Here is a 70199-nt window from a genome sequence, read left to right as displayed (position 1 = left end):
GCTTTGTGTCCACCTAGAGGGGTGGGATAGGGAGGGTGAGAGGGAGAGGCAAGAGGGAGGAGATATGGGGATATATGTATACGTATAGCTGATTCACTTTGTTATAGAGCAGAAACTAACACACCATTGTAAAGCAATTATACTCGAATAAAGATGTAAAAAAAAAAAAATCCCTCCCCCGAGTGTTTTTGTGAACTTGACTCATAGAAACACCATGTTGGAAAGTAGTCGAATTTCTACGGCATATCTCTCCGGATCCTTGAGACCTCTGCCACCCTGACGTGCCACACCTCCAGGGCAGAACTCTATCTCCTGAGGCAGCCCCGTGCATTAGAAAACTCTTCCTAGGGAACCTAAGAACATCTGGCCACTTACCAAGAGGGACAAGTGTCACTGTGCACAGCCGTGCTTTCCTTTATGGTCATGAAAGGAATGCAAACTCGAAGGAAGAACAACAAAACCTTTCCGGTTGAAGGGGGCCCTCAAGGTAGTGTCGTGGGTTGTGTCAAATGAGCCCCTGGGATCCTTAGAGCCTTTCCAGGTAGAATGGTGGCCCCTTTGTTCTAAGCTCGCTCCGCTTCTGTGGTTCCAAGACAAATCTCTTAATTCTTTTAGGTCTTCTATTTGCTTTCTCTCCAATCCCCAGCTCCAGCCTACACACCTGCAGTGCTGTGACCCCATCCACTAGTCTTGTGGCTTTGGGCAAGGCGGACGCAGTGATGGCGGGGGGTGGTCACTGGCCAGCCTGGGCCTTCTTAGCCAGAAGCTTCCTTGGGAAGGTCTTCAGGGAAGAGCTTGGATCTCAGGTCTTCTCTCTGGTTCCTGCCTGGGGGCTTGGGGTCTATCTTCCTATGGCCCCCTTTGCACAATCCTGGTCTTCTGAAATTGATCTGCCCCTTCTTTTGCTGCCCACACCAGCTGGGAAATCTTGCTGTCGTGGCTTCTCCTTGGTTGACCTCTGGGAACTTGATCTTTTGGGACAGAAGTCCCCTCCAGACTGTCCTTCTTGGGATGTTAAATGGGCAGAAGGAGGGATTATATCTCTCTGCTTCATTTATTCCTTCCCTCCGTTGCTTTTCTCTAAGCCAGCCCTGCATCAGTGACAAAACCTCTTCCCATCCTCGGTGACTGAATTTTAGACATAACCTTTGGTGTGGAATCTTGACAAAGACTTTCTGGGGGTCTAGATTCCTCCTGGCCTGGTTTCCCTTTATCCACGTGCTTCCCCCTGGACCCCCAGAACTAGGAGAATAAAAAGAGAACTAACCCCCCAACTAACTTTGGCTCGGCAGAAAAATACCATTTAACCCAGAGGCAGCTCTGGGACCGCTGCCATCATGGAGGAACCTGCTAACTCCTCAGGAAAAAAAACCCTGATGCAAACCAGATGTAACCTTCTGTCCTGCTGCCAACATCTGGAATGCTGGCAGGGGCTCTGCACTCAGGCCGGCAGCAAGTTGCCAAACCCGAGCATTTCAGAGGTGGCTCTGATCTGCAGAGGGATCTTGCGATCTCTTTGTCCAGCTCAGCCCTGTGTTCTGGTTTTGGCCGCCTGGATGGAGGAGCAGCGGTTACAATTCTGGGACTTCTGGATGGGGTCTTTCTGGAGTTCGGATAGAGCCTTTAGGAGAGCCCAGGGAAAGCGCGGTGGTTCAGCCTCACCACCCCCATCTCCGCGTCCCCGGTGCCCTGGCTCTGGGCAACAGATGTGCACTTTGGATGGGGTCTGAAATGTAAGGACGGGAGACTTTGGGGTGGGGGTGGGGGCTGAAGGGATGTGTGAGGGTGTTCTCTTGGTCCTGGAGCCACACAGCGTCTCAGACACACGCACACACACACACACACACTCTCACATGCAGGCATACACACCCACTCCCACTTCTCCTGTGCAGCCAATGGAGAGAGTTTTTGGGCCAGATTTCTCATCACTCATGGAAACTTTGATTCTGGCCATTTGGAAGAGGGTCAGCAGAGCCGACAGCCCTGGGGATCCCCTGGCTGGCTCAGCGAGATGCTGAAAAGAGTAGGAAAGGAGAGAGGAAGAAAGAGCAGACCGGGAGGGGGATGGTAGGAAGAACTGAATGCAAGGGGGATGAGATTCGGTGTGGGGCCCCCTGCCTGCCTGAGACCTCCCTGCAGGGCCCAGGGGACCCTCCTGCTGTCTGGGCAGCTGCAGCTGGTGACTCATCTGAGGGCTGGACTGGGTGGAGTGAGGGACAAATCAAGGACTTCAAGAGGAATATTCTCCTGAGGAGATCCTGGGGAGTGGGGAAGAAACCGGGGTGCTGCTTTCATTTCTTCGCGCCCCCCAGAGCCCCTGCTCTTCCCCAGCGCCAGGCTGGAGAATCCCTAAGAAGGAGAAAGCAGGTGGGAGGCTGGGTTGCTGTGCTGCCTTGTCCTTTCCCATCGCTGACCTTTCCCCATGTTGGCCTGATTGCAGACAAGGACGAGGGTGATCACCCCAATAACAGCTTCAGCCCCTGCAGCGCCCATGACCGCAGGTGCCTGCAGAAGCACTTCGCCAAAATTCGAGACCGGAGCACCAGTGGGGGCAAGATGAAGGTCATCGGGGTCCCTCGGGAGGAAGCCCGGCCTGTGGTGAGGATCTCTGACCAAATGCTCACGTGCGTAGGCACACACACCACCACCATCACCAGATCTGGACAATGTCCATTCAGCAAACATCCTTTAGATGTCTGCTGTGTGCGAGATGTACCTAGTATGTGTCATCAGGACCCAGGAAGTCCTCACTCCTCTTCTTGAAATTCCTTTCCTGCCCACCAGTTCTAGACACTGGGATAGCTGAAGTTATCGTTAAACACTGAGACGCTTCCGTACTGGTTGGTGAACAGCAGTGGCCCCAAGCCTCCTTATGTTTCTGGCCCTTCCCAGGGAGTCCCCACCCCAGAGCTTCTCAGGAGCTAAAGGGTTCATGCTGGCCGTAGCAGGGAGCCTTGGGACCCTGCTCCAGGGTCTGGCTAATGTCCTTTCTGACGGGTGTTTCTGATGGATCTATGCCTGGGTCTTACAAGTTGTTAATTATATGATTTCATCCGTCACTCCTGTTTAGAAATCATCCCCTTCCTGTCCTTCACCATAGATTTCCTTTCCCCACAAGGTCCCTTCACATCATAGCCCTCCTTTTTAGAAGCCCTTTGGCTCAAGGCCCTCTCTTCAATGTCCCTCTGTTCTGCCCGCCAGTGTCCCCTGAGCCCGAGCTCCTTTTACCTCGTTGGGCCCTGCTCAGCTTCCAGGCCTTAACCCTCCTTTCAGAGCCCGCAGTCCTGATTTGACCCCCAGCCCCGGTCCTCCTGCCTCTCTCCCTTCTGCTGAGCAGTTTCATCCTCCCCCTCCTCCAGCCCCAGGGCTCCTGCCAGAGTGAGCTGCACCGGGCCCTGGAGCGGCTGGCCGCCTCGCAGAGCCGCACCCACGAGGACCTCTACATCATCCCCATTCCCAACTGCGACCGCAACGGCAACTTCCACCCCAAGCAGGTGGGTCTCCATCTCGGCCGACTTGGCCCGGCCTCAGCTCCAGGACGTCCAGGATGGAGGTCTCAGGAAGGGGGGAGCTCCTCAACCTAAACCTAACCCCTTGGACCCTCCCCAAACCCTCCCCCAGCCTCAGGACCTCAGCTCATTTTGCAGATGAGGAGACTGAGGCCCAGGGAGGGGTAGAGGCCGGCCCAGAGTCATGGAGCGAGTTAAAGGTAGACCAGTTACCCTGCCTCCCCGTCCAGGCTTATTTCTATGACCTCTGTAGTCACCATCTGTGATGCAGACCTGGCACTCCTGCCAACCTCTGCCTCCAACCCTCTCTCACTCTCCTTCCTCCATTCCTGTGAGTTCTCCTTTGTCCCTGGATGTCTGAGGTTTCCACGTGTGGCCTGTGGGATCTTAGTTCCCTGGCCAGGGATCGAGCCCAGGCCCTCGCAGTGAAAGCGTGAAGTCCTAGCCACCGGACTGCCAGGGAACTCCTCATGGCTGCGGTTTCATCTGGGAATGGAGGGGTTAGGTCTTGAAGAGTTGAGGAGGAAACTCAGCCTGCCCCTTCCCCCAGGCTGAGCCGCCAAACCACCTGGGGTTCAGCCAGGCTGGAGGTGAAGCCAGACCTGACGGCTGGAGACGGGAACTTTGGGTGCAGCAGAGGAAGGACAAGGCAGGAGACAAGACAGGAATGCAGAAACCTCTGTACCTCCTTATGCCCTTGGAACATGGGCTCTTCTGACAAGCCCCCAGGACGCTGGGATGGTCAACGAGGTTGGCCTGCTCCAGCCCCATCTCTGGCCTGTCTCAGTCGGGCTCACTCGGAAGGGTGGCATATCTGGGCAGGACACTGGGTGGCGTGCCTCGTGCTGGGTGTGGCCTGGATCTCCTCCAGCCCTTGTGGGTGTAGGCACACACGTCCTCCCACTCCGTGCTCTACAGACGAATCGACAAGGTGGACCACCACTCAGCCAGAAGGGGCCTAGCTAGGAGGAGAAAGGCTGCCCCCGAGTCCGCACACCCCAGGATGGCATGAGGAGGTTATGAAGAGGTGTGCAATGGAGGAGGACCACAAAGGTCTCCCTGCCAAACCAACGCCAAACCTCCCTCCAGCCTTTATCCCAATACCAATTTTATCCTTGTCCCAATTTTTCTTTTTCCTTTTTTTTGACCACGCCGTGTGGCTTGTGGGATCTCAGTTCCCCAACCTGGGCCCTCTGGCAGTGAAAGCAGAGTCCTAATCACTGGACCGCCAGGGAATTCCCCCTTGTTCCAATTTTTTAAAACTCCCCCCCCCCCGTTAAAAAAATCAATAGACTTTATTTTTTAGAGCAGTTTTAAGTTTACAGAAAAACCGAGCAGGAAGTACGGAGTTCCCATCTACTTACCCACCCCCAGCCTCTCCTATTAACATGAGTGTGGTACATTTTTTACAACTGAGGAACTAAGATTGATCATTAGTTATTAACTAAAGTCCATAGTTTACGTTAGGGTTCACTCTTTGTGTTATACACGTTTATGTGTTTCCTTCCCCCCGGTTTTTATCCCACTGAAAATTCTGACACTTGACCCTTTATCTTCAGGCCAATTCTGACCCTTGAGACAACCTTCACTCCAACTCTAACCCTGACTCTGAAATACACCTTTACCCCCTACTTTTCCTCCTCCCCCGTCTAATCCCGACCCAACCTTTAGCCCAACTGCTTTCATTGTTCTGACCTTGACCTCTGTCTCTATCCCAATTCCGTTTCTGACCTGGGCTCTACGCCTCACCCCACTCAAGTTTGAGTCATAATTCCCAGTTCAACTGCAACTCTCATGCTGATCCTACGCTAACTTCAATGTGGATAATCACAGTCTTAACCGTAATCCTATTCTTAGAGTCCCAACACAATCAGAGCCCAAACTAAAACACAATCAGAGCCCAAATTAAAGACTTCTCCAACCTGAACCCTAGCCTTTCAAATCCAGCTGCACCTTTCAGCTCCACGGATCCAGTCTCCCCTCCAGGTAGAGGCTACAGAACTGCCTCACGACCCTGGCTTCGGGACCTTCTGCACCAAAACTGTCTGGACCTTTCCTTCTCGGCCAACTTTACTCCAGTGAGCTCAGGGGACCCATGTTCAAGAGAGCCTGTGCCCTCAGGAGTCCATCTTGGAGCCACTGTCTGACTTGGGGGCTGGGCTGGGACCGGGGCCAGCTGCCTGAGATCTGACCTCTCACACCCTTGTCTTGGCAGTGCCACCCGGCCCTGGATGGGCAGCGCGGCAAGTGCTGGTGTGTGGACCGGAAGACGGGAGTGAAGCTTCCGGGGGGCCTGGAGCCGAAGGGGGAGCTGGACTGCCATCAGTTGGCTGACAGCTTCCGCGAGTGAGCCCTGTCAGCAGGCGGGAGGCTCCCTGCTCCCTGCTGCCCCCTCCCCTGGAGGCTGCAGAGCTGACCTGGAGCCTGGGTCTGAGTCCTGGCCCTGCTTCTGGCCCAGAAGTTTCCCTTGGGGTGTGTTTGTGTGTGTGCGTGTGTGCTTATGAGCATGGGTGTGCCCTTGGGGTGAGCCGAAGCCTAGGGGTGTCCTTTGGGCTTAGATAGCCTGAGAGAGCCCTGGTATGTTTCCAAATTGATCCTGGATTCATTCAGCCCTTCCGCCATCTATAAACACTTCTTGACCACATACTACATGTCAGCTGTAGTGTTCAGCCCTGCGGGCTCTTATTTTGACTCCCTCTGATTTAGACATGTGAGGCCACCCTCCTGTAAGGTGAGCACAAGTCAGTAGGAGAAGAAAAGTCCCAGTTCCATAATGAGGGGAGGAAAATAGACATGTACCTTGACCGTTGTCCCTCCCGTCAAACTAGTCAGAGGGTGGAGGCCATAGGGAAAGTGTGGGGTAGCAGATGACTCAGTGGTTAGGAGACCGACTGAGACCCAATTCCAAAGCTAAAGCCTGCCAGGCTCCCCTTTACTCCCCCCCAGGTCCCTCCAGGGGGAAGGACCTGCAGGGACAAGCCCACCTTAGCTTTGTTGCTTGGCAACTGAGACCCTGCTTTGGGGGAGGGAAGAGGTCAGCGGAAGGCCTGCAGGACAGAGGGCTGGGGAGGTGGGGCCCATCTCTGAGCAGTCAGGGGAGGAGGAAAGAATGCACATCTGGACTGCATGTGCCTGATGGAGAAAGGAAACCACATGCTGGGAGGTGAGGGCCTTACCTGGGGTCCTGCTTCCTCCCCCATTTGTGGTCACAGCCAGGAAGTCACCAGGATGACTCCATCCTTCAGTGGCTCACTGTCTGTGGCTCTGCCTCCCTCCCCACACCTCCTTCCCTGGACCTTCCTCCCCGATATTTCCCTACCCACTGGGCATTTTCTGGCTTGACTGGATGGAAAGAGACTTAGGAACCTACCAGTTGGCCATGATGTCTTGTCTATTTTTTTTTTTTTTTTTTTTTTTTTTTTTTTTAACAAAACAGAACAAAACCAAAAAAACCGTAGACAATGGTGTTCGGTTGATTTATTTACAATTAAGAGACAGGGATGCACCAGGGGTGGGGAGAACTGTCTTACATGGTAAAAGGACTGCAAAGGGTCAGCCAATTCACCCTCCTCTTCCTTGCAGCTTCTTCCTGGGGAGCCTCTCCGTCCCCAGAGGCTGTGCTGTCTGTGTTCAGACTCCTGGTGGGCCAGTAATGGCTTCTGAAGGGAGGGAGCAAGCTGGCCAGCCCTGCTGGGCCAGAGCCATTTCTGGGATCAGCTGGTGTGTGAAGAGGGGGCATTTCCTAGGGCATCAGGCAGACTGGGTTCGCGTCTGGATTTGATTTATCGATTTAGTGAGGGGAGGTACTGCCCTGAAGCTAGGGAAAGGGGGTAAGCTCTCCAACACATTCCACAGCTCTGACTGCCTAGATTCCTGACTGGGGGTTGGGGCTGAGATTTCATTCTGAGGGGTTGGGAGTGGGGGTATCTTTGATCTTGCTGTCCTGGACTCGCCAGGCTATGGGCTCTCAGTGCCAGCCCCAGAATGTGTGCCCACGTGGTACCACTGGATTCCTGGTCGTCTCCCAATGCTCCTTACCTCCCACCTTTGTGCTGTGTGTGTGTGTGTGTGTGTGTGTGTGTGTGTTTGATCTCTTGCACTCTCAGGCTTCTCGATTGCACTGGCCCCTGATGCACTGGCACCTGTGCCGTCTGAATCTTGAGCCTGGGGCCGCAATCCTCATCTCTCTAACTCTGCCTCTGTGGCGGCATCCCACAGCCATCTAGTCTTCCTGAGGCACCACAGGCTGCTGCCAGCAGCAGGAGATAAAGAACAAAGTGACGCTCCTTCAGCTGGGGGGCCTGCTCTTCACAGAGCCCCCTCCTTCTGGGGCCGAGGCCAAGGCATGCTGGGAGAGGAGGTTGAGTGTAGGCTGACGATGAAGTTTTAGGTCCCTAAGCCAAATGTAGGGAGAGTATCTCTTTCCCCAAGGCATCTCTTTCAATTCCCCTTTGTCTCCAGCCTCCCTTCCTAATGCTTTATTCTTGTATCCTTGGAATGGGTGGTCAGAGGTCCTTTTCTTTTCATGTGCCTCCAAAAACAAACCTGGGTCTGCTTGCGAAGTAGCTGCACGTGTGGCCTGGGATGTGCCTTTGTGATAGGGTGTATTTATAATGTGTGTGTGCACGCATGTGCGTCCATATAGTGAAGTGACACCTGAAATGTGAGAGTGTGGGCTTTTACAGGGCGTGTGTCCCTCAGCTGGGTGTGTGTAGATGTGACACACATTTGTGTGGTGTGTCTGGGTGGGCTGTATGAATCTGAGTATGAATGGGTGTGATGTGAAGAGAGAGGGAGTGAAATTCACAGTGTATGTATGTACTTCCCTCCTCCACTCATTAGGCGTCCTCAGTGCAGGGCTTGTAGGGAGCTGTCTAGCACAGGAGAACAGAGGATGTGCACTTTGGGAGTGGGAATCCTATATCCCACAGAACGCCCCCCACCCCTGGTGCTCGCCCGCACCATCTGGGAGCCAGGTCCTCGTTGTCAAAAAAGAAGGAAATAAAAGCAACTCTGGGGACTTCCCTGGCGGTCCAGTGGTTAAGGCTCTGCGCTTCCGTGGCAGGGGTTGCGGGTTCGATCCCTGGTCGGGGAACTAAGATGCCACATTTTTATTTTGGCCGTGTGACAGGGCCAAAATAAAAGCAACTCCGTGTCAATGTGGACACCCTCTACCACTGCCAGGCCAGAGGAAGTGAACTGCCCTGGGTAGTGTCACAGTGGGGAGAACCGGGCTCCAGAGAGGAATTGCTGGTCTAGTTTGTACCTAAGCCCTCCCGTGGCCTCAAATACCCTTGAACGGTCACTCTAGTTGCCACAGGGGCATCAGCATCTTGGCAGAGGTGGAAGGGAGGAGGAGGCAAGGACCAAACTCTTGTGTCCTGGTGGGGCCACCATACCTAGAATAACTTTAATTTTTAATTTATTAGATTTTTAAAGTTTTTTATGATGTGGACCATTTTTTAAAGTCTTTATTGAGTTTGTTACAATATTGCTTCTGTTTTATGCTTTGGTTTTTTGGCCCTGGGGCATGTGGGATTCTAGCTCCCCAAGCAGGGATTAAACCCGCACCCCCTGCATTGGAAGGCGAAGTCTTAATCACTGGAGCACCAGGGAAGTCCCCTAGAATAACTTTAAACCAAAGTCCTGAGTGGTCTGTCCTGCCTCCCTAAGAAATGTCATTCCTCCCACTGTGGTTTGGAGCGGGGGGATGGGGGACCCCCTAGCCCATTGGTGCTGACTGGCATCAGGCGTTCATTCGGTTTCCATCTCCCGGCTCCCCAGTGGAGATCAAGACCTGATGTCTGGCTGAGGGGTGGAGGCTGGGTTTTCCATTGTCAAGAAGGCCAGGTGGGAGTAGAGAGAAAAAAATGGAGACTTGGATTGATTCCAGTACTGGATTCAGGTGGGGGAGTCTCTGGAGAGCTGGCCAAGCCTCCTGGCCCCTTCTCCTATCGGGGACCTGAGGTTCCAGACACAGCCATTCCTTCAACCCCTTCCAGGAAAAGGCTGCTTGTTCTAACCCCTCTGCCCTCTGGGCCAGATTCCACCACTAAGTTACTCCACGAATGTTATGAGGCATGCAGGACTTGGGGCTCCTGCTCAGGGGTCCCCCTTTCTGGGGGGATCTGGCTGTGTGGTAAATGACCCTGAAATATTCCCAGTCAGAGAAACTCCTCCTGCATTCCAGACCCCTATGGCAATGTCACCTCTGACCTCGAAAGAGAAAGTCAAGATGATGCCGTTGGAGGGAGCTGGGAGGCAATGGCAGCTGGGATGCTGGGTTGTCCTAGGGAAGAGGGGAGGAAGGGGGCGCTTTGTGAGTCTGGGGAGAGGGTCAACGAGGAAGAAGCATATTCAAGGGGGAGGAGGGAGTTAACGGGAGCAATGAGTGGAGGAGGGGCAATGGAACGGACCTCGGGGCACGCACATGCGCATGCGCGGGGGAGCAGACACCGTGCCAGCCAGCGTGGTGCCTAGTTAGATCCTAACTGTAGAGTAACCTGTCCCCTCTATGTCTGAGGCCCCAGAGGTTGGGGAGGCTTGGGTTCAGGGAGTAGAAGTGGGGGTGCTGTAGATAATTAGAAACATACCCTAATGAGTGAGCAGGCGCCACCAGGACCACCTCTCCCCTCACTGTCCCCCTCCCTTCCCCAGGTCCCCAACCCCCTTCTCCGTGACCTGGACAACTCCAGCCAGGCAAGGGGAGGGGCTGGTGGAGCCTGGGAGTGGAAACCCGGTGGGATTGGCTTCCTGGACCCTTACACAGTCTCTAAAGTGCAAACAACATATTTTTGCCATGCAGTGGTATTTAATTACACATAAAAACAGAGCCATTAAACTGAAATTAAACCCTTGTTGGAATCACTTAATTCAGGGCATGACAAATTGCTTTCAGTGGAGGCAGCAGTGAAGTCCCCTCAGGGAGAGATGGAGATTAGCGGCTTCCATAGCTGGCTGGGTCCCCTCTTTGTCTTGGCCCCCTTGCTGGCTCTAAATTCTGAAATTGGGGTCAGAACCTTCTAAAGACCACCCAAGCCAAGGGGAAGCCTCTAGGTTTGTTCAGGATGACAGGAATGGAGGGTTGGAGAATCACAGAATCATTGTTCAACCCAGTTTCAGACAACTCGGTCCATTTTATCCATGGGTAAGTTGAGGCCCAGGGGCCAGTGTCATCCAGAGCCAGGAGAGGACCCTGGCGCCAAGGCATGACCGGGGAGGCTCTTTTATCCTTTCACCCTGAGCCTGGAGGCAGAGGTTGGGGCTGGGTGGGTGAGGGAAACCAGAGCAGGCCCTCATCCAAGTCTGGAGGCAGCAGGGAAAGCAAAATGGGTTCCTGGGGCTTGGGCTGCTGAGGCAACCTTGACTTTGTGGAGGGCAGCCTAGTGCCCAGACTTTGGCTCAGACAGACCTGGTCACTTAACTACTTGGGTGAGGTTGGGCAGGTATGACCTTTCAATCCTGCGAGCCTCAGTTTTCCTATCTGTCAAATGGGGATGGTGATTCCTATCTATAGAGTTCCTGTGAGGGCCAGTGGGCAGAATGCCTGAATAGGGCTTGGGGCCAAGGCCAGTAAGTGGTTCTACTGGACTTCCTTCTCAGGACCCGTGGTCCCCATCTGTAATAAAATCCAGCTGGGACCTGGTGGTTTCTAGGGCTCCCTTGCTCTGTGTTTGCAGCCCTTTCTCCTCCCTCCAGGCCCCTTCTTTCCTGCAGTTTCCCTTCTCTCCTCTGTGGTCTAGTTGTCTAACTAAGGGCAGAGGTCTGGGGTGTATGGTTAGACCACTGGTAGGAAAAGGCAGGCCCAGGCCCCCTAAAGTTTCCCTGCCTCACCTAGTCTTCCAGTGGCTGTGTGTGAGGCCCCTCTGGGAGGTGAAAGGGGGCCACACTGTGGGGAGGGGTGCTGGGGGTGCACAGTGAGGTAGTGAGGTTGTGGTCTCCCTCCCCCGTGTGCCCTCCACAATCTGGGAACCAGCTCCCCTGATTGGAACCAGATGGGTCCGCTGTGGCTGGAGGCCCGTCTCTGCAGTCCACTGACTCAATGCCCTTCCCTGGGAGGGGAGAGGGGGCGTGGGCCAAGGGGAAGTGGAGGTGAGGAGGGTCCTTTTCATCAGGGCTGGGAGAGAGAGTACTTTCCTTCTCTCTCCTCTCCAGGCTAGAGGCCTGGGAACTTTTCTGTTACCCACAGAGGATTATGGTGGGATGGTGGCCAGCTGGGGACAAGTCTCTCACTGAGGCTTAGGGGGGCAGTCTTAGAATTTATGACGCCTCCTCTGGGAGCCTGAGCCCCATTTCTGAAGCTCAGCTCAGCTGCAGGTTGCCAAATAGGGGCTAGCTATGCCTGTACCCCGACTCCAGGAGTGCCCCGAGGCCATTCCTCTCACCCTTGGACTCCTTGGCCTTGGTGGACTGCCAAGTTCCTGCCCTGGGGGTTGGGGTGGAAGGGCTGGGGCTGGGCCGGGGCCCAGGGTTCCCGTCATCGCACGCCTGGCAGCTACCCGGCTGCAGATGGCCCTCCCGCCAGCCTGGCAGCCAGCACAAATGCTTTACAGCTGTACCTCTATCGGCTTGCCCCGAGAGCCTAGAGACAGAGGTAGGGAGCTGGGGGGCACAGAGCTACGGTGGGTGGGGGACAGGCTAAGATGGCGGCCCAGCAAACCCGGGTTGCTAAGATAGAGAGGAAAAGGAAACTTGAGGATCCAGAAACAGCTTCCCGAGCAAGGACCGCGGGGAGGATCCTGGGTGCTACGGCCTGGCAGGTCCAGGGATCAGGGTCCCTGCCTCCCTTCTGGGTCCTGGTCTCTGAGTAGAGCCAGAAGTTTCCAAATTGAAGCAGCAGGAAGGGGAGGCCAGGCTCGTCCCCACCCAGGGGAAATTGGACCAGACTGCTCAGGAAACAAATTCAATTTTCCAGCATCATGGAAGGTTAGTCAGACAATAGAGGGCTTTTTTCCCCCAGAAAACATAAGAAAAAAAACATCATAAGAAACAAAAGTCCAGTTGCCTTCGGCTGAGCTGTTTCCCAACTTCATTTCTCAGCTTCAGGTCAAGGCTTCTCATTCAAAGTGACATGTGACTGCCCAGTGACCCTGGCCTGATCGCAGGCCTTGTGAGGGACCATGCTCCCAGGGTCTGTGACCACCCCGACTTCCAAAAGCCCTGGGTGGGCCCAGCCCCATGCAAGGGAGGGGCAGTGGTAAAAATAAAAACCTTCCCCCAAAGAGATTTTGGATTTAGGGGCTGGTAAGTCCTAAATCCCAGGCAACAGGCCCAGATGGGTTTATATTAAAATGTAAACGGACCTGAAAAGTTTTGAAAAGTTTTCTTTTTGGGGGGTGGGGTGGACCACAGGAGGTTGCCTTTAAAATGCAAAGAGACCTTGTAAACTCCTGCTTGGGGAATTTCTTGGGGCTGGAATGAGGGGAGCCGGCTTTGCAGGCTAGGGAAGGGCCAGCCTCCAGTTGGGTCCTCTGCAGATGGTGGCCTTGTAGGGGACTCTGGGCCCTGGCAGGGGAGGAGAGGGTCAGCACAATCTAAAGTAGAGGGCAGGCCCAGAGTGGGGGAGAGCAGAGGTTGCCAGGAGACAGATCCCAAAGTTCTAGGGTGGGAGGTGGGCGGTGGGGAAGACCACACAGGAAGCCTCGGGATAGAGCTGGGCGGCATCTCTGGGCTGGAGAGGGGGGTGTAGGGCGGCGTGCGGGTGTGGGGGGGTTGTCAGGAAGAGGGGTGGCTCCAGCCTAATGGCTGAGAAACGTCCTTCCTAAGAAGATCGGGGCTGGGAACAGCTTTCAAGTTCTTCTCCAGTTCACCCATTACACAGATGGAAAACAAAGGCCTAGATGGGGTCTGTGATTTGCTTGCCTGAAGGCATAAATGAGCTGGTGGCATACAGATGAGAACTCAGGGCAGTGGTCTTTTGGCACCGTCTCCCAGTGGGGGCAGGGGAGACTCTTCAGGCTCCGGAAAGGGGAAGCTAGGAAGGGCTATAATATTTGGGAGGAAGGAAGGAGGTCCTGATGGAAGATTCTGGGTGGAAGATTACAGGGAAATATGCCACCTTTCAGGCAGACAGAGGGACAGGGGACTTTTGTAACAGTCTGAGCAGCCTGGTGTAGCGGCTGGAGTGGGATGGGGACCTAATCGCTGGTGGGAGAAGAGGGGCTTGTCAGAGACACCAGAAGGAGGGGCAGACAACTCTATCCTGGTGTAGATGGAGGCAGGGGATTGGACTTGATGACCTCTGGTTCAATAAGTTCCAAATGTCATCATTATCATAATCACTATGGGTTTGGGTCCAAATCGCTTGGGTTCAAATCACACTTTACCATTATTATGGTTGGACCCTGGGAAATGGACTTAATCTCCCAATCCACAGTTCCGTATCCATCAAATGAGGGTAAATAATGATACCTACGTGGTGTTGCTATCAAGATTAAATGAGATAATACACGGCAAAGCTTCTAACAAATGCTGTAGGCCTGATGTGCGCCAGGCACTGTTTTAGGTGCTGGGGATCCAGCAGTGAACATGCGAGTCTTCTTCTTCGTCGAGCTCCTGTTCCAGCAGCCTGGTACGTGGCATTATATTAGGTGCCCAATGAGAGGTCGACAGGAGTGCTAGCCTTCTCAGAATGAACACTGGTACTCCACAGGCTACAAAGTGTGTTCACGCCCAGTGTGTCTCTAATTTTTTGAGGCGGATATTATAATCGAGGAAACTGAGGCTTAATGCCCAGGGAAGTGGCTTGCCCTAAATCATGCAACTAATCAATGGCAGAGGGGACCTGCCACCCAGATCTGTCTGACCACCAGGCTTCTAATTCTTGATGCAGAAGAGAGAAGTTGCGTGTGTGCGTGCGCAGGGGAGTGGGGTGAACTAAGGAAAGGATACATCCCATCTCGGTATTCACGGGGTGTCCAACCCGAATGCTGTGGAGGAGAGAAGCTCTCTCCTGGGTCATGTGCAGGCCTCTCCCGACCTCCTAGCCAGCCGGGGGTCACCTAATTCTGCATTGCTCACGTGGGCGCTCAGCGTGGTATTTGGTGACGCAGGTGAATGAGTGAGCGAGACTCATCGTCCCTTTCCTCCCCCTCCTTATTCTCTCTTTCTGGTTCCCTCTTCCTGGCTTGTCTTCCTGCCCCCTAGGCCTCCTCCAAGCCAAGCTCCACTTGCTCCTCGGCAAGATTTTTTTTTTTTTTTTTTTGCGGTACGCGGGCCTCTCACTGCCGCGGCCTCTCCCGTTGCGGAGCACAGGCTCCGGACGCGCAGGCCCAGTGGCCATGGCTCACGGGACCAGCCGCTCCGCGGCATGTGGGATCTTCCCAGACCGGGGCACGAACCCGTGTCCCCTGCCTCAGCAGGCGGACTCTCAACCACTGCGCCACCAGGGAAGCCCCCCGGCAAGATTTGACTGGGAAGGGGTGAAGGCTGAGACACCTTCCAGGAAGCAGAGAGTTACAAAACGAGTCCCTGGCTGGCTCCAAGGGCACAGACTCAAGAAGAAGAGGGTCTGCTTTGCTGGGGCTGAGAGCCCCAGCCTGGTCGGGACTGGGGGGATTATGGGAGTGGGGAACATGGCTGGGGCGGGGCCCTGTATGGAGGGGCGCTATGGATTGAACTGTGTCCCCATAAATTCACAGATTGACCCCAATGTGACTGTATTTGGAGATAGGACTCTTAGGAGATAACTTAGGAGGTTAACTGAGGCCATAAGGGTGGGGTCCTAATTTGATAGGATTGGTAGCCTTGTAAGAAGAGGAAAATGCCCTGAGGAAAGGCCATATGTGCACACAGCTAGAAGGTGGCCGTCTGCAAGCCAAGAAGAGAATCCTCACCAGAACCCAACCATGCTGGCACCCTGATCTTACACCTCCAGGCTCCAGAACTGCGAGAGAATAAGTGTCTGCTGTTTAAACCACCCAGTCTGTGATATTTTGTTATGGCAGAGTCTGAGCAGACTAATACGGGGGAAGGGGGAGCCCTAGTCCTGTTCTTTCCCACGTAGTCCTTTCAAGCTCGGAGAGAACCCAGGCCCCAGGCCCAGATCAGGTAGGCTTCTGTCCCAGCCTGCCTCAGGATGAGAGCCCCTATCTCTTTCCTGGCCTGAACTCCAAGGCTTCACAGCTTCCTCTTCCCATCACACTCCTTCCCAGCCCAGGCCTCAGATCCTTTCTCCTGTCCCCACATCTGGTTACTTACTCCCTGTCTGAAAAGCCTCTGTTGTCTCCCCATTACCTACCGGATAAAGTCCAAGCATGTTGCCGTGTACAATTGTGCATTATACAACTTGCACAACTGTACACAGCGGTCCTGAGTCCAACCTCATTCATTCATTCATTCATTCACCAAGTATTCATCCCTTGGACATTCTCAGCTTAGCACCCAAGGCTCTTAATGATCCAGCTCCTCCCTCTTTCCTGTGCTTCCTCTCTTGCCTACTCCCTTGGGCACCACATGCTTCAGCCACTCTGAACAGGGAATCTGTTCATACCTATGGGCTTCAGGCACAAATTCATCCATCTGCTTGTCTGAGTGCTGAGCCAGTGGAATGGGCACAAGTTTGGAATTCCTTTTCTCTGCCATTTACTAGCTGGGTGAATGTGGGAAAGTTAACCTTCTGAGCCTCAGTTTTCTAATCTGTAAAATGGGATTAAACATATATACTGCGCTTCACACTTAGCCTATAGGAGCCCCCTAGCAAACGTTGGGTCCCCCCCGTCTTTACTGTGAGACTCCCATTTATCCTTGAAGGCCCGACTCAAATGTTACTGCCTTGGTGACGTTGCCCTCCTTCTCCCCAACTGGGGAAAGCTCATCTTCTCTGTACCCTTCCTGCCAGCTCTGTATGACACTTACAAACCTCCATTATAACGCTGTTATATTCATCCATTTTCCTGGATCCCATGAATAGAGCATGCAGCCAGAAAGCACTGCTGCATGAATCAAGGTACTGCCTTCTGGGTTGGGGGCCTTTAGCCCCCCAGCCCTGCCCTCTTGTTCCAAGTTCTCAGCCTATTGGATAGCATGAGAGTTAGGACCAGGGGGACGGGGTAGGGGTAGGGTGTTAGGGGCTGAGGATGAAAGCAGAGGTGAGCCACCTGCGGGAGATGAGTATGGGGTCTGGCTGGTCAGATGGGGTAGGGGTGAGGGTGCCTCAGCTCTCTGGGGAGTCCACTCTGTAGCCAGAGAGGAGGCAGGGGTTAGAGGACATGGGAATCTGGGTTTTGAGAAATGGTTGGTGGCGCAGCGGGCTGCTGTCCTCCATTCCCATCAACTCCAGCAGCAGCTGGGCTTTGCTGTGGGTCCAGCCACCGGGGGCAGAGGGGCGAGGGGATTAAATGGGACAAGAGTAGGAAGGTTTTTCTGTAAAGGGGGAGAGGATGGGTTTGGGGGTGGGTGGGTGGAGAAGGTATGATGAGAAGAAGGGTGAGGAAGGAGAGAGACCCTGGGAGGGGGAGAGGAGGGAGGGATGGTGTACTTATGTGTAGAGAGAAGGATGAGAAAGGGATGCGGCAGGGTGGAAAGTCGGGAGACAGGACATTGTGGGTACGGGGGAGAGAGGCTTAAGACCCAGGACTGCAAAGCCTGGAGAGGAAACCCCTGGGTGTCCCTGCATGGGTGCAAAGACCCCTCCCTTCCCAGCTCCTGCCTTGGTGGAGGTCCTTCCCTTCTGCCCTTGCTGGGCTGGCGGCTCTGCCCATCAGCAAAGGTCAAGTTCTCTACAAAATCTTCCTAGAGGAAAGATGAGCTATGTAAATGCAGTAGAGGTCATTACCTCCCATGGACTCTGTCCAGGGCCAGGGAGGGGGCTGGGCGGGGGGCTGAGAGGGGCCCCCTCTGGAACTGCAGTTGGGCAGTGGGAGGGGCGGCAGGGGCTTCTCAGTGGTGGTTCAAGGTCTCTTGGGAAGGTCTCTTCACTTCCTCCAGAGCAGCCCTTGCCACTGGGTCACACAGCTCAGTCTGCACAGAAGCGGCACCTCTCCCCTTCCCAAGGCTCTGTAGGAAAGGGACATCGGTGCAGCCCCTTCTGAACCACTTGGCGAGGCTTTCCATGGCCTGTCCACCTTGAGTCCCTAACTGCAACGGGTCTGGGGGGGCATTACCCCAAGACTGGAGGCAGAACCAGGATGAATGATGGGGCCATTGCCCAGGTCTCCAGGACTGGGCTGGTAGCTCAGGGTTCATCTGGGTTCAGGGATTCTTCTGGACTTTTCTTGAACTGCCTATGTTTCACCAGCCTCTCCTCTCCCTCAGGGAGCCCGAGTGAGACTCTGGAAGCTGGGAGGGCTGTCACACGTGCTCACCTCAGCCCTGGCACGCACGGGAGAGCCCGGGCCTCCTGTCTTCCTGGCACAGTGGCAGGAAAGGGGTCGTGAAGAAGGAAAATGGGTGTGTCGGACACGTGGGGTACCCAGAATGATTTAAGCAACGGCTATGAAGTGGAAGTCAGTGGAGACTGTCCTGCCGTGCCAGGGGTGCGGGAGGGGTGTGGCACACGTGGTCTTCTCTCAGACACAGCTGCCACCTGCCCAGCCAGGTCCCCTTTTCTGTTCAGGTTTCCATCTCTGAGGGGATAGCCCTGAATACCATAGGACCAACTCTTGTGCAAAGACAGACACTTTATTTTCCATGATGGGAGCTACAAGGCCCCCATAGATATATGGGGGGGGGTGCTCTCTGCCAGCTCCCAGGCTGTGACCTTGAGAACGTGGGCACTGTGACCTTGAGAACCTTGTCTGGATTCCGTAGTCTCCAGGGTGGGGCAGTGCCTGACCACAGGCTGGGGGTGCTGGTCTCAGCCAGTCCCGCCAGCCCAGGGCGGCTTCAGTCCGGTTTGGTTTTCTGGGTTGAAATAATAACCCTTCAGGCCCAACTTTGGCCAAAGATAATGATTCTCTGGCAGGGCCCCCAGCTGGGCGGGGGCAGGCACTGGTCCCTCATGGAGCAAAAACGGGCTTCTTTTCTGAGTCTTATCTTCTACTCTCATAGTTTGGTTTCTTTAGGACCCCAGGTCTGCTAGACAAACAATTCCAGATTCTTGGGGGTCTTAATGGGTTAGGGTTAGGGTTGAGGGGGGTGTGGGTGGGGTGGGAAAGACCACCCGGCTTCTCCAAGCCTCTTGGGGTGGCTGCCTGTTTGCATTCTTGACTCTCTGCTGCCCCCATGTGGTTACAAGGTCAGTTGCCGCCACAGTACTGTAGAGGGCTCTGTGTGCGTGCGTGCGTGCGTGCGTGTGTGTGTGTGTGTGTGTGTGTGTTGTTGGAGCACAGAGGACTCAGCAAGACTGGGGCTGAGGCAGAACCAGAGAGAGCCAGCTCCTGTGTCTGCTTGAGTGAGCAGAGGTCTCGCTGCCGCCACCCCCAGGTGTGAGTGACACAAGTAACACCAGGGCAGTTGTGGGACAGTCGCTTATGAGAAACTGAAAGACAAGATGGAGCTGATGCTCATTTGCAATGGAAGGTATTAGACATCAAGATTGTGAGGACAACGGAAGGGATTAGACATCAAGATCGTGAGGACAGCGGGGTCATCTCTGACCATGGGGGCAAGTTTACACTTGTTAACCTGCCTAGCAACAAGGGCCATGTTGGCTGAAGAATCCAGGGCAGGCGGATCTAGCTTTGCCCTGGGAATAGCAGCTCCATACGCTGTCAGGGAAATGGGGAAAGGAACAGATATGGAGGGAAAGAGAGTCAGTCCATCCCTCCTTTGGTCCTGTGCTGGCAACCCATCTGCTCTCAGGCCAGCCTTGGACCAGGGCCCAGGAGTCCCGACCCCGTACCTGCATTTGGCCTGAAGCAGGGGTCACGGGTCTCTAGCTCAGGCTACTGTGTCCGGAGTGTCCAGGAGGATGGAGTCAGGGGTCTTCAGAGGTTATTTTCGTGTGGGGGTCCTCAGATGTGGGTGTGCTTCAGAATCACAGGGAGCTTGTTAAGATGCCCACAGACGTCTGAGAAGAACAGCTGATCCTGCTGTGGGCCTCCTTTAAGGTTAAAGAAACTGAGGCCCGGGTTGGGGGGGGTCTGGATGAAGGTCACCGCTGAAGGTCATACTGAGTTCAAGGGTTTCAACTTGGTACCGTTCTCCTCCAGTCCAGGGGATTGGTCCATCAGGGTGGTAAGAGGCCTCTTGCTCAGGCTGGAGGGGGCATCCTGAGCAAGCCCACTGGGGTGCCTAGGAAGACACACAGGAAGCTCCCTCCCCTACATCCTTTCTGGGTCCTGCAGCAGAGCACCCACCAGGCTGATGACCTGCGAGGCTGGCTGGACAGTGTCATACTCCGCAAAGAGGTGGCACACATTCTCCTGTGACTCGGTCTGGCTCTTGGCCACAAACCCAAAGATCCTGATGGGAGAGGAGAGCCTGAGTGAGGGGTGGGACCCAGGGAGGTACCAGGCTGGGAGCAGCTCTCCTCCCCGCCCTTCCCCAGCCCAGCACCTCATTAGGACAGGAGCCTCCCCTGTCAGACCGAGAGATCCCTGAGTTTAAGATCTGGGTTTCCCTCCTTTGGAATGGGGGCGCCTGAGGACACGACCTGTGTATTCCCCATCAGAGTCGAAGCTTCCTGAGGGCGAAGGTGTGTCTTGGCCATCAGCCTGAGGCATCCTTACAGACTAAAGCCTGCGCCTCCCACATAAGACATCAAACTGGTGGCTCCCTGAGGGCCGGGGCCTGTGCCATCCGCCAGCAAACCCATGGGCTTTTAAGATCAGGGCGGGGCCTCCTTCTTTCCCTCACTCCCTCCCCATGTTGGGTCCAGGCCTCCCCGTGGGAGACCTCTCATGGCGACTGAGTGGACAGGAAGGCCTTACCGGGAGGGCTTGCAGTATTTCTGCCACCTGTGGGAAAGGAACACGACAGTCCTGAGTACCGATTCTTTGCTCCATTTCACAGGAGTCTGGCTGAGCTTCGGGAGATAATGGCCAGTTTTGTCCCCGCTCCCACCATGTCCCCCTCCCCCTCATTCTGTTGCTCCTGACCCCTTGAGGTTCACAGGCTCTGTCTGGGATCCGGATCCCAGGGTCTTCTTAGTGTGGCTAGATTTGAACTTACTTCCGTTGCTTGGGGTCCATGCCACAGAAGCGGAGGGTGGCGAAGGGGTAATGGCGCCGGAAAAACACCCTGGGAAGAGACCGGGAGGGAAGGGGAGCTGGTGAGAGCCCATCCCAGTGTCCTGCCTCACCTCCACCGTCTCCAGCTCCCTGTCTTCCAAGAAGCTCTCAGTTTGACGACCCCTGACAGGCTGCCGTGACCTTTCCCACCGCTGGGCACGCGTTTGCACTTCTCTCCTTTCATGAAGTGCGTCTCCCTTCTGTCCTATATGTTGGGGTTTTCTACCACCTGCTCCACCCCCACTGCCTGTCACGTCATTTAAAGAAGATAGGAATTACATCTGGTCATCTCTCTTTTTTTTTTTTTGGCCGTGCTGCGTAGCTTGTGGGATCTTAGTTCCCCCACCAGGGATGGAACCGGGGCCCTCGGCAGTGTAGGTGCGGAGTCCCAACCACTGGACCACCAGGGAATTCCCAGCATCTGGTCATCTCTTATGCCTCCAGCCCAGGACCAGGATCATGCTAGACTGAATCCCTGAGCCTGGGAAGGAGTGATCTCATGGGCCAGCCAGAGTCTGGCCCACAGGAGAAGTTCCATCAGTGGCTACAGGTTGAATCAGTGCCCAATGACTATTGGTTAATTCCAAATCCATCGGTCATGAGGAAGCGGGACTTTGGCAGGAGGTCATTGGACTCAGGCTCAGAGAAGGCAGAGAACTTGCCTGGAGTCACTCAGCACGTCACTGACCCTGCTGGGTCCAGGAGCCTGAACTCCATCTCCATTACTCCTCCACAGCAGTCTCAGCCGTTCCCTCCAGCTTACCCTGCCCAGCCCTCAGCCCCAAGGCAAGGGAAGCCCCTTACTTCCTCTGGATGTCAGTCAGGGTGATGCCCTGCTCGGTGACTTTGAAGTGGACCACGGTGGGTGTGGGGAGGACATCCCTCTCCAATGTGGTTGAGATGGCCTTTTGCACAGCCAGGGCTCCGCTCAGGGTCTCCACGCTCACGGAGCTCAGGTACAGGGCATGGCAACCTGGGGGGGTGCAGATACTGCATTGGAGCCGTGCCAGAATCCACTGGGGGGTGGAGGTCACCCAGGCCCTGGTTGGCCCTCTGCCCAGAGCCAGGGGATAGGAGTACCTTCCTTTTTTGGAAATCTAGCAGGGCTCCTCTTTGAGCCACCGGACAGGTGGGCAGGGAGTGTATGGGCCACTGAAATTTGGGACCAACCCCAGGGGACTTTGGGGTCATCTGTTGCTTGCATTGCTCTGGCCCCTGGCCCTCCAGCAGGGGGCAAGGGAGGGGATGTTGCCCTGTACGTAGGGGCGTCCAGGCAAGCTCCCCACCCTCCCCCTGGGGCCCTGGTTCCTTGCTGAGAGAAGGAAGAGGAGACAGGAATGGGGAGGGGGCCATCGTGCTCAGGGCACAGAGTAGAAGCTGTCACTCAGACAAGTGCTGACCCGTGCCTGGCCCTTGGGCGCGAGGAGGAACGACCCTTCCCCTGTAGAAGACCCCAGGACCCGGACCTGACACTCCACAGAGGATCCCACCCCCAGGGCAGGTCCTTCAGACCCAGCGAGACCCCAGCACATCTGTGTGCCCCCCTCAACCCGTGTGTGCAGGAGGAGGTGTAAGCCTCACTGTGCCCCTCCTCTCCTGCCCCTCTTCCTCCTGGCCCACCGCCTGCAGCCTCTCATCTCCTGGCTCACAGGGAGGGGGAGGAATGTGGCACCTTGTTAAAGACAAGAAATAAAGCTGCAATGGGAAACACGTGTGGACCTGCGTGTGCGAGTGTGCACAAGGCTGGGAGGTGCCCTGCGGGGGGTGGGCAGAGCCAAGCCTGGAGCCTCCCCCTGCCCCATACCACTCACCTGCAGATTTCTTCAGGCAGGAGGCCCGGCCATCTGCAGAGAGGTCTGAGGCCCCGTCTCCACCTCCCAATTCTGAGCCAAAGCAATGGAACAGGCCCCCAGGGGGCGGGGGTGCAGTCAGTGGACCCCCCTCCTAGGAACAGGCCTCCTTCAGCCCTTTGAACCTCTTCCACCTCTGCCCACACCTTCGGGAAGTGACTTGGCCGAGAAACCAGGTGTGATTCCTGTAATGAGGCAAACAGCCGCCTCGGGCTCCCCAAAAGCCTCGCTGGCGAGCCTTTTGATCCCTCCCTCCTCCAGCCCCTGGACTGCGGCAGCGACCTGGCCTCAGAGGCCCCCGACTTCCTCATTCTTTGGGACCCCACCGGAAACCCAGGCCAAATGCAGAAAGCACGGGGGCTCTCGCCATCACCACACCAGGGGCTCCCCTGGCCCTGACTCCTCTCCCAGAACCCCCCTAGTGGCTCTCCTGCACACCCTGAGGTGTGGGCACGTCTGGGGGTGCGTTGGGCTGTAAGCTTCGGATGGGGCTTCCTGATCTGGGTGGAGATCTGACTCTGTGCCTTTGGGCAAGTTACTTAATGCCTTGAACCTTCCTTTCCTCCCTTCCCTCCTTCCCTCCCTCCCTCCCTCCCTCTCTCTCTCTTTCTCTCTCTCTTTCTTTCTTTCTTTCCCAAATTTCACCCATTGATCACTTATTTGTTCTCATAATTCTCTTCCTTGATTTTCATGATACAGCCGTGTCCTTTGCTCTCTGTTAGTGCCCTGAACACTTTGGAACAAGACAGCAAGAGAGACTTCGGTTCAAATTCGAACCTTCCTTTTCTTAGCAGTGAAATGGGGATAACAGCAATGCCTACTTCACAGGGTTGGAGTGCGCTGTGAATGAAGGAGAGGGTGCCCAGTAAGCGTTGGACCCAGAAGGAAAAACCAAACCTCACCGAACGGGCAGATTTACGCTCCTTTCATCCTCTTGAGGAAGGAGCTACTATTCTTAAGATCTGCTCTGCGCCAGGCACTGTGCCAAGAGCCTTGCCTGAGCTCTCTCGCTGCACCCCCACACCAATCCTGGAAAGAGGTGTGATGGTGACTGTGCTCCTCTCATAGATGAGGAAATGGAGGCTCAGAGAGGTTGACCTTCTCAAATTCTCACAGCCAGGAAGTGGGACGTGGACGGACTCCAGAGCACGCACTTTGTTTCTTTTCTCTTTTTTTGGTTGCGTGGGCCAGCTTGCAGGGTCTTCGTTCCCCGACCAGGGATTGAACCCAAGCCCTCGGCAGTGAAGGTGCCAAGTCCTAACCACTGGACCGCCAGGGAATTCCCCCAGAGTGTGCACTTTTAACTATGCCACTAAAGTGATCCCTAAATAAGGTGAGAAGTGACCGGCAGGAACCTTTCTACTGAGAACAAACAGGTCTGGGGACCCAGCCCACCTTTCTTCGGGATGACGAGCTTGCAGGGCAGGGCCAGGGCCATGATGGAATGCTGGCACACGAAGGCAGAGAGGCTCCCTGCAAGGAAACAGGAGCCCAGCATAAGGAGGCCTTCCCCAGGCCACCCGCCCGCACCCCAGGGGCCTGGGGGCTACAGATGCTCAGCTCACCGAAGTAGGGCTCTTCATCGGCTCCTTTGAGATGCACCCCTTTGGCAGAAGACTCGAGGAGGAAGTGGCGGATGAGGTCGCTGCTATCCTCGCCTGGACAGAGAAAGCATGTGGATGGGAGTGCAACTCATTTCCTGACCCGCCTCCTCGGGGCCCATCCGGAGGTTAACTTGTCCATCCCTCTGCCTCTGGGTGGGACAGCGGGTAGGAATCCTATCCTCAAGGCCTCCCACGAAGGCGGTGCCCACACCTTTGCTCAAAGGCTTCTGTGTCCAGTAATTCTTTTTTCAGGAGACCTTTCTTTCGGTTTCAACAGCCATCAGGGATGGCTGCCGGCGCTGTTTAGATCAAATCACAGCTCTCTGGCCTGGTTTCCCTCTCTCCCTACCCACCCCCTCCCAGGTGCTATTATTCTGCACCAGATGGTCCCTGCTGGCGCCAGGCTGGCCCTGGGAGGGGGGACCACGCCCCTGCCTCCTCACCAGCCTGCAGCTTCCTGCTTTCTTTGGGCTCATTGGCAAGGCTTCCTTGATAACTAACACTGCCCAGAGGTCACTTTCTTATTTAAACAGAGAGGCGTGGTGTAGAGAATGTGGATACGGGGTTTTTAATCCTCTCGCTCTATCACTTCCTTGCTCTGGGGGGTCATTAACTCCCTCTGGGAGTGTCTGTTACCTCACCCATTTGTTGTGTGAGAGCTACAGTCCTGGGCCTTAGGTGAGGGGCTGTGACCCAGGTACCTTGTAATGTAATGATCTGTTTCTATCTCTCTCCCCAGTGAGGTCTCCCTGGTGCCTTGCACAGTGCCTGGGGCAGGGTGGATGCCCCATCGATGTGTGTTGTATGCGGGGTTAAGCTAGCACACATGTTATTACTACATTAAGTTCCCTCACAAGAAATCCGGTCTGGACAGAGGTGGGCACCTAGAAGAGAGCAGCCTGGAGGGGTGCTGGGACCATCCTCCTCTTCCCACCACGAGGGTAGAGCAGGGAATCTGGGGACTCGGGGAGCCTCAGTGCTGGGGGGCAGCGGGGAGGGGGCTGAGGTAGACCCTCCTCCCAGGAGTCATTATGGGACAGGCCCAAGGTCACCCCACAAGCCAGGGGCAGAGCCGGGACTGGAACCCACCACACCCTGTTGCCTCCTAGAGGTCTTGAGTGAGGACAGAGACAGGTGCCTACCTGTTCGGTTCTGGGCAGGCGCAGGGGCCTCCTGCACCTTCAGGGCAAGACCGAAGGAGCCTCGGTATGAAGAACTGTCCCTCACGATGAAAGCCCCCGGCTCTTCCTTCCTGAGCAGCTCGATGGCTGAAACAATCCTTGGGTCAGAGACAGTCCCCACCGAACCCGAACACCCTCTGTGCCTCAGCCCCATTGGGTCTCCGTAGAGCAGATGGTACAGAATCACCTTTGGTTCCCAGGAAGTCCTTTCTATTGTCTAACCTCCACCATTCCTGCTGCAGTCATTATTTCCTCAGGTCATGGGGTTCACGGGACACCCCCCTTCCCTGGACCTGCCATTTGCCGTTCCCTCCTCTACATGGACCCAGGGCCCCATCTGCCCCATGTGGGGTGCCAGGACCTGGACCTGATTCCTGGGTCACTCATCCCCTAAAACAGGGCTTCCCTTTTACCTTGCTCTCGGGTGATGCTTCGCTTAAACCAGTATTTAGACGTGTCCATCACAAACTTCATGGTGGGCTGCATGTCCCTGGCAGGACCTGGAGACAGACAGAGGAGGGGGACCCCGTAGACTGGAGAGAGGGGAGCTGAGAGACCCGACCCCCTCCTCCACCCAGCAGTGCCATTCAACCCACCCTCCCCTACCCCTACTCCACTGGATCTCCAGATGTCTAAAGGGGCAAAATCCCTTTAGGCTAAGTAAATGTGCTCTTTGAGATGCTAAGATGCCCATTTTCCTGGGTCCCTAAGGCAGAGAGCAGTGGTTCTCAGTTTCCGCGTCTTGAAAAGGTGTGTGGCGGCCAGCTGAGAGTAACTCATTATAAAAAATGGACTGAAATCTGCAAACGATTTGTCCTAGGAACAGATCAGAGCAGCTGCAAAGGCATACTCGTCACCTAATTTTCTCTTGCTTGCACTGACACGGCTTCCTGGGTGGGAGCGAGCAGCGGGGTACAGTGAGCATTTCACATCCCCCAGGAGTACCTTGACGTCTGTGGCCCAGGGAGGACCGGGAGGCCCGGGAGCCTCGTGGCTCAGCCGTGAGGGAGCCGTGGGCTCTGCTCCTGGGAGAGAAACACCCTGGGGGTGCTGAGCTTAGCCTCTGTGTTTACTGCTTTGGGCCTTTTGTTCTTTTTGGACGCCTGTGGTCACGGACTACGGGAAGGAGGGTGTTTGCTGTTTTGTGGTTTTTAGCTGTCTGAACTGGAATGCATTGTCTCCGTTACCCTGTCCACCCCCTGGCTGTGAACGTCATCCACCAATGTCAGAGTTAGGACTGACTCTCCCTCTCCCTCTCTTGGGTTAGTCATCGAGCCTGCTGCTTCCATATCCTGAGGGTCTCCTGGCTCTGTCTTCTCTCCTCCACCCTCTGCCCTGCCCTGGACCACTTTGTGATGAAAACCCAAACAGAACCAAAGAAAAACTGCTCTCCCTGCCAAGCCAGGCCCTGCAATCCATCTGCCACGCAGCTGCCAGAGTGATCGATTGAACGTGTGTCTCTGACCCCATCGCTCTCCTGCTTGAGAGTCTCCGATGGTCCCCTATTGCCTAAAGGGTAAAGTGCACTCTTGCTTGGCGTTCAAGATCTTTCCCAATCTGGGCCCAAGTTACTCCCGATGACCTCATCCCGCACCCAACATTCCAGTCATTTCCTAAACATGCCACGTGCTTCCATACCTTCGTGACCATGGCCTGGATGTTCCCTCTGCTGGGACTGCCCTTCCTCTCCTGCTCTGGCCATCGACTTCTGATCCACTTTCCAGCCTTTTCAGTTCCCAGATGAAAAGTCTCACTCCTTCCTCTGTAGCCCCATAAGACTTAGAACATCTCTTTACCTCTGTGTTTATCCCACTCTACAGTGATCCTTTGTTTTTTTTCTCTCTTTCTAGACTGTGTCTCCACTCTGTGGCACAGTGCTAGGCACACAGTAGATACTTAATCAGTGTGTTGGTTGACCTGCTGTTGCAGAAGCAAATGCATTGGTGCTTTGTCTATTCCCCATTAGCCAAACCTCATAAAGTGTGAGGTACTGATCGGTTTACAACTTACCCTCTGGGGATGTGGTGAGAGGGGCATCTGGCAGGGTCTGGCTGTGGCTCCTGGTGGCTGGACAGGGGTTGCTGGAAGAAGTAGCCCCAGGGCAGACAAAGTCCTGGTGTCCTGGGGTCCTCTGGGATGGGGGAGATCCTGGTTCTGGGCAGCCGTTGATCAGCACGATGGGTATGTCCACCATGGAGTTGGTGATGGATGGGGGACAGCTGCTGGCATGTTCCTCGGCCAGTGGTGAGGAATGGGTTGCTCTGGGCTGGCCAGTGCTCGGGGTGGGGTGGCTGGGGACCTGGAGGTCACTGGCTCTCGTATACAAGGACCCTGGGCCAAGGCTGTGGAGGCTGGAGGAAGAGCTGGTGGGGCTTTCCAAGGATTTCGAAGATGACTGATGGCTGGAGATGCTGGAACGGAGGAGGGACTGGCTGTGGCATGGGGAGAGCACCAGACAGGCAGAGTTTTAGCGGGTGGGGGTGGACACTTAGGGGCCAGAGCTAGACTCTGGAATTTAGTGATCTAGGTACCCATGGCTTTGGTCAGAGTAGTGCATACTCCAACCCCCCTACCCCATAGCCCTGAGCAAAGGGTGTGCCCACTCGATCCCCAAGGGATGCCGAAGGATACAGGAGTGTACCTGCATTGCAGGGTCTGTGGTCAATTAAGTAGCCAGTGGGCTGGCCCCCCGCAGGTCACATGGGCTTAGGCTGGACTCTATTCCCTCTGCCTTCCCAGCTAGGCAGGTCCAACTGAGTTGTCACACCAGCCCCCCAGCGCTCCCAAGAGTCCTGCACACAGGCTGGACCGGAGCTGGACCATGTCCATGGCCCATGCAGACGGAATTCCCCAGCTGGAGGAAGAGAAGGAGGCCAGCTCTGCATCCAGCCAGGCTTATCCCTGAGCTCAGAGGCCTGTGCCAGCGGGCATGGCTGTGGAATCCCAGTCTCCTTGCCAGGGACTGCCTTGGCACAGTGGCTCTGGAGTTGGTATGGGGGACAGAGGTCCTGGGGTTTGCTCTTCCTGGGCAGGAAGGGTATGCATGTGGCTCTGCTCTGAGGCCTGCGGAGAATTGGGCTGGGGCGATTGTAAATAATGCCCAGGTCGTTTGTCTCCTTCCTGCTAGATTTTGCCAGGAACAAAGACGAAGGAGGTTTTTCTTTCCTGGATGGTTCATTCCAGACCCCCTGATTCTGTTTACATCCTGTGTTTGGGGTTTTTTAAATTAAAAGAAAAAAAAAATCCTTCTTACAGATGGGCTGTAGGAAGGCTGGAAAGGATACAGGTGAGCCTCATTAATGCAGTGTGGTTCTTTTCCCGAGAGGTAGGTAGAAGTCAAGATTTTTGTATATTGAATCATATTCTAAATGCTTGAGGAAAGCTTGAGAACCAAATGGCTGTGGTGGCATAAAAGAGAACATTCACTTTTATTTTTGGTACATGCCCAGATTTTGCTCAGAAAGAGTAGGGTGTCCCTCTATGATTTTAGGATGCGTCTCTGTGTGTGTGTGTGTGTGTGTGTGTGTGTGTGAGTTGTGGAGGCAACGTCAGAAGCTGCAGTGGGAGTGACTTACCTTCCAAACACGTAACTGACATCAGATGCTGGGCTGGCTGACAGCGTGGAGACCCTGCTCCCCAGCCCCTTCTCCAAGGCTGGGGAAGCCACCAGTGGGGAGCCCAAGCCATGGCGGCCTGAGGCCTTGTTTCCCATTCCAGGGATGGAGATGCTGGGAGAGGGTGGGGGATGAGAGGAGGGCACCCCCGCGGGGGGAGAGGGGCGCTGGTGCCCCCTGCCCTGGCTCCCGGAGAAGATGAGGCTCTCACTGTTGCTCCGAGTCTCTCGGGGGATGTCTCTGGAAAGGGGAAGGCCGCCACAGCCAGGGGAGTCCAAGGGTGGGGTGACAGATGGGCTGGAGCAGCTCTGGGGGCCGTCGTGGCACCTTGATCTGGTCGAGGTCACCTCGATGTACTTTATATCTTTGGGGAGAGAAACAGAGCATTGGTGAAACCAGGGAGACTGGACTCGCAGAACAAGGATGCTGGAAGTGTCCTCAAGACCATCTGGTCTCCCCTTTCTTTATACATACACACATATATATATACACACACACACACACATATATATATACACACATATATATACGTGTGTGTGTGTGTATATATATATATATATATATATATATATTTTTTTTTTTTTTTAATTTTTGGCCAAGCTGTGTGGCATGCGGGATCTTAGTTCCCCGACCAGGGATAGAACCCGTGCCCCCTGTAGTGGAAGCATGGAATTTTAACTACTGGACTGCCAGGGAAGTCCCTCCCCTTTCTTATACAGATGAGGAAGTTGAAGCCCAGAGAGAAGTTTGTTGGAATCGGGATCAGCATTCAGCTCCACCTTCAGGGCCCAGTTTCAAAGTCACCCTCTCTGTGACATCTTCCCTTGGGTGGGGAGAGGCAGTGCCATGAACGCGGGTCCTGGAGGTAGACAGACCTGGGTTTCAGATCTGGCTCTGCCACTTACTCTCTGAGAGAGCTTGGCCAAATGACTTCACCACCTAGAGCCTCAGTCTCCACGCCCGTAGAATGGGGCAGCTGTACGCAGCCTCTTAGTGTTACAGTAAGGATGAACTGAGATGCATGTAGGCAGCAGGGCACTGCATCTGGCACATAGTAAGTCCTTTAAAACTGGGAGATCCTCTCGTTCATGTGGGTTCCACTCCCCAGGCTGAAATGACTGCACCAGTCACATCTTCGGATGCCTCTATCACTCAGGCCTGTGAAGGCTATTTCTATGTCTGTGCCTGCAATGCAGGCAGGGGTTCTCAAGCTTGGTTGCATGCTAGAATCACCCGATGAGCTTATAAAGGTCCTGAAGCCCAGGCTCCATCCGGTGCCAATTAGACCAGAACCTCTGGGGGCGGTCCCAGGCCTCAGGGTGGCTTAGCTCCTCAGCTGATTCCAGTGTGCATTGGGCCGCACCGCTGTGGTCCCCAGCCCAGCAGCACCACTTCACCCGGGAGCTGAGAAGTTGTGCAGAATCTCTGGCTTCACCCCAGGCCTGCTGAATCAGAATCTGCATTTTAGCGAGATTCCTGGCGATCGGGGTGCACCTTGGAGGTTGAGGAGTTCGCTTTAGGGTTAGCTTTAGAGCGAGAACTCTCTGGGGGCAGGGCATGCCGCCTTACTGAGCTGTGGGCCTCTTAGCACCCCAGGCTGCTGACTCACTCTGATGCTCTTTCCATTCACCAGTGGGGGCATCTAGGACTCTTGTTCTGAGACCTTGTTTCTTCCTAGAGTGGGGTACCCTGTGGTTCTCCCATGGTGAGGATGGGCACCTCTCCTCCTGACTTGGGGGAGGGGAGCTGTCCTCGGTGCTGTTCTAGGAAAGGTGGTGGAAGATGGGGGTTACCCAGCTTCTCCCTCTGGAGGGCTGTGAGTCCTGCCTCTGGCTTCCCCAGATGGAATCTGGGGCAGAGTCGGTGGGAAATTGCACCCTCGGCTCCTATCTGCCAGCCTCCCACCCCCTTGGGCTTTGGCACACGCACCATCCCCCCACCCAGCGTGACTGTGGAGTCCCTGCCTGCCCCAGCCCGCTCCTGGGGAGGACCTTCTGGCCCTGCTCAGGGCTACTGCTTCTGTCTGAGCCTGCGTGGGCCAGGTGGGGGTGGAGGATTGCATCAGATGAGGGGCGCTGGCATGCTGTCCCAGCAGGTGGAGGAACAGGCCTGGCTTTGTCGACAAACCTGGGTGTGAGTCTTGGCTTCGCCACTTTCCCGCCAAGAAGTATCAGGTAATTTTCCTAACTGCTCTGAGCCTCAGTTTCCTCATCTGTAAAGTGGGGATCTAAAACCACCCTTCCAAGGTTGCGGTGAGGATGAAATACACTGATGAATGGAGCCTGGAGCGTGGTCCATGGTGGGCTTCAAGGAGCATCTCCTGCCTGCCTGCTTCTGGGGGGCAGTATTGGCCTGATGGCTAATACTCTCTGGCTAAGGTGGGGGTCCCACTGCTGAGGGCAAGAGTAGAATATCTGGCACAATGTATTGTGGGCTCTGAAAGAGAAGTCTTGGAATGGGGTGGATTCTTCTGCGAGGTTGGCAAGCACTTTTTTTTTTAATAGGATTTTATAGTGTTTATACCCATAATCCTCTCAAGGCCTCACAAGCGCCATTATGGCCAGTGCCAGCAGGCTTTTACAGAGGAGGAAACTGAGGCTTGGAGAAATGTGGCGGTGGAGCTCACATTTATTGCACCGTTTTTTTTTTTGTTTGTTTTTTGGGTTTTTTTTGCGGTACGCGGGCCTCCCACTGCCGTGGCCTCTCCCGTTGTGGAGCACAGGCTCCGGACGCGCAGGCTCAGCGGCCATGGCTCACGGGCCCAGCCGCTCCGTGGCATGTGGGATCCTCCCGGACCGGGGCACGAACCCGCGTCCCCTGCATCGGCAGGCGGACCCTCAACCACCGCGCCACCAGGGAAGCCCTATTGCACCGTTTTTAATAAAGGCTGGTATTTACTGAGTGCCGTGCACCAGCGCTGCTACAGACACGTTACCCGTGTTAGTTCTTTTAATACTCATGACTCGATCGAAGTAGGAAACATTCTTAATTCCATGTAACAGACGAGAAAGCAAGGCTCAGAAAGGTTGAAGAAACTGAGCCCTGCTCCTGTGCTCTGTTTGGGGGCGGGGTGGGCTTTTCCACGGGGAGGGACTCCTCAGGACCCTTTCCCAAGACCTTGACCGTGAGAAGGTGCCTGACTGCTTTGGGGGGGGGGGCGTCTCTCGGCCTGGTGAAGCTCTGGGTCCTACTCACAGGGTCATCCGAACACCTACCAAAGAAAGGCCTTGCTTGGGGGCCAGGCAAGTGGAGGCGGGCCGGAAGGGAGGGTGGTGTCCTAGAGCTGTGAGTCACTCCCGTTGCTGCCCCGGGGTGGATGTGGCTGGGCAGGTGGAGGGCCGCCACCCTATCACCTGGGAGCAGCCGGCTGTTTACAGGCCCGTGGGGCAAGTCTGAGCAGTGCTGGGTGGATGCAGGCGCCTGGCACCAGGCCAGGTGGGTGGAGGGTTGGAGAGACGGTTGTTAAACACCCTTCACTTGGGATTGGCAAACCGCCTTGCCTGGCAGAAATTCTGGAACATAAAACGCGGGGGCCTGTTCCAAAGATGGGGAGGGGTGGCGGAGAGGATAAAGGAAGGGATATGGTATTTGCTTCCAGAAGCCATGTTCCCTGTGGGACTGGTACCCCCTCCCCCTCCCCCCCAGGGTAAATCTGAAGGAAGGTAAGCAAGAGGCAGAGGCAGGGAGCTCGATGAAGGTTTGAGAGCGCTAGGGCGGTGGAGCCTCACTGAAGCCCTGGAGGGCAGGAAACTAGCTCCAAGGAAGAGAGAAAGGCAAGAACGTGGACTCTGGAACTCAGAGGGCTGGGCTTTGAGCTGACCTACCACTCACTAGCTGTGTGACTGTGGCCATCGCTTCCTCTCCTTGAGCCTCAGTCTTCTCATCTGTAAATGAGGTTTCCAGTATTTCCTTCACAGGGTGGAATTATGTGTTACAAAACTCTATCTGGACATTTTTAGGGGAGGGATTGACACAAGATCGCCGATGTTTAATTTTTGCTTTTGCCAAGTTAGGACAAAGAGAAGCAGTGAACGTCTGCTAGCATCACACTTATAGAACGTCTTCCACTCAACACCCCGAAAGTAGGATGGATGAGAGTGCAAACAGAGGATCTCTACACACTGGATGCGTTTGGCTGGATGAAAACTCACTGCGGTGCCGTGGGCTGGGAGAGCTTTGTCACCAGCAGCAGTGGCTGAGGGGTTTGGGGAGCAAGGTGCAGCCACCAGTGACCTGCAGGCTCTCGCTCTTCTTAGTGATGGAAGAGACTTTCTAACGGGGAGCTGACCTGCTGGGTGTCCGAGGACGTAGTGAGCTCCCAGGCATCACAGGTGTCCAGGCAGAGGTTGGAGGAGAGGATTTTTAAAAATTCCATCAGAAGGAGCGAGGGCAGAGCTAGGTGGCTTCATCAGGCCCCTCTGACCACTGCTGCTCTCTGGCACCCCCTGCCGCCCAGAGTCTGGTGGACACATCCTCAAGATGGCAGGTTGTGCCCAGGGCATCTGAGAACGCAGACAACTGCCCATCGGTCCCTTGGAGGAAGGACTCTGTTATCAACACCCTTACCCTGTACAAGTGCACGCCCCACAGAGGTTGGTCTTGCCCCAGGGGGCCTTGAGTGTATGGAAGCCCTACCCTGGGGCATGAGCATTAAAGTCCTAGGCTGGCTCCTGCCAGCGATAATTAGGCCCAAGTCACCTTTCGTGCAGAGACATGCCCACGACTGGCCTTAAGAAGCAGGAAGACTCTTGAGGGTTGGAGGTGGCTCTTCTACTAGGCTTGTCAGGCAGTGCTCCATGGGAGGAGCAGAAGGCTGGCTGGAGACCAGGAGCCTGGCTGCCAGAGGGACCTGTGTGCCGGGCTGACCTCCACCCCAGAGCCTGAACCTGTCCTGGGGCTGGTCTTAGTCGCAACCCCAATGTTGACTGCAAACAGCCACCATTTATCATGACCTATGGTGCCCCAGGATTTGTGATAAACACCCATGAAATGTTATTTTTTCAATCCCTGCAACACCCTTTGAGGTGCAAACTCATCTCTATTTTACAGATGAAGAATCTGAGACGCAAAGAAGTGAAGTAAACAGCTTGTGTAAGGTTTGCCTGATTCCAGTGATTAGGCTAGACTGGCTCCTTCCACAAGTCCATCAACCTCAGTCTTTTTGTTTGTAAAATGGGGATAAAATATTCGTCTCATGGAGGTGGATTGGGAAGATCAAAGGTTCCATTATTAAGTGCTCAGCACAGTGCCTGGATAGAATGATAAATGCTCAATAAGTAGAAATTCTCCTGGATCCCATCTCTAATCCTCACCACACCCTCTAACCCACGCTGATTAAACCCCTGGAGGCCTCAGTCTTCCAGCCTGTCTAATGGGGCTGCTGCTCCGTGACCCTCATCCTCAAAGTGTACTTGAAACTCTTTGGGAAACTGAAGCCAGACGCAGAGATTTCTGGATACGCGTGGACGTGGTGGTATCCTGGAGCTGGCTTGAACCAGCTCATGAAGGCTGATTGTTAAATTTTCAAGATTTTTTCCAGCTAAATTATATAAACATTGTAAGTTTGTGTAGTTTAATCTTTAGTAGTGGCTAAACCATTACTAAAGATTAAACTACACAAACTTACAATGAAATAACATATTAAAAACAAAAGTAATAAACACTCAAAAATTCATCACATCCCAATTATTTACTATATTTACTATTACCTATACGCGAAGTTATTTACATTTATTGTTATGGGTAAGGTGAAAATACCATTCCTATAAACATTTCAGGGTGCCCAGGCTAGGACCTAAGAGAGACACCATAGAACAGTGAGATTCAGGGACATCACATTTATCAAGTTCTTATTCATATACATGGCATTGTGTAATATGCTTATCTATATTAGCTTATTTAAGTTCTCTGAAAAATTACATAAAACAGGTATCCATCACTTTCCAAAGTCAAGAACCAAAGAGAATTGGACAGTGAGGGCTACTTATATTTATCTCTGTTATAGAGCAGAGAAAACAGGGTGGTTAAGTAACTTGTTTAGAGCTGCACAGCACTCCTCCCCTGCTCCTCTGATTTGATAGAAAACTCCTTCCTCATGAGGTCTGGTCCCCAAGCCCTCCTCCTGGCACTGTGCCCCAGTTCCTTACCCAAAGCTTCAGGATCTTCTTTCTTTCTCCTCGAGGTAGTGCTCTGGGTGGGCTCAGCCCAGGGGCCACCAGGCCCTGGAGGGAGCAGCTGGAAGGTGGGGTCCAGTTCCAGAATCATCTGGTTGAGGCTCTCCAGCGAGAAGTCAATGTAGGAGTCAAGGTCCTCCAAGGCTCCCGAGGCCTGTTCCCCAGGGGACTGCAGGAGGCAGCCGGCTTTGGCTCCAGCCTGTGGGGCCTGCTGGAGCCTGCTGGGGGGCTCCTTGCAGGGCATGGGGGCCATCAGGGCCTGAGCTCCCCAGCCTTCTGTGGTGTAGTAAGGACACTGGGGCGGCAGGCCGGGGCTGGGTGCTGGGTGCAGGGCCCTCCTGGGTTCCTCACAGGAAGCCAAGCCGACTGCGGGGCCTCCTGCCAGCAGGGGGCTGGACATCACCTGTGACATAGTGGGGGTAGTGACCTGGCAGTTTACCTCTGGCTTCCAACCAACCAGCCTCACATCCCACAGATGTCACTTGCCAATCAGGAGCTCTTGGGACCTGAAAGAAGCGAGAGCGAGGGTGGGAACTGAGTAAATTCTGTAGATGAAGCCCCGGGCTCCCTTCCCCCCAAACAAAGGCATATTTATTCACTCATTTAAATTCACTCATTTAAAAGCACGGCTGCTGGAGCCAGTCTGCCCCAGGTTTGCATCCTGGCTCCACCACTTACTAGCTGTGCAACGTTGGGAAAGTTAATTAACTTCTCTGTGCCTCGGTTTCCTTATCTATAAAATGAGGTGATATTTGTAATATGTTTAGAATATGCCTAGCACATAATAAACATTATACAAGTGATGATTAAATAAAATAACTTCAATAGACGTTTGTTGGCTACTATGTCCCAGCCTTATTTATTAAATACATACTAGCTAATATTTACTGAGTAATTACTATGCACCTATGCCCTAGTATTTACACATAAAACCTTTAAAAATCCTCATAACAACCCTATTAGTAGATGCTATTATTATTCCATTTTATAATGGGAGAACTGAGATACAGAGAGGTAAGTAACTTGCCCAAGGGTCATCAGGCCAACAGGTGTCAGAGAAGGACTGGACCCCAGACTGTGTGATGTCAGGGCCCCTGCACTTAGCTGCTACTCCATGTGGGCCAGCTGGTGAAACAGACAGGTAAGCAGGTGAGCAATCATAAACAGTGCCATCGGGGAGGAGGGGAGGCGGGGAGGCAGAGGGGACTCTGTAGGCACTAGTTGGGGAGGTCAGGGAGGACCTCCTGGAGGAAGGGGTACATAAAGGGAGACAAGAAGGAAAAGCAGGAGCTGGCTGGGCGAGCCAGGTAGGGGTGAGGAGGCAAGTGTATTCAGAGGCCTGATGGACAGGGGAGATATTGAGCATCTGGGAAACAGAGAGAACCTAGGGTGGATGGAGGGGAAGTTGGGGTGGGGAAGGCAGGCTGCCCAGACCCTGCAGAGCCTTGCAGGCTGGGCTCAGTAGTGCTGACTCAACCCCGAGGGCAATGGTGAGCCACAGAACAGTTTTTTTTTTTTTGCGGTATGTGGGCCTCTCACTGTTGTGGCCTCTCCCATTGCGGAGCACAGGCTCCGGACGCGTAGGCTCAGCGGCCATGGCCCACGGGCCCAGCTGCTCCGCGGCATGTGGGATCTTCCTGGACCGGGGCACGAACCCGCGTCCCCTGCATCAGCAGGTGGACTCTCAACCACTGCGTCACCAGGGAAGCTCCCACAGAACAGTTTTGATCTGAAGAGTGACATCATCAGATGATATTCACTCCCTGGGGGCTCATCTGGGAAAAAGATGTCCCAACTTCCTCCTTTCCCTTATGTGGGAAGTTCTTCCCCTTGTCTAGCCTTAACGCCACATGTTAGTGGTTTCTTACAGGAAGTAAGAGGTTCTGGAACAGAGGCTGCTGAGAAACCTGTAAGGAGCTGGGATAGGCTGGTTGCGTTACTACTGCCTGCTCTGAGCCTCACTGCCCCCCACCCCCACCCCGACCAAGGCACTCTCCAACGCCTCTTCTCTCTTCTTCTAAGATGCCTCCACCACATCCTGCTTTAGAGTCAGACCCTAGTGTTGGAAAAGGCATTGCGACCAGCCTGGGGCAAATGAAATGAATGTGAACTCTGGAGTCTGAAGATTCAGTTTCGAATCCCAGCTCAAACATTTCCTTAAGGTGTAACTCTGACCCTCAGTTTCCTCATTTGTGAGATGGGAATAAGAATTCCTGCCTTGTGCCCTCCTGGAGGGTGGTGTGGAACCAGCGAGGTGTTGCTTGTGAAACCAGTTGGACAATTCTAAATATTACTTGGAAATAAGGGCTTATATATCAATAGACTATAATACCATCATCATAATAAATAATAATAGCTCCCGGTTTTTTTGAGCACTCACCAGGTGCCAGGCACTGATTTTCCCTATGGTAACTCTTTTTAATCCTCTCATAACCCTAGGAAGTACTGCATCCCTATTACCAGCCCATTTTACAGATGAAGATACTGAGATTCAGAGAGGTTAAGAAATCTGTATCGGCCACACATCCAGAAAAGTGGTAGAGCTGGGATTCAAACGCAGGCTGTGGACTTTAGACTCTTAGCTCCTTATATCACACAGAGTTCAAATGCTGAGGAACACCTGAGGTCCAGAGAGGGGGTGTGAGTTGCCCCAAGTTCGCACAGTAAGTTAATGAGAAAAGCCAGAACCCTCTTCTCCCCCATGGCTCCTGCCAGCCCTGCTGCCAGACTTCTCCTTGGCCAGGTCCTGGAGGGGGCGGGTGCATCCCAGGCTCGGGAAGCGTGTCTAAAAATGGCAGTGGAAGGCAACGGGCCTCCGAGCTCCTTTCTGGGGGCAGCTGAGGACGTGGAGCTTTGGCTCCAAGCTGCCTGGGTTTGTCAGGGCAGGATCTCAGCACATCCTGCAGGGTTTTTGGCTGGGCCTCAAAGAGGAGCCTGGGGTTACGGTCCTTGGGGAGCACACTGGGGACCTGGGTCCTCCCCCAGAACCAGGACCCGGACCCAGAATGTCTGCCTACTGATTTGGAAAGTGATCTTGTGCCACGCTGGGCAAGTGTCCGTTCCTCTCTGGGTCTCAGTTGTCCCAACTGTATAATGGGAATGTGATCATAACAGACACTTAAAACATACTCATTTCATTTCCTCAATGGTTCTTTGAAAAAGGTACTCTTCCTGTGGGGCTGGAGAGGTTAAGGGATTTGCCTGGGGTCATACAACCCACAGAATCCAGTAGTGGAACTGGGATTTGAACCCAGGTGGTCTTGGCTCCGAGTCCCACACTCTACGCCACTGCTTCACAGATTTAAGATCCCTTTCACCTCTCTCTGCCCGTTCTGGGGTTCCGGAACCCAGCGGGACAGGCCTGGGATCGAGCAAAGGGCAGGCAGCCCCTTGGGATCTTCTTCAAACTCTTCTCACTTTTAACACTCCCTGAAGCACCACTGGACCTCCCAGGGCTGGTCTCACTCCTTTATTCCTGGACATCTTCCCTCTCCTGTCCCCACCAGCACACTTCTCTAGCTCTTTCCTTCCTGCTCTAAAGGTGAAGGGAAGGTCCCTGGGCTCAGTGCTGTGTGTATGTATGTAGGCGGGCTGTAGTGGGTAGGGAGGGTCCCTTTTTATAGGACCCGCTCACTCACTGGACCGGAATCTCTTTCTTTGTTCCCAAGGGCTCTGGAGGCAGGGGGATCCTGATTCCTGGGCAAATCCCCTCAACCATTTCTTTGCCAGCTTCTTCTCCTGACTTACTCTTTCCCTTCTACAAGCCCAGGTCAATGGAGGGAGAGGGTGGCAGAGGGGGAAGGCTGCATCTCCCCCAAAGCACCTTGCCCCAGTAGCCCAATTCCCCACTCCACCCCCTTGCTCGAAGAGTGACTTTGATTGTCCCATGCTCTCCACCCAGACCCAGTGAAGCAGACCCTGGGACAGCAGGCAGGGACCCGCAGGACCAGTGCAGGCCATGCCGCCACCCCCTGGATTCCTGGTGGCCTCTGAAGGGCCCAGCACGGGGGCTCAGCTCACGACCAGGCCCCAGGGACTCCGGGCTGGGAGGCAGGAGGCTGGGTTCTGGGTCCATTCCCTTCTCAAGCCTCGGGGGACCCCCGGGCAAGCCTCTTCCCCTCCCTGGACCACGGTTCTCTCATCTGTACACTGAGGGCTATAGATTAAGTTCTCCCAAAGTGCAGAACTCGGGTATGTGGTCCCGAGACCATCTTCCGCTCATGCCCAGCCTCTCCCCCATTTCTCTCCACCTTCACTCCGAGCCCCAGGAGACGTGGAGGAGCTGAGCCTCTCTCTCTTCTCCTTAAAGAATAAAGGCACCTACCTGGTGTCCCGGGCAGGCAAGACACTCCTGTGTTCACTCCTGGCTTCTGGGACGGAGAGAGGCTGTCAGAGCCCAGGTGAGGAGTAGGGGGAGGTGCAGTTCACCTCCAGCTCCGCCTTAAGAGCAGCCGGCCAGCCCCGCCCTTTCTCCTCCCTCCCAGGCCCTACTGTGGCCTGACAGCGGCAGGCCCCACCCGCAGGTCTGGACCGCTCAGGTGGGGCTGGCATGGGCAGGGGAAGGGAAGCGCTGGTGGGCGGCCTGGCCCTGGTGGGCACTGGGGCAAGGTGTGTGTGTGTGTGGGGGGGCGTCCCAAGCTTCCTGCTGCCCATCCGCTCCCTGGGAACCACGTGCTCAGGGGAACCCCTGCTTGGACAGGGCTTGTTACCACCGAGGTGTACTGTAGGCATTTCCTTCCCCCAGTGCCAGCCAGGGGAGGAACCGGGGGTTGGCAGGACTAGCAGAGAGTGAAGCCTTGGCCTTGGGGGAGCAGGATGCCAGGGGACAGGAGACCCTTCCCAAAGGCCCCTCCTGTGCTCTCTGGGCTGGGTCACTGGCAGGCACCGCGTAGGGGCCCGTTGGAACTCAGGCGGGGCACAGATATTGTCTTTTCTTCTTAGCCTGGGAATAGGCTTCTAACTCAAGGGGAGGAGGCTCTGAGTGTCTAGAGGGCTTTGAGAAGGGACTCAAAGCCTTGCTGGACTTCATTCATTCACTCATGGGCTATCCCTCTGCACGGTATTGTGGAAGTTCCATGTGGGAGTGATGGCAGGAAGTCCAAAAGCCCAGGCATTCCCTCTCCCTTGCTCCAATCCCTCTGTGCTCTGTGCCAGGGGTCCCAGAGTATTGTGAGGGGGCATCCAGCCACTGTGGGGGAGGGCCGCTGCTGGTAGAGCTGAGCCCCATCTGGGCAGGTTGGTCTGAAGCTAGGAAGCCAGCAAAGTCTCCAGCCCAGGGACTCATGGTGACCTCGGAAGTGGCTAATCTCAGGGGTGGGTGGGCTGCCCAGTGCCCCCATAATGCTCAGGGGAAGGGCTTCTGACCTGAAAGTGTTTGATGTTCTGTGGCTTCATGGAGGCATGATGAGCTTGCGTCATGGGAGGCGAGGGAGCACAACTGTGCCAAGTTGTGAAAGGTGATCCCTCTTGATGGTGGCGTTGAAAGGGGTCTCTGGGTGTTCACGCAGCCCAGCTGGCCCATAGCCTGGTGAGCAGTTGTGTCTTTTTTTTTTTTTTTGCGGTACGCGGGCCTCTCACTGTCGTGGCCTCTCCTGCCGCAGAGCACAGGCTCCGGACGCGCAGGCCCAGCGGCCATGGCTCACGGGCCCAGCCGCTCTGCGGCATGTGGGATCTTCCTGGACCGGGGCACGAACCCGTGTCCCCTGCATCGGCAGGCGGACTCTCAACCACTGCGCCACCAGGGAAGCCCAGCAGTTGTGTCTTTGAATGAAGAAAATGGTGCCCCTCCCTTGGGGTGGATGCAGCTGCAAAACAGGGTGCACTGCCCACAGCAGCCTTATTCACGGGCAGCCAGCTGCTGAGATTCTCAGGTGGAAGCGGCAGGTTACAGGGGGTCAAAGTGTCGGGCCAGGATTGGAGCGGTGTTGGCCCTGGCTGCCTTCCTGGGGGCTGACACCGAGGCCAGTTTTTGCAGTTCTTCAGGTCTGGGAGCCCCAGGCTTATCACCCTGTGCCTGAGGGTTACAGTCTTTCTTGGCAGGTTTGACTCTTTTGGTTCACATTTGGTTGCTTCCTTCACCTTAAGCCAGTCCCAGGAACACTGATTCCAGCCTCAGTCACCTCACAGACCCCGCCCACTCACCCCCCCTGCCTCTGCCTCACCCCCCACCTCCCTCTGCTCCCCCTACCTTCCCCTCACCTCCTCTCGACATGATCAGCCTCCCAAGGGGTGGGACAGAGTTTCTTTCTGCATCTATGGATATGAGTGTGTGATTTTTTTCCCCTCTTTTGCTTGTTCATGTGATGGAGTACATTAGTTGATTTTTGAATATTGAACCAAGCTTGCATACCTGGGATACATCCCACTTGGTTGTGTTGTATAATTTTTTATACATTGTTGGCCTCAATTTGCTAATATTTTGTTGAGGATGTTTGCATCGATGCTTATGAGAGATACTGATCTGTGGTTTTCTTGTAATGTCTTTGTCTGGTTGTGGTATTCGAGTGATGTTGGCCTCATAGAATGAGTTAGAGTATTCTCTCTGTTTCTAGCTTCTGAAGGAGATTGTAGAGAATTGGGATAATTTCTTCCTTAAATGTTTGGTAGGATTCACCAGTAAACTCATTGGGGCCTTATGCTTTCAGTTTTGGAAGATTATTAATTACAGATTCAACTTCTTTAATAGACGCAGGCCTATTCACAGCATTTCTTTCCAACTTCAACATATAGCATTTTCCTGGCTGCTGGGGGCAACTTGGTCTACATCTACCCTTCCAAGCGAAGGGATTCCAAGCCTATATATTGAGGGATCCTGAACTCCTCTCACTAAGGAAGAGGGAAAATCAAACAAACAAAAAAGGTAGTTTCTGACAGGGCTTTTTTTTCCTGTAGAGAATCTGTTACACATTCATTCAAAATACATTCATTGGGGGCTTCCCTGGTGGCGCAGTGGTTGAGAGTCCGCCTGCCGATGCAGGGGACACGGGTTCGTGCCCTGGTCTGGGAAGACCCCACGTGCCGCGGAGCGGCTGGGCCCGTGAGCCATGGCCGCTGAGCCTGCGCTTCCGGAGCCTGTGCTCCGCAACGGGAGAGGCCACAACAGTGAGAGGCCCGCGTACCGCAAAAAAACAAAACAAAACAAAACAAATCATTCATTGAATGTTCTTGTGTTTAGGCACTGGGATACCAAGATGAATGGGACAAGGTTCCTGCTCCCAGGGAGCATGCTGTCTATGGGAGAGGATGACTCATAGGCAAAAAAGTCCCCAAATCCCAGGCTGGTGCTCCCCAAATCCTACAAAGGAGGGGAAATGCTTGGTCCTCTCTGGTAGCCATTAGTCACATGTGGCTATTCAGCCCTTTCGATGTGGCTGGTCCAAACTGAAACGTGTCATAGGCGAGAAACACGATTCAGATTTCAAAGACTTAGTATGAAAAAAAGAATGTAAATATCTCGTTGATGCTTTTTATATTGATAACATGTTGATAATATTTTATAGATATTGGGTTAAATAAAAGATACTATTAAAATTAATTTCACCTGCTTCTTTTCACTATTTGACATGTGTTTTATTAGTTTCCTGAGGCTGCTCTAACGAATTGCCACAAACCTGGTGGTTTAAAACATCAAAAATATATTCATTTGCAGGCTGGAGCCTAGAAACCTGAAATTGGGTTGTTGGAGAGAATCTGTCCCTTGCCTCTCCCACCTTCTGGTGGCTGCCCTGGAATTCCTGGGCTTGTGGCCACATTGCTCCAATCTCTGCCTTGTCTTTACTTTGCTTTCTCCCCTGTCTGTGTTATCGTTTACCTCCATCTTATGAAGACCATATGATGACATTTAGCGCTCCCCTAGATAATCCAGGGTAATCTTACCATGAAATCCTTAACTTAATTACATCTGCAAAGCTCCTTTTTCCAAATAAGGTAACATTAGAAAGTTTCAGGAGTTAAGACTTGATACTTTGTGGGTGGCCATTATTCAACATGTGACTACTAGAAAGTTTAAAATTACATGTTGATTATATTTCTGTTGGACAGCTTTGGGCTATAGTAACCCCTGTCTCCTGGCACCAGAGAAAGCTTCTCAGACTCAGAGCACATTCAAAGTGAAGGGGTATGGTGACCCGCCTGGGCAAAGTCAGAGAGGTGAGAAGGAGCCTGGGGTGCTCCCAGGACCATTGGAGTGTTCCCTGTAGCTGGAACTCGGGGTGAGGGTGGGAAGAATGCTGGGAGAAGAATCTGGAGAGACAGTGTGTATATAGCATCGACCTCCACCCACTCTTCTCCTAGTGAGCCTTCCTTAGCTGGAGAAGCTGGACCCTGACCACTGCGTTCCTCAGATTCTGTTGCTGGTACAGTTCTGATTAGGCAACAGGTTCTGTCAGTTGAACGGACTTGGGAACACGGCTTGTTGCTCAGCCTGGTTGTGGAGACACTGATTTTGGGGGGCGGCTGCCTTCTAGCATCCAGTATCCAGTTTTGTGGGTACGGAGAAGCTGTTGCTGAAATGGTCTCCTGACCCCTGGGTCAGTTAAGTGATGCTTCTTGAAGCCAACAGACCCTGGGCGGCTCCTGAATTTTTACCTTCCTGACGGTGTCAGGGAAGGTGTCTCGCAAGGTGCGTCCCATGTTTTTCTGGCAGCCATTCCTGCCCGTGCAGCCTGTTCCTTTAGCCTTTCTGGTGATTTTGTCAGCATAGAATTACCTGCATGAAATTCCTTTCTGCTTAAATTAGCTCGTGTGGTTTCCGTTTCTCGCTGGTGAGTGATGCAGGTGGGCTGACCTAGGGGGTCAAGGGCATGGAGGTCAGCCTAAGCAGCCTGGCTTTTCTGCTGTGGGCGATGGAGATCCAGGGATGCTTTTAAGCAGAGCAGGAGCAGGGAGGAAGCGATGTGAACATCTTTGTGCCAGAGAAAAGATCATCTTGCTTCAGGGAGTTGCTGAACCCCTTGAGAGGGTAGCAGAGGTGTAGACCTTACTTTTCTCTGGGACTCTCTTCTCTGGGGTTAAGACAGATGTCAAAGATTGGAGAGGGACACTCTTCGCTACAATGGGGCAGAAGATTGAACTGGTGAACCTCCTGAACATTCTAGGCTTTATTTGCGGCATGCAAGACTGAAATGAATAGCAGGAAGGGCTTCCCAACAGAGACAAGAGTGAGAACTTTGGCAACTAAACACCAGGCTCTGCATCAAGGCCCAGAGAGAGCAGAGCAGGTAGAAGGCCATACCCAGCACTCTGGATGGCTGCATTCACACTTAGTTTCCATTGCTGATTTGCTGTGATGCTCCAGGAAAGACAGTTACCCTCTCAGAGCCCCTGAGCAGAAGGAAAGTCTTGTTTTCCTTCTGCTGCAGTGGGAAGGGTGAGAAGGGAAAGACTGTGGTCCTTCTTATCCCTGGGGAGGGGATTTTGGTCTTTATGATGGGGCTGCCCTTGCAAGGTGAAGCCTTCCTCATGTCTTACTTTTTTGTACTTGTGACTCCTTAGCTATAAAATGTGCATGCCTGAACCTCCACCTGTATACCAGGTGAGGCCCAATCTAGGGCCATCTCTGTTATGAATGTCCCCACTCAGAGCAGAGTGTTCTCCACGTGGCCTCCAATGCCAGAGCTGGAGGGGCCCCTTGGGCATTGCCATCACCCCGAACTCAAACTTTATTGTTCATACATCATCAGTAAACAATGTTGAACAGGCATCTCTGATACCTATTTGTTTATAAATTATATACATAGAACCTAATAAATCATAAACATGAACTATATACGTAAATATACAATAGCATGTACATTACAAAATATATGTATTATAAAATATTAGGTACACTCTAATATATGAATAAACTAGACATTATGTATATTATTATTTTGCGCACATTATAAAACTATATAACTAGAAATGAAAGAGGTAATAAAAACTGTTTGAAAGAAATTTTTATGGCATTTCATTTTATAATGGCCTAAAATCCCTTTTTGCTCTCATAATGAGAGCGACACCATTGAATATCCTTCTTTACTTTTGAAGATCCTGGTTTCACACAGTGACTTGAATGTCTGGTACTAAGTGCGGTTTATTTCAATATTCAGTTTTAAAGGCTGTCACAGCTGAAAAGGAGGCCTCGTGAAAATATCTAGATCCAGACGGATGAGGTGCATTGTGGGCTCTGCTCATTAAACCATGACATTCATTTTTCAGTTTTCAATGCCATCCACCAATTATGCAAAGGTTCTGTTCAAAATTGACTTTCAAATTTCCATCTTCTCTCATGTCAATCAGTTCTTCCTGCAAAGAAATTGGAATATGTTGCATTTTAATACTTTCACCAAATGGATTTTACACTCACTCAAACTCTTCATTTGGAAGGTTTTTAAGCAAGTTAAAAATTCCTTTTTGTTTTCTTTGAAGGATGGATATGAAAGATCTTGGGAACACACAAGGTTTTCAGCAATAGAATCATATAAACAATAGGAAGACTTTTCAATGTTATCTCTAAATTCTCTCTCATACTATAGTCCTTCCAAAAAAAATTACTTCCTTAACGACTGTTTAAACTTCACCCTTATCCTCATGAAAAAAGATTTTACTTTTGGAGATCTCCGCTGGAGCACTCAACACGCAACCCTTGCTTCTCCTTCCTGAAATGTCAGATGGAATCGTGGCCTAGGATCAGGGGAAGTGTGTCTATTTTCTTGCCGTTTCTTGGCAGAAATCTTTTTAGGTCACTTGTCCTTTTCTAAGGCAGGTTAATATAGTTTGAATCAGACATTGCAATCTGTGAATTCCGCTGAACTGGGCATATGTAAATGGCAACATGTTCCCATAGGTTGGAAGTTGAGCGATAGAGTGAGGGTGCCTTCCTCAAGTTCTCTGCCGGATGGAGTGGCTGTACCTCCTTCCAGACATTGACTAATGTGGAGGACACGACTGACCAAAACAGACTGAGTTGGGGTGCCTGGGTCAATTTTCTGCTCTTTTTTTTTTTGCGATATGTGGGCCTCTCACTGTTGTGGCCTCTCCCGTTGCGGAGCACAGGCTCCGGACGTGCAGGTTCAGCGGCCATGGCTCACGGGGCCAGCCGCTCCGTGGCACGCGGGATCCTCCCGGACCGGGGCATGAACCCGTGTCCCCTGCATCAGCAGGCGGACTCCCAACCACTGCGCCACCAGGGAAGCCCGGGGTCAATTTTTATGTTAAATATTAGTAGAGCTAAATTCCTTTCTTACTTTTAGATAGAAAAACACGTGGACACATATATGTTGAATTCTAAAATTTTCTTCCCCTTGGAAGAAAATGGATCATTCTGTGTAGGGTATGTGGTCAGACCTCCCTGGACTGACGGGTCAGCTGAGGTTCAGGCCGGGAGGGGTGGGATGTTGCTTAAGGACCCATTGCAAGTGGTGAGAGAATCAGACTGAGACTCAGGTCCTTGCCTTCCGGGGCTCTCCCCCAACCCGCACAGAGACACGTGGAGGCAACGCGGGGTGGTTACTGCAGCCCCATTCCCACCGCACCGGGTCCTGTGGCCTCAGGGATGCCTGTTCTCCTGGGACCCAGGGCTGGGACCTTGGCATCTCCTCTCCTCTGCTCTCCGGAGAGTACACTGGGTGGGCCCCAGTGCAGGTGTGCACATGCTTCCTATTAGAACACCCTTTTCCTTTCCCACCCCTTCTTCCCTCGTGACAGACAGAGTCTGCATCCCTCTGACCAGGGCTAAGTCATGTGACTCCTCGGGACCAAATAATTTGTCCTTGGCTTTGGGACATAATTTGATGATTTTTATACCTCAGGGTTAAATCTGAAAAGAAAATCGGCCACCTGTATCCAGTCACAGACAGGCTGGGGGCTCAGCACTGCGACCCTCGAGCCTGCCCAGCTGCGGGGAGGGGAGGAGCGTGGCTACTCCTAGGGACATCAGCGCCTGTGCCTTACCCCTGGCCAGAGCAGCCAAAGCTGCTGGATCATCTGTCCAGGGCCTGGCCTGGAGAAGGGGGCCCTGGCCAGCTCGGGGGAGGACGGGGGTGCTGCTGGTAACCCTGCATAGCCCGAGGCCCAAGGTGAGCTCATCGGATGAGCAAGGCCTCCTGCTAAGCCTAGTGGGTGACTAAGAGGACACTCTGTGCTCTCACAAATCCCCGGCCCCTGCCGGTATGCCCGCCCTGTCTTCACTTCTTTTTTTTTTTATTCCTTTTCAAACAAAATCACGTTTATTTCAATAGCTCCAAGTGCAAATACAGCAAGTCAGTACACAGAGTTTCAAGATACAGCTTTAAGTATAATGAAAACTTGATAGGCAAAAAAGAAAGGGTAAATAGTAGAAATAAAGCTCAGTGTTTAAAAAATTCAAGTAACCTGAAACCCTTTAGACTAAAATAATCTTTCATCAATTCAGAAATGCCTTAATTTATAGATAAGAGTAGTACATTGCAATCAAAACGGACTTCTCAAAGAAAGAGAATCACCGCAAACTGGTCCGCTCCAGATAAGAGTAGAAATTCCCGGTGCTGGCTGTTTCAGAGTCAGCATTCACTCACACTATACAGATTGGTGTGGTCCAACCCATGGCATTTGATCTTTAAGCAAATTCCAAAAAAGTGTTTAAAGTTCAATGCCACTAAGAGTTCTTGAAATGGCCACTATATATTTAAAAGGTTTGAAGACCAATTTCAGCTTCAGGCCTATGGTACAACTTGGGGAAAAGACATACATTAATATTCCTTCCATCACTAAAATCCTTTTTGTAAGGTTAGCAACATGGCCTTTAAAGCTTCCTCAGGGAAACTGTACTTAAACATATAAAAGTTCCCACTAGGGAGATAATTAAAAGTTGTTAATGTTCTTTTTATCACTTAGCAACCAAGACACATATTTATTTCCACTCCCCAGAAGCAATGTTAGCTACTAGCTTCAATTCAGGAAAAGTGTAACTTGAGGAAGGTTTATGTGAGGTGTTTATTCAGTCTTTTTCTCAACCTTCTTCATCTTCTCATTGTAGGCAATAAATTGAGAGTCTGTTCCAAAAAGTCTATCCCACCATGTAAATGTCGAAGCATAGTTTCCAATGAAGTTCACGTGGTGGAAATTGTGATGCTGAGGTAGAAAAGAATGAGATTTAAAGGGTTGAGAGGAATGTCATAAGCACTATGGACATCAACAGTTTCTGTAAAATAAACGGTCACCCAGGCCCAAAGAAGAATAACAGGATCACATAAAAGCATGATTCCAGGGTTTCCCTGGTGGCGCAGTGGTTGAGAGTCCGCCTGCCAGTGCAGGGGACACGGGTTCGTGCCCCGGTCCGGGAAGATCCCACATGCCGCGGAGCGGCTGGGCCCGTGAGCCATGGCCGCTGAGCCTGCGCGTCCGGAGCCTGTGCTCCGCAGCGGGAGAGGCCACAACAGTGAGAGGCCCACGTACGGCAAAAAAAAAAAAAAAAAAAAAAAAAAAAGCATGATTCCATTGAAATATCCACTTCCAAGAATTAGGGTTTCCAGAGGATGTGCATATTCACCTTCCATTCCAAATGGCGCCTGAAGCTCACGACAAATTTTATGAATATACTTATGTATTGTTTTGTGGTGTAAGAGCCTATGCAGGAAGTAGTGCCATGTATCCTCAATCACTGCACAGCCAAAGCATCTTGCCAAAAGCATGTACCATCTTGGCATTGTTTCCCAATCATAAGGAATATTGAAATACTCTGTAAAAGAATAGGTTCCACAAATCAAAGAAGCTGGACACAAAAATGATTAAAGAGAAATACTTTAAAGTATTTCCATTGATTTCCCCACGTTTCTGCTTTATCCTTTTGAATTTTGTACTTTTTCATGTAAGGTATAGATTGAAACAAAAATCCAGGTAAACAGAACAAGAAATAAAGGACCTCATGAACTATGAGGGATCCCCATGTTGCAATCTGGAACTTTGTATAATTATTCAACATATAGTTCCAAGCATTTTAAAATGGTTCCTGCAGAGGATTCTCAGGTAAAAGTGAATCTCCATATCCCACAGCCAGGGATGCTGAACTAAAGATGCTGATACTTTCATTTGTTGTCATTTTTCAAATCTCAGCAGACAGCCTTATAATTCTGCACACCACTGGGTCTGCGGCCGCCGCCTCCGGAGCTTCGCTAGGCACCCCTGTCTTCATTTCTTGAGCTTAGTTCTGTTGTCACTGACGGTACCAGGCAGCTCTTTGCATACAGCACCCCTGGAGCCACATGTGGCCAAAGGGTGTGGCATTCATGGCAACACCCATGTGTCTGTTCTTCAAATTCAATTCCTTTCCCTCCTGGGCACATAGTAAGACTACATTTCCCAGTCTCCCCTGCAGTCAGACAGAATCATGGGCTGAGTTCTGGCCAGTGGAATGTGGCTGAAGAAATGTAAACCATGCCATGTCCTGGTCTGACCTCTGAAAACTTCACCGTGGCTCACTCTCTTCCCCTGTCCGGTGGCCGGATGTGGAGGACCCAGGGGAGCATGGCAAGGCCCTTACTACAGTGGGCTGTAAGGGGCTTGAGTTCCTGAAGAGCTATGAGTAACAGAGCCTATGCCCATTGCACCTGTCTGAGAAAGACATCTTTATAAGTGAAGGCATGGAAACACTGGAGTGGGTACAGCAGGTGACAGCCCGAGTAACAGTGTCTGACCCCAGATGAGAAGTCAGGGGGGTTGAATTCTTTAAGATTTTTTTTTTTGGCCATGCCATGTGGCTTGTGGGATCTTAGTTCCCCCACCAGGGATTGAACCCGGGCCCTCGGCAGTGAAAGCACTGAGTCCTAACCACTGGACCGCCAGGGAATTCCCAAATTCTTTAAGATTTTTTAGTGTGGGAGTTACAGGTTTAGTCTCTGGAGCTGGACACCCAATTTCTCCCATAGATGGACCACGTGACTCTGGGAAAATTGATGAATGTTTCTGAGCCTCAGTTTCCTCACTTGTAAATATATGCGCATCACAGGGTGTTTGGAAGTTATGTACAGTGATGGGCACACTAGGTTCGTTGGCCCTGCTGGACTGTGAGGGGTCCTCCAAGGCAGGGATGGCTTTTGATTCATCTCTCTGGGTCCCTGCTGGGCCTGGCACAGTGTCCAATGTCCAGTGGCCCCTGCCCAGGAGGCTCCTTGTCTGGAGAGGACTCAGAGCTCTCAGCTGTACTCTAAAGCAGGCTGGGATGTGCCATAGAGGAGAGGTACCAGCAAAGTGCTGTCCAGGGGAGATTAATTCGGCCTGGGTTTCAGGCTGAGGACTTCATGGAGGAGGTGGCATTTCATCAAGTCCTTGAAGGAGAAAGGGTGGCATTTGTATCACAGATGTTGACAACGCTTGCTCTAGGTTAAGCAAAGTTCCCATGAGTTAAATCCTGAGGTAGAAAGAGCTGGACATGCTGGGCTGGAACAGGCTCCCACTAACAGTTTCAAGGCCTGGGGGGAAGATTTCAAAAGGAGGCAGTGGTAGGCAGAATTCTGAAGATGTCCCCATCCTAAGACCCCATTCCCTGGTTACTCAATCAAAAACAAATCTAGGGGGACTTCCCTGGTGGCGCAGTGGTTAAGAATCCGCCTGTCAATGCAGGGGACACGGGTTCTAGCCCTGGTCCGGGAAGATCCCACATGCCCTGGAGCAACTAAGCCCGTGTGCCACAACTACTGAGCCTGTGCTCTAGAGCCCGCGAGCCCCAACTGCTGAGCCCGCGTGCCACAACCATTGCAGCCCGTGTGCCTAGAGCCCATGCTCCGCAACAAAGAGAAGCCACCGCAATGAGAAGCCCGCACACGGCAACAAAGAGTAGCCCCTGCTTGTCACAGCTAGAGGAAGCCCGCGCACAGCAACAAAGACCCAAAGCAGCCAATAAATAAATAAATAAGTAAATTTAAAAAACAGAAAAAAAATCTAGGTACTCTATGAAGGAATTTTGCAGATATCGTTAAAGTCCCAAGTCAGTTGGCTTTAAAATATGGAGATTAATTAGATGGGTCTGACCTAATCAGATGAGCCCTTTATAAGAAGAAGAGCATTTTCTCCTCTCTGGTAGCAGAATAGGACGTTAGAGAGATTGAAAGCACGAGAAGGATTTCAGTCAAGAGCAACTCTCAGCTGACAGCCAGCAGGGAAATGGGAACCTCAGTCCTACAACCACACGGAACTGGATTCTGCCAACCATCTGAACGAGTCTGGGAGCGGATTCTTCCCCAGAACCACCCGATAAGAGCCCACCTTGCTTTTGGCCTTGTGGGAGCAGAGAACCCAGTTGAACTCACCCAGACTTCTCACCGCAGAGCTGTGAGTTAATAAATGGGTGTTTCTGCCACTCAGTCTGTGGTCATTTGTTATGCAGCAACAGAAGCTTACAAACTGTTAATCAAATATGGTCTACCCATCTATCTTGACATATATACCTTCATAATGACCTTGAAGGCCAGGGCCAAATTCGTAATTCTGATGATTTAGAACTCTGTGCCAGCAGGTAGCTGCCCAGGGAGGGCTTGCCCTTGGGTCCCAGTCCCTGGCCTGTGGTCTGACCCCTCTTCTCTTGTCATTCCTGCTTCCATCCGGCACCAGGAGGGCTGGAGAGCCCAGGCCAGATGACCTAAATACTGTTCACTCCCCCTGCAAATAGCTGTCCCTTGCCTGGCCCTGGGGCCCAGGGTGTGGTTTGCCTTTAGGAAAAGGAACCTGGAGAATCTGAGGACTGTTCAGGCTGGAACATGATTGTCCTTGGTGTGCCATGTATGGTCTAGAAGGGAGGCCACAGCTCCGGTGGGAACATCCACTAGGACCTTCTGACTCCTCCTTCCCCTGGGGTGGCCAGAGCAGGATTGCTCTACAGCTGGGGACACAGGGCAAGGGTCTGGCCTGTCTCTCTTTATGTGTGTTAAAATACATATAAAGTTTACCGTAAGTGACATTTGATACATTCACAATGTTGTGCAACCACCTCCTCTATCTAGTTTCAGAACATTTTCATCACCCCAAAAGGAAACTTCCAGACCCATTAAGCAGCCACTCCCTACTCCTCCCTCCCCCAGGCCCTGACAGCCACTAATCTGTGCTCTGTCTCTATGGACTTACCTGGTCTGGGTATTTGATATAAATGGAATCATACACTCTGTGGTCTTTTGTGACTGGCTTCTTTCAATTAGCACATGATTTCAAGTTTCATCCGTGTTGTTGCATGAATCAGTACTTCATGCCTGAAGTAGTGGCAGAATAATATTCTTTTGGATGGACAGACCACATGTGCAGTGGCCTTTCTGGCCAGGGTCTAAGATGGTATCGGGCTGGGGATTGGGGAAAGTCAGCCGGTGGTTCTGCACTTTTCTCCTCTGTGACTTTTGGGGTCTGACCATTTAGAATACGCTGCCGGGACCTGAGGACGCAGGGAGACAGCCAGTCTCACCTCCTCCCCTAGTCTTTGCAACCTGATCCCGAAATCCCGCCCAGTGGTGGTGGGGGCATCAGACACAGCTGGTGTGGACCCGTCCCAGGAGGATGCCCCTGTTTTGGGGTTTCCAGCTGTCTCCGGGTCGGGGGGGCCCCAGCTGAATCCATTAAAAGCTGGAGTCCTTCTCTGGTGACAATTCTGAGGTCACACGGGGTGGAGAGGCTGCTGGTGGGGGAAGGGGTGCATGGCCTCGGGAGCTGGGATTGCTTAACCACTGGGACTGGAAGGCAGTGGGAGTGCAGCCTGGCACCGGGCGAAGTCGGCTCCACGCCCAAAGAGATGCTTAGATCTTCACTTGCGGGGCCTGTTTAATTCCACAGAGAAATTTAATTCCACATTGTTTGTTCTCTGCTCCGCAGACGCCTCAGCTGAGGAAACCACGGAAATCTCATTTGAAAAAGAATTTGGCCCCTGGAGACCCCTCCCCATTTGCTGGTGGGAGGGGGCCAAGACTTCAGTTGCCCTCACACCAGCAAACTCCAAACCACAGAAATGCAGTGGGGTCACCTGGGGACAGAGGGAGGGTGGCTGGACAGTGGGTGGGCAGTGAGCCAGTGGGCCTGTGTCACACGGGGGTCTGCTGTTTTGTGACAGGAGTTCTGGGCTCGGAGCCCCCAGACCTCAGTGTGGATCCAGGCCCTGCCACTCTGGTCTGGGATCTCGGGTGGTCACGTCTGTGGTTGACCACGCTCACCTGGCCACTTGGGGACTCTGCCAGCCTCCGGCAAGGAGCTGAGCTTAGCGATGAGGGAAGCCACAGATGGGATTGGGGGCGAGGCAGGGAGGGGAGGAGGTGAACCGGTCTCGGGCTGTGCACCCACAGGCGTCTTCTAGTACCAGGGGACAGAAACCGCATCGCTTATGGCATCCACCAGGGGTCAAGCAGTGCAGCGGGCACGTTAGCGTCGTTCAGGGCATTTCTCTTTACAGCAGCCTCGCAGAGTGGCCGCCGTTATTCTCTTTTACAGATGAGGAAACTGCGGAAGGTAAAGGGACTCACCTAGGGCAACAGGTACCGAGGGCAGAGGCTGGGCAGTGGGCAGTCATCCCCGAACACTGTGTTCTTCCACATCATGTCACTAGTCCCTGGTTTGGCCCTCAGTCTTGTTTCTTGGGGGGATTACAGCCAAAATCATTGTGTATTTTTTTTTTTTGACTTTTTTTTTTTTTTGGCCGCACCACGTGGCTTGTGGGATCCTAGTTTCCTGACCAGAGGTTGAACCCACGCCCTCGGCAGTAAACGCACAGCGTCCTAACCACTGGACTGCCAGGGAATTCCCCAAATCATAGTATTTTTGAGGCGGAATGGACCTGGTTCAAGTTGTCATTTTACAGGTGGGGAAATTGATGTCCACGAAGGGGAAGTGACTTGTCCAGAGTCACCCACCAGACAGCAGATCGCTGGCCCCATTTGGCCCATGTGAGTACAGCCCAGTAGCCCTGAAGTCAAGACTGTCTGTAGTGCCCAGTGAGATAGAAACTCCTCGCTCTGCCCAGGTTCAAAGCCTGTCTATTGGTCTGACCCTGCCTCTGGTCCTGAGAGAGCGTGGATGGCTCAGTGCAAACTGTCCCCACTGTCCTGACGACTCCGAGTCCTGTGGACAAGGTTCAGTGCCGTGCAGGGAGATGAAGGGCCACTATGTGCTTTCTCATCTTAACAGGTCAGCGTCACTTGTGTTGACGTGAAGGTGGGAAAGAGTCCAGCTTCCCATCTCAGCTTTGTCACTGTCCAGCTGTGTCACCTGAGCCTGGTCACTTCATCAGTTGGTCAATATTTATGGAGGGTTTTCTGGGAGCAGTTTGTGTGCTAGTTTCTGAGGAAAACAAAGATGAAATAATGCCTTGCCCTTAAAGAGCTCTCACAGGGGAGGCAGATCTGCGGTTAAACAACAATTTCATGACGCCCTTGCTCTGAAGGAGGATGTTTAAGATACGGTGGGAGCGTGGGGGGAATCAGGGTGGGCTTTCCAGAGGAGGCAGAGTTGAGCTGAGACTGAAAGGATGGTTTGCCAGATGGACAAGGCAGAGGATGTTGAGTTTGGAGAGTGGATTTAGCAAAGGAATGGATTTGTGTCAGGGGAATTAGGAATAAGTTAGAATAGTTGGAGCGTATGTGGTGGGATGGTAGTCATGATGGCGTGGGATGTTAGGTTGGCTAGGAGGGGATGGGAAAGCCTTTCTGCCACACAGAAGTGTTTGACTCCATCCTCAGGGCAGCTGGGGAGGCATCAAGGGTTTCGATCAGGGGACAAATCCAGCCAGATCTGTGTTTTGGAAGGTTCGACTGGGCTGTATCAGGGATGGCCTGATGGGGGGTGGGAAAGGCAGCCAGGGCGCCAATGTGTGGATCTGGGTTAAAGCAGTGGGGTACCCTCAGGCTGGGAGTGATGGAGAAGACCAAGGGGTGATGGAATTGAGGGGCTGTGATCAACTGGTTGTAGGCAGTGGGAAGAGGGAGTTGGTTTCTGGCTCGAGTGACTGGGTAATTGGGATTCCATTCATACCAATAGGGAAACTGGAGGTGGAGGTTTGCTGGTGGGGGTGGAGATTCACATGAATTAAGTTTAGGATCTGATGACTTGAGGTGCTCATGGGACATCCAAAGGGAGCGGTCTGGCTGATGGTTGGTTGACTTAAGGATTTGGAGGCCAGGGGAAAAGTGAAAACTGGAGTTAGAGATTGCGAGGTCATCACCCTAAATCAAATGCAGATGAGTTAAGGGACCACAGAATGCTCTGGACACGGTACAGGTTGATTTTGGCAGAAACGGTCAGTGCCCTGTCCATATCCCCTTGGCATTGCAACCCTGCAGCTCTTCCAGATGGCTTTCTCTGCAGTGGAAGCAGGCCTGGCCTGTGCAAGAGACAGGCCAGGAGTGTCCCCAGGAGCAGGCTCAGCCAGTGAAAGATGAGACCTAGATGATGGAAACCAGAGCTCTTCTCCCTTAGGAAGCTCTGTTCCTTGCGGTCTCCTGGAGGTCCCCGGTGGGAGGCGCTCATTAACCCCCCTCTACTGGCTCCTACCCTTCTCTGTGTCACTTTTCCATTTTCCTACCAGTGTTTCCTGGGATCACCCCCCAAGTAAGTGACTGGCACGCTCATTCTTTTTTTTTTTTTTTTAGCGGTACGTGGGCCTCTCACTGTTGTGGCCTCTCCGACGCGCAGACTCAGCGGCCATGGCTCACGGGACCAGCCGCTCCGCGGCATGTGGGATCTTCCCGGACCGGGGCATGAACCCGTGTCCTCTGCATCGTCAGGCGGACTCTCAATCACTGCGCCACCAGGGAAGCCCCCCCTTTTTTTTTAATTGGAGTACAGATGATTTACAATTTTGTATTAGTTTCAGGTGTGCAGCAAAGTGATTCAGTTATACATATATACGTATTCATTCTTTTTCAGATTCTTTTCCCATATAGGTTATTACAGAATATTGAGTAGAGTTCCCTGTGCTATACAGTAGGTCCTTTTTGGTTATCTATTTTATATCAGTAGTGTGTGTATGTTAATCCCAAGCTCCTAATTTATCCCCTTCCCACCCCATGTTTCCCCTTTGGTCACCATAAGTCTGTTTTCAAAATCTGTGAGTCTGTTTCTGTTTTACAAATAAGTCCATTTGTACCATTAAAAAAAAATTAGATTCCACACGAGTGATATCATATTTGTCTTTCTCTGTCTGACTTACTTCACTTCGTATGATAATCTCTAAATCCATCCATGTTGCTGCAAATGGCATTATTTTGTTCTTTCTTATGGCTGAGTAATATTTCACTGTATATATGTACCGCATCACCACATCTTCTTTATCCATTCCTCTGTCATTGGACATTTAAGTTGCTTCCATGTCTTCGCTATTGGAAATAGTGCTGCAGTGAACATTGGGGTGCATGGCATACACATTCTTTTTTTTTTTTTTTTTTGGCCGCACTGAGCGGCTTGTGGGATCTTAGTTCCCCAACCAGGGATCGAACCTGCGCCCCCTGCAGTGGAAGCACTAAGTCTTAACCACTGGACCGCTGGGGAAGTCCCTGGCATGCACATTCTTGCTGTAGAGTCTGCCACGGGGAAACCCAGCCCAAGATACCAGTTTGCTCAACTGGGATGAGAGTCTGCTTTGACCATTTCCTACCTGTCTTGACCCCCAGCTGGCCTGGAAGCGGCTTGCAGGTGCTTTCACCTTTGTGTCACCAGAACCAAGACAGCCGGGTCAAGGGATGACCTGGCGAGCTGCTGTTGAATACAGGAATGACTAAACCCATCAGTGGCTTCTCGTTGCCTTTCAGAGGCCAAACTCTCCAACAAGCCCCACAAGACTCCTTCCTGCCTCTCCATCCTCAAGTCATTCCATCCTCCTGTCTGCTCTCCAAACTGCAGGCCTCTGCTCTCCTTCCCTTAAAGTTTCCATGCTCCTTCCTCCCAGGTGGCCCACATAGTTCTCTCTGCCTGTCTCTGCCCCACGCTGGGCCTCTCAAGATAGGCCTATTTAACAGCTTCTCCCCCTCCCCCTCCTTCACCCCTTCCCTCTCCTCCTCCCTCAAGCATCTTCTCCCCAGGGAAGACTTCCCTGACCACCCTTCCCCAGCCCAGACCAGATGGGGCTTGTACCATTCCATTCTCCGTAGCACTCTGTCCCTGCATGCTCCCTATCACAGACTTTCGTTATGGGCTTATGGAATTAGTTAAATAATATTTATTTTAGACTAGTATTTCTCAAACTTTTTTTTTTTTTTTTTTTTGCGGTACGCGGGCCTCTCACTGTTGTGGCCTCTCCCGTTGCGGAGCACAGGCTCCGGACGCACAGGCTCAGCGGCCATGGCTCATGGGCCCAGCCGCTCCGCAGCATGTGGGATCTTCCCGGACCGGGGCACGAACCCGTGTCCCCTGCATCGGCAGGCGGACTCTCAAACCACTGCGCCACCAGGGAAACCCTCTCAAACCTTTTTGATCATGACCAACGGTAAGAAATACATTTTATGCTGGTATCCAGTTCACATAATACATATACAACTGAAACAATGCTTTTCCTGTTCCTTCTACTATGTGGGATACAATGATATTTTCCATTCCATCCCATCCCATTCCATTCCATTCTGTATTTCATTTCTAAAACTACTGGCAATGACTCACTAAATGGACTGCAACCTTGCCACTTAAAAACTGGTCTGGACACTAAGCAAGATGCTTGTGAATTCAGGAGAACAGGGGTCCAGTTCACTTTTACTCATCACTGTAGCCTCAGGGCATAGCACAGAGCCTGGCACAGAGAGAGGTGCTCCATCAATATTTGCTGAACGACCTATGATAATGTATGAATCCGGGTGAATAAGTGAATGAATTGCCTACCCCACCCAGACAGGAAAGTGTGGCTTTGATCTGATTCTTCCGTTACTGAAAAAACCAGCCCACTTCCTGTGACTTTGATCTGCAACCTTCATTCTAAACTGCCCTGCCTCAAGCCAACAGCTCCCAGCAGCTAATTTCCTGCTTTTTGGCCACCTTATCTCCCTCTCTAAATATTCCTCAGCTTTCCCTTTCCCTTTTGGTGGAATGCACGCCTCTCCCCACCCCTGTTCCTCCTCCCTACACCTTTGGCACAGGGTGGGGCTCACCTCTTGGGTCAGGTACTTCCCAAGTTTCAGCCCACTGGGGTGCAGAACAATTCTAGGTCAGGTGTGTCCCTCAGCTGGGGCTGGGCAGTGGTCTATATCCTGCTGACAGACTTTGGGGCAGGAGGGGAATAGACATTGATGAAAGAACCATGCATATGTATAATTACAAATGGTGAAAGATGCTATGAAGGAAAAGCTGTGGTTGCTTTGAGAATATGTAATGGGGAACCTGCTTCTGGGAAGTCAGGGAGGGCTTCTCCAAGAAGGAGACAATTAATCTGACGTCCAAAGACAATAGGAATTAGGCAGGCAAAGAGTGTGAAGGCAGAGAGAAAGAGCTGGCAGGTGGAGGAAACTGTAAGTGCAAAGGTCCTGAGGTAGAAGTGATAGTAGTCCACTTGAAGAGCCAGAGACAATCAGTGCAGCTGGTACACAAAGAATGGGGCTTACAATGACAAGGCTGGAGAAGTAGCCAGGGCCCAGCCCTTGCAGACCGGGTTAGATATTTTAGATCTATCCCAAGAGCAGTGGGAACAGCAGTATTTGAAGAAGCATGATGACACTGTTTTGAAAGATCCTTTGGCTGTGGTATGCCTGAAGGATGGGACTGGTGGTCAAGAGAGGAAGCTGGAAGACTAGTTCCAAGGTGGTGGCAGGTCCAAGAGGGTGCAAGCTTTAGGGTGGTGGTGTTGATGCGGGTACGTGACCGGCCTTAAGAAATACTGTACCTAGTAGGTTTCTCAACACTTGTAAACACCCATCGTGAGTCTGCTCTGAGCAAAGTGCCCCGGGGAGCCAGAGCCAGGCTGGGCTCTGCCTTCAGGCAGCTCATTGCCTGTCTTGGAGGACAGGCTGGAGGCAGATCAGCCAGGGTGTAGTGCCAAGTGCTCAGGAGAGTCAGCTGGCACGTGTCCAAGGCGCATGCCCGGGGGAGACCAGGCACCTGCAGTGGGTGCTTTCCTGCAAACACTGTTTGAGCTCGTTTGAGCTCCGGGCAGAAAGAAGTCAGGGCTCTGGGAGAGGAGTTCATTAAGGTCTCCTCCTGACCCTACCAGCATTTACTGGGCTCTTGGCCCCGGGCATCTTCCCTGAGCCACACAAGGGCCTGTCTCCAAAGGCCCTTTTCTGGGAGTAGTGGCACCTGAGGGTGTGCGGAGGCACAGGAGTCTCCCAGGTGCCAGGGCAGCTGAGCCCACTAGGCCAGGTGAGGGCTTCTCCTCTCTCCCTGCCTCTGAGTCACTTCCCTTGGAAGCGCAGTCCTTGGGAACACCGCTTATTCACGGAGTCTCCACCCTCAGCTGCACCCTGCCCTGGGGGAGGGAGTTGTGGTGGAGTCCTGAGGTGTCTCAGTGAGCAAGCCTGACCCAACCCCTGCTACACCCCAAGGAAGGCCTGGGTCTCCCCCTTGGAGCGGAGCTCCCTAAGGGCAGGGCTGTTTCTTTGTCTTGAAACTGGGGCCTTGAGGAACGTTCCCTCCCAGAGTCCTGCTTGCCAGGTAACTTCCTGCCACCCGCAGGCCCCCCAGGAGGCTCTGAGGAACCCTCCTGATGTACGGCGTGGTGAGTGGCGGGGGCGGGTTTGTGGGGCTGCAGCTCTGTCTCCCCATCCGTCCGTCCTCCTGGTGCCGAGGACTGTCTGTGGTTCTGGCAGGGCTCAGGCCTCAGGCTGTGGGGCGCATTCGCTGGCTTCGAGGCGCTTCTCCACTCATTTCATTCATAAAGCCCCAGGGCCCACTCCCTGCTGTGGCTGGCGCTGGGGTCTGGATTTATGGTGATGCTGGGGACACATGGAGTTCAGGCCTCTGATCTGGGGCTGGTTTTCCCACTGCCTTCCTTGCCTCTGGCTCCCTCCTTTGCCTCATGGGTTTGCTTCACAGACCAGTCAACAGACCTGCACAAGGAGGGGAAGAACGTCTTCCTGGAAGGTTGGAGGGAAAAGAGACTCTGCTGACCAGCCCCTGGGGCTCTAGGAGCAACCCCACCACTGATCTTCAGCACTGAGGGCCCAAGGTCATCCAATCCAGCCCCCTGCCTTCCTTCCAGGGTAGGATTCTCCAATGTGAGCGGTGAACTGAACAGCCTCAAATCCTTGCTCTGGTCTCACTACCTTTGGGCATCCGCCCAAAGTGCTCAGGTCACAGGGAAGGGTGCGTGAGGGACTAGAACACCTGCTTCCCTTAGTACTCTCGGTCTTTGGATGAAGTGTCCTGGTGGGGTAGGAGATAGATAGGCCCCAGACTGAGCAGTTGCAACTGGTCTCCTGCTGACAGAAGATACCAGCAGGAGCATCGGGTCCTGATTAGGTGAAAGCCCAGCCTGACACCTGCACAGAAGGGGTCCTCAGTCTAGGGGAGGGACGAAAGGAGGAAGGAGTCACCAGCCCATAATATGTCCTGTCAACCTCCCAGAAACCTTTGTGCTGGAATATGCACGTGCACACCAGGAAGGACTCTGAGTCAGAACAAATATGGACACAAGCAAGATGATTAGCCAGAGACAACCCAGAAAGCCCATATGGGCAACTTAAGCCACCCCTGTTGTGAGCAGCTCACTCCAGGTTCACTCGCACATGCTCTTCCTCATGTACTTTGCTACTAATAAACACTGTCTCAATTTCACAATCTTGATCTCTTTGCTGAATTCTTTCTTCAAAGAAGACCAGGACCAAGGTCCTTCTTCCAGGCATTCCACCGCCAGAATCAGTGGAGCTAGAGGGCTTTAAAAGAGGCGATGGAGTTTAACAGCTGTGCAGAGGTGACAAGAGAAGAGAGAAGGCAGTTAACTGCCAACAAGCATCATTCAGTGGCATCTTCTACGTTCGACATGGAACCGACGTGTAGGTGAAGCAAAATCCCTCCTGGAACCCAGGGATGCTCACCTCTTGTGAGAAGGTCTGAGGGCACGGGGGCAGCCCATGTCTTTGAGGACCTCCGAGATACCCCACACAAACTCCCTTCTGGAAGAACTGGGGAAATAACTCTTGGTAGTAGCATCTGGATCGGGCAGGGTCGAACCACGGCAGGTAAAAGACAGAGGAGATTCAGAAAGTTCAGATACTGAGCAGGGAGAGGTGTCCAGTGACGGAGGCCTCAAGGAGAAGCCAGATTTTCAATACTTCTGGGGTCAAGAGCTGCGGAACCCAGGAGCAGTGAAGGTGAGACAACTCCCCTGGCCCATCTTCATCCGCCACCTGGGAACCTCCTGAATAGAGAGGGAAATCCCGATTTAAACACACACAACAGAAAATGCTTGCAAACAAACCCTGTACAAAGATATTCCTCAGAAAGAAGGGAGGATGCCGGACCCTTTCTTCAGATGGAAGCTTGCCAGTCAGTGTAGACCAATAAGACAAAGGTAATCCAGTTAAAGGGGGCTGGGCATGGAGGAGAGGGGTGAGTGCCCCAACTGTTCAGGGCCCTCTGTCCTCCTGTCTTGTCCCCTTCCCCCCACTGGGGTTCTATACCCTGTGATATGTTCCCACCTCCTCCTGGGCAGTGGAGGAAGACCGCCCTGGGTGTGGGCTTGTGACAGAGCAGGAAGAGGTCCCCAGCGGTCCCCTGCCCAGCGTTCAAATCCCCACCCCACAGTGTGGTCATTGCCTGCATCCCTCCATTTGCGGAGCCCAGGAAAGAGCCAGCTGGACAAGCTCCCTGGGTCTACCCTGAGGAGCCCATGTCCAGAGTCACTTGGGAGCTCCAGAAAGAAAAGAGGGAGGTGTCAAAGGCCGTCTGAAGCACCATTTTCAGGTGGGTTGGGGGTGTGGGGTACAGGTGTGTCTACCCCTCCCCAGCAGCCGGGGTGGCTGCAGGTTGTGGAAGGAGTCAGAAGGTCTGGGTGTCAGCCTGGCGGTGAAACTTCTTTGGGTCTCAGTTTTCTCAATTGTAAAATTGGCAAAATTCTCTGCTACACCAGCCTGGTGTTGCTGAAGACAGAACCTTCACGTTCTGTAACACGACGCCCGTGAGTGAATTATGCTTTCAGGCTGGTTCCCAGGAGCCCCCGGGCCCACTCTGACCCTGTGTATCTTCCTTAGCGTTGGAGGCATCCTCACAGTCCTCCCTGAACCTCCCCGGAATGAGCAGCTCCTTGTGGAATGTCCTCCCACACTGGGAAGTGTGGGCAGTGGACAACGGCGGAGGGGAACTCCCCGTGGTCACCTCACTGACTCCCCAGATGCACAGACACAAACACATACGTATCCTGAGGTACTGAAGAAAAATTTGCCTCACCCTGGAGATGCTTTCCACAGAGCCATGAGTCACCCGACTCCTTCACTCTGGGCACCCTGCTAATTGATATTTGTCCTTTCAGGGACCACATCTCCCCTTGCACAGAAGCCAGAAGGCGTGGGTTCAAGTCCCTCTTGCCTCATGGATCAGTGGCATGCCACTGGTCACGTGTTACTTGCTAAACTCAGTGTTTTTCATCTACAGAATAAGGACAATGTGTCAACCAATATATATATATGACAGGATGGAAATTACTAGTGTGTGAGTGTTCTTTCCCAGGCATTCCCTTCTCCCTGCCCGTTGGAGAAAATTCTGGTTTGGCTGACTCGGTTTCTTTGCCTCCGTTGGCCTCTAAGGAAGGGGCTGATTTGTCAGAAAGATCGTTGGGCAAATGCGGCATAGAGTTGGCAGGATAGAGAGAAGAAGAAAGAGCAGGGGCAAGACGAAGAGAGCAGGAGGCTTTGGGAGCAGCTGCCGTGTATGAGGGAGAAGAGTGGATGGGCAAGAAGACTGAAGAAGCATCGCTGGGATCTATGAAGCCCTTTTGTTCGGGTTCAGGCATTTCAAGTCAACAAACCGAGTTACTTTGAAATTGTTATTTTTTGGTTGCCACCTTTGATGATAGCACAGCTTTGAGACCGCACCCCTGGGGTATGACCATGTACATATGTCAGATGCTTGGTACACAGTAGGTGCCATGACTGGGGCTGTATCTACTCAACTTTGGGTGATGCTTGTGTGCACCTGCGCAGCCCCCCACTCTGGACTGGGTATTCCCTAGTGTGGGTGTGACCGCATCAGCTGGGGAGCAACTCGAGGGCTGGGACTATACTGTATCTCCCTACCCCACCCCTCATTAGACCAGGGGTTCCTGAAGGACAGGGACTTTGCATTCTTCACGACACCAGTGACCCCCAATATGGGTAGTGTGTGTGAGGCCCCAGAACACGGTCCCGCTTACAGATAGTGTCATGAGAGATATGACACAAAACAGAGGTTTTGCTTGATGCATGGCCTGACCCTGCCTGTGTCAGAGGTGAAGGCAGAGGGAGGAAGAGGGGAGAGGCCAGAGCCCCAAATGTTTTCCTCTGTCATGTGCTTCCCAAGAAGGCAAAGGAGAATAACGGAGAAGGCATCCTGCCCCAGCCCAGCCCCAGAGCTAAAACATGTCATTCTGGAGGATGAAAAATCCTATCCCCACCCAGTGGGTTCCCATAAATCCAGGTGAGCTCTGTCTGGTCCTCCTGACTCTTGTCTCATGGGGTGGGGAAAGGGACGAGCCAAACCAAAGTTCTGTCTCCCGGAGTTGAACGTGTTGTGTTTGGCACATGGGCAGGACTGGGGGCGGAGGTCATGATGACAACAGCTCAGAAACTCCAACAGGAAAGGAAGAAGGTGTCTGCGTCATGGACAAGTTAGAATCTGTCTTTCTGGGTCATGGCTTGGTTTTTGTGTCTCAGCCTGGCCGTTGTTTCAGGCTGTCCCTAATTCAGGTTAGGTTGTTGCAATTCAATTAGATTCCAACATTTATTGAGTGCCTACTATGTGTCAGCTACCACAGTGGGTGCTGGGGGGAAACTTAGGAACAAGATCAGGATGCTGCCTTTGGGGAATCCTTCTCCAGCAGAGGGACAGATGTGCACACAGCTCTCTCTGTCGCAGAGAGATTAGAACTACAACGGAGGTGTGAACAAGTGCTAGGGTTGGGTGGGGCACAGAAGAAAGAACTGTGAACCTTCTGGAGGGTGGGAGAAGACTTTGTAAATGTGGGGATGTGTGATCTGAACATTAAAGACTGAGCAGGCTCTCAAAGAGTTAGAGAAGGAGGGAGGTGCAAATAGTGTAGAACAAAGTGGAGCGTGGTGAGAAGCTCAGTATGAAGTGGGGAGGAAGAATAGTCATCAGCATTTACTGAGCACCTACTAGTCACCAGGTTCTGTGCCAGGTACTTTGCATGTATACTGTCTCATTCAATTCTCCCAGTAATGTAAGGAGGTAGGTACCGATGAGTGAAGTAACATTTGGAGAGAACAGATGGTTGAGCCAGGATCTGAATCAGGTTTATTTGACTCCCAATCCCATGCTCTTTTTACTAGGCCAGTGGTTTCTTGAGTATATTCTATGAAATGTTTAAGATTCTGAGGAGATGCTTTAGGGACATGTCTGATTTTAGTTTCATATTTAAAATATATTTTAATCAACACACTCAAATGTGTTATGTAATTAAAAAAAGTTTTCCTTTTTTTTATGCATCTCTCTGCATATTTTTGAATTTCTTGTAAATGTGTCATCTCTTAGAAAGACTTCACACTCTGCTCAGTAAAATTGTAAAATTGTAAAAGAGAACCCAGTCCCATGCCCACCACCCACCACCCCCCATTACAAGGCAGGTGGGACTTCCAGTTTGTGATGGCCAACCAAATGCACATGGGTTTATCTCCTCCTCCTCGGAAATGTCTCAGAAATAAATAATAAACATATAAGTCTTTCCAAAGAAAAGAGTTGGGGGGAGGGCTTTTGTGGACAAGAGAAGTCTCAACAAATTTCTGGATGAGTGGTTTGATGGAAGAGTTATGACTGAGGAAGAAGGATGGAGATGCTGCAGGCTGGAGGCACATGGCAGGATCTGCAGCCAAGATGGGAGCTGAGCCATCCATGGAAGCCTGAAGAAGTTTGAGATGTGGATATACTCGGTGCAATGAAGGGTGGGAAGTGGGTATGTGGCTGAAAATGGGGATCTAATTGAAAGTCTATAAATGGGACAAAAAATTTCTCTGCCCCTCGTACACAGAATACTCAGCCAGGTATGCAGAGTGCTCAGCTCTGCCACTCCCTTCCCAATATTCCTCCTCCCCACTAAAAGGGAGGGTCTTCTTTAAAGAAATGAAACTGTCTGAGGAAGACTAGGAGAGCTGGTTTTAAGGTGGTATCCTAGAGTAAAGCATATTGCAGGCTGACATTTAGAAGTCCCCAAACACAAAGGCCAGCTCACTCTGAAACAAAGCCTGCCATTCAGTTCCTCTTATCTGTGTACACAAAGCTTTCAGGAAACTTTTCTACTGCTTCATTCTTAACTATGAATGGGCAACCATAAGCCAGAAGCTACTTGAGGAAACCTGAAATACAAGTAGAAAGAACTAAGATAAACAAACTGAAAAAGAGACCTCCAAGCAAACAGAAACAATTTATAGGTAGAAGAGAACTTAAAAAGAGAATTCAAGAAGACACTATGTCTATGAAACATGAGTAGTGTTATGAAAAAGGAACAATTAAGAGAAAAAAAAAAGCCCCTGGACATAAAAAATATAACTAAAATTCAGTGGAAAGATGGAAAGTTAAGGTCAAGGTAATCTGTCAGAAAATAAAGCAGAAAGGGAAAGAAACAGAATTTCATTAGAGAAAAGATAAGACACAAAAAAGTGCTGGAGGTCTAGGATTGATTAATAGGTATTTTAGGTAGAAGAGAGAAAGCAGGAGAGAATATTCAAATAAATAATTGAACAGAATTTCCCAGACCAAAAAAACTCAAGTCTTCAGATTAATAGATCTCCTCTAGTCCCCAGCATAAAGAACAAACAAGATTTTGAAATTTCAGAATACCTAGGAACATGAGAAGATGTTCACTAAAAGTTCCCAGAGAGAGAAAAAATTCACCTACAAAGGAATGAAAACCAGAAAGGCACCAGATTTCTCAACAGCAGTGCTGGATGCCAAAAGACAATGGAACAATATCTTCAAAATTCTGAGGGAAAATGACTTTCAGTTTAGAATTCAATACCCAGCTAAACTGTCCATTAGGTACCAGGGCAGATCAAAGACATTTGTAGACACAGAAGGACTAAGAGAGTTTACTTCCCACATACTCTTTCTTAGGAAGTCATTTGAGGATGTGCTTCAATAAAGCAAAGGAGAAACCAAGAGGGGGGAAACATGGGATTTTTGTCAGCTTGCAAGTCAGCTTGGTATATAGTTTTAATTAATTAGTTAATTAATTTGTTTATTTAGTGTGTATTTTCTCTTTGTTAGGTATCAGGGTTATGCCAGCTCGTAAAATGAACTAAATTTTCTATCTTTTTATGCTCTGAAAGTATCTGCACAGGGAATAATCTCTTTCTTGAACGTTTGCCAAAAAATAAAAATGAAATATACACACACACACGCGCACACACACACGCACATATATACACAAACCCAACCCATTTAGATCTTTTTAAAAAAGCAATTCTTTGACAATATTTTCTATGTTTTCTTTCAGCATTGTTTTGTGACCTTTCTGGCAGGTCATTCTGCTATCTAATATTCATCCTTATTCTTCCTTTATTTGAAAGAATGCAATTTTGCCAAGTTAGAAATTAAATCAAAGGTCCTTGCAGAGAAGTGGGGCAAGTGACACAGTTCTAGCCAATGAGATGAAAACACACATGTTCTGAATGGAGTTTCCAGAAAAGTTATTATTTTCCTGATAAAAGGGACAGACTTAGCTGTCCCTTTGCCCTTAACGTTTCCTCTCACCTGGGATGTAGATAGAATGATTGGAGGTGGAGAAGAAATCCTGTGAGCGTGAGGGCAAATGCCACTTGGTAAAGATTGTGCGACAGAAAGACAGAAGGAGCCCTGGTCCTGGAGCTTCACACGGATCCAAGACTGCCTGCCTCTGCATTTCCTGTTATTAAGAAAAACAGATCCCTGATTAGTTTAAGTTACCAATTGTTTAATTTCCTGTTTTGTTTGATTATTTGTGTTTTTTTTTCAGCAATTCACCTTCAATTGACATAACCTTTAACCTTAAGGATGCTTCCTGGAACACAGAGATTAGATTCTATGAAAAGGTATTGAGTGAATTGAAGGCTGTCATTAAGGGGGACAATTTTCTCCTCTCTGCATTCTCCTATCAGCCCATAACACAGGAACTGACATTCTCTTGGAAGTTCTGGGATGAAACTTGTTTGACTTTCTTGGCACCCACTTCCTGTTCCTCACTGGGAGGGGAGGAGTGACCTCCTGCATTGGCAGCGTTGGGAAAAGGTATCAAGTGTGCCTTGCTCAGCCCATTCCTGGCTCTCTGTCTAGAACTGATCGAACTACAAGCAGCGTGTGTTCTCTGCTCCTACCTCCTCCAGGCAATGAACACCAGGGCAGGCCCAGCCCCTTCTCAGGAGGACTTCAATGGTCCAGCTGCTCTGCTGTGAGTGGGTGGGTAAGGTCAAATCAGGAGAGAATGAAAGGAAGCCCATTTGGGCCTTGGGTCTAAGCCACCTCCTCCAACCCCTCTGGACCAGCAATAAAGCTGACATTTTTAATCCCTACTTGTCTCCTGTGACTATTTCTTAATTGGATCAGAACTTGGAAAAGTGAGGGGTGTGATTAACTAGCACCCACAAACCCCAACATCTGTTGAATACTTAGCCCCAGTGCGAAAAGGCACAGTTGGATGAAAAGAATGGTTTACAATTTTGATTATTATTAGACAGTATGTCTCTGTGCTTAATTGGCTATATGTCTTTTCATCTCACTATAAAATGTGTGTCACGTTATTGTTTCTTTAAGGTGAGAGTCTGGATTGGGAACGATAAGGGTCTTCTGAGGTTGGCTACCGCTAACTTGCTCTGTGGCTTGACTTTTCTGGGTTTCAATTTTATCAGTTATAAAATAAGTGGATTAGACTAGACAATGGTAGGAGCCAACCCAAGGCTTGACATTCTTTCATTCATTCAACACACTTTTACTGAGTAGCTAATAGGTGTTGAATGTTGTGCTGGAGGCTGGTTATACACTGTTGGACAAAACCAACATGGCCCCACTATCTCAAAGTTCAGAATCTAGCAGGAGAGACAGACATCAAATAAACACATATGTAAATGTATAATTACAAGTTCAATAAAATTTTAATAAGTGAGTGATTAGATTGTGTACAACGTTCCTACTAATTTGCACTTATCCACACTCAGGGAAAGCCTGGCTGGTTGGTCCAACAGCCTTTGGCACATGGTGGTCTCACTACTTACACAACTGTGTCAGGGCCACTGGGCTCAGGAAGACATACAAAGAAGCTTCCAAAGGTCTGGCCTTCAGGATTAAAAAGAAGTTTAAACATTTTTAAAAAGTTGCAAATTAATAACATACTTTTTACAAAACTTCAAGTAATACAGAAAAAATAAATTTTAAAATATTTCCCTTTCTCCTTACAAGTCAGTTGGAAATAGAAACAATGGGCACCCTGCCAGCGAACTGCATACTTAATTGTAGGCTCTAGGAGGGCAGGGATGGGACCTGCCCTAGTCCCAAGCAGGGATACCTGCTCTATCCCTGGTGAGAGCTAGTAAATATTTGTTGACTGAATAAATGAAAAGTAAAAATCACTCATAAAGGCTCATATATAAATTCTGTTTTTAAGATCAAAAAAGGGAGGGAATTGCCTGGCAGTCCAGTGGTTAGGACTCTGTGCTTCCACTGCAGGAGGCATGGGTTTGATCCCTGGTCAGGGAACTAAGATCCCGGAAGCCATGCAGTGTGGCCCAAAAAAAAAAAAAAGATCAAAAAGGGGATCACGCTATGTATGTTTTTTTTCTTGCACCTTGCTTTTTTTTTCTTTAATCAAAGACCCATAATGGACATTCTTCCATAATTTATTCCTAATTCATCCATTTCCCCAGTTATGGGTTGAATTGTGTCCCCCCAAAAGATATGTGTAAACACTGATTCCTGGTAACCATGGACGTGGAAATAGGATCTTTGCAACTGATGAGTTCAGATGAGATCATACTTCATGAGGGCAGGTCCTCATCCAACAAGACTGGTGTTCTTACAAGAAGATGAGAGACAGAGGCACAGGGAGAATGCCACGTGATGAAAGAGGCAGAGACTGGCGTGATGCAGCCACAAGCCCAGGAACACCAAGGACTGATGGCCACCACTGGAAGCAAGGAAGAGGCAAGGAAGGATTCTACCCAGAGTCTCAGAGGAAGCCTGGCCTTGCTGACACCCTGACTTTGGATTTCTAGCTTCCAGAATTGTGAGACAATGAATTTCTGTTATTTTAAACCACCCAGTCGGTGGTATTTGTTACAGCAGCCCTACGAAACGAATACACTCCTCTTGAAGGATATCTAGGTTGATTCCAACGTGGAACTGTTATAGTAGTGATTGTTGCCACTTTCTGAGCCGTATGGTTGGGGCCTGGCCTGTTTAGAGCCCTAGGATTTGTTCTATTCTCCCGAAATCCCTTGGAACAATCACGGACCCCAGACGTGGTGTCTTAGACTCAATTCATACCTTGGCAGTGTTGCCAGATGAAACACAAGATGCCTGTGTCCTGTTTGGGACATACCTATTCTAACAAATTATTTGTTGCTTATCTGAAATTCAAATTTAATAGGCATTTACATGTTTATTTGCTAAATCGGGCAACTTTAAATCTCGGGCTCCCGGTTTTAATCCCAAAGAGTGGGTCTGTGGGCAACTCACACTGTACCCGAAGGAGTTCAAAGATCCTGGTTTTCTGCAGGACCTCTGGAAGATCTCTCCTGCTCCTGGATCCTGCCTCTCCCCTAGCGCCCTGATGTTCCTAGCGAAACTTAGATGTCCTGCAGTGCCTGCCTCTCTCAGAACCAGGCTGAGCCCCTCTCCTGCCCGTATCAGAAGCAACGTACTCATTCACTCCACGCCCCCTTTACACTAGCAGTTCAAGTTCACCTCCTTCCAATCTGCCTCTCCCTTCAGTACTCACCCCCACTGAGCTCCAGCAAGACAGATGTGTACCTGGCCCTAAGGAACTAACTAACCCGTTCCAGGTGTGCCGAGTGAGACTGGAAGAGGAAGAGCACAGCGAGAGCCTGTGACAGGGGTGGGCAGGGTCTCCCAAAGTGCGCTATTTAAAAA

General features: G+C 52.0%; 2 protein-coding genes and 1 pseudogene across 3 annotated transcripts in view; 1 reads left to right on the top strand and 2 right to left on the bottom strand.

The window, feature by feature from the left end:
* The window catches only part of IGFBP4 (insulin like growth factor binding protein 4), a 12305-nt gene extending 5373 nt beyond the window's left edge, over nucleotides 1–6932 (top strand). The window contains exons 2-4 of the mRNA XM_082679579.1: nucleotides 2441–2598; nucleotides 3360–3494; nucleotides 5725–6932. Of these exons, the coding sequence (XP_082535705.1) occupies nucleotides 2441–2598; nucleotides 3360–3494; nucleotides 5725–5859 (428 nt within the window). The 3' untranslated portion in view covers nucleotides 5860–6932. The remainder of the gene's footprint in view (nucleotides 1–2440; nucleotides 2599–3359; nucleotides 3495–5724) is intronic.
* Nucleotides 6933–19711: 12779 nt separating this feature from the next.
* Nucleotides 19712–35454, bottom strand: TNS4 (tensin 4; the record flags this gene model as incomplete). Its single annotated transcript, XM_082679291.1, has 12 exons — nucleotides 19712–19853; nucleotides 20321–20347; nucleotides 20562–20630; nucleotides 21425–21593; nucleotides 22432–22503; nucleotides 23866–23943; nucleotides 24036–24128; nucleotides 25217–25342; nucleotides 25669–25755; nucleotides 27266–27687; nucleotides 28831–29233; nucleotides 35016–35454. 12 exons carry the CDS (start codon nucleotides 35452–35454, stop codon nucleotides 19712–19714), a joined length of 2127 nt encoding a protein of 708 aa, XP_082535417.1.
* A 12539-nt stretch (nucleotides 35455–47993) lies between these two features.
* LOC309838142 (methylsterol monooxygenase 1-like) lies at nucleotides 47994–49098 on the bottom strand (annotated as a pseudogene). The gene is made up of 2 exons: nucleotides 48494–49098; nucleotides 47994–48262 (listed from the first exon to the last, which is right to left on the bottom strand). The product of its transcript is annotated as a methylsterol monooxygenase 1-like (transcript).
* Nucleotides 49099–70199: the final 21101 nt, after the last annotated feature.

The sequence above is a fragment of the Grampus griseus genome (genome assembly GCF_964374135.1).
Source record: "Grampus griseus genome assembly, chromosome: 20".
NCBI lineage: Eukaryota > Metazoa > Chordata > Mammalia > Artiodactyla > Delphinidae > Grampus > Grampus griseus.
The sequence above is the reverse complement of the archived record's forward strand: the minus strand, read 5'-3'. Positions and strand labels throughout refer to the sequence as shown.